Source organism: Anomaloglossus baeobatrachus, chromosome 5 (assembly GCF_048569485.1).
Source record: "Anomaloglossus baeobatrachus isolate aAnoBae1 chromosome 5, aAnoBae1.hap1, whole genome shotgun sequence".
Taxonomy (NCBI): domain Eukaryota; kingdom Metazoa; phylum Chordata; class Amphibia; order Anura; family Aromobatidae; genus Anomaloglossus; species Anomaloglossus baeobatrachus.
This window is the reverse complement of record NC_134357.1, coordinates 570,353,194-570,425,282: the sequence shown is the minus strand read 5'-3', so window position 1 is coordinate 570,425,282 and position 72,089 is coordinate 570,353,194. Positions and strand designations below refer to the sequence as shown.

The window sequence follows — 72,089 nt, the reverse complement described above, 5'->3', positions numbered from 1 at the left end:
TAGGTGCAGAGGAGAGTGAGGGATTAATCTCTCCATCTTCTCCATTACTTGTCTTTGCCTGTATCCAGATTTCATCCGAGCGCAGTGCGATGTTTCACACGCACCCATAGACTTTTATGAGTACAAGTGAGTCGTAACTCCTTGCAATCGCAGCATGCTGCCATTTTTTCCTCAGTCCGATTGGGACTGAAGAAAAGATCGCAGATCTGAGCTGCAGCATTGTCTAACATGAAGCCGCGTGCAATGCGAGATTTTCTCGAGTCATACGCCAGTGTGACTCTGGCCTTATAGACAGTACAGTGCCCAGAAATCATGAACCTCAGTGCAACAACTGTGATCTAGTCATCTCTGTACTGAGTAGTGGTGTAACTAGAGTTTGATGGGCCCCAGTGCAAAAAATTAGGACCTGCCCTACCCAACACAGACACACGGGGTACGGGATAATGACACCGACACTTGGGGTATGGGATAATAATGCTGACACTTGGGGTACGGGATAATGACGTTAACACTTGGCTCTTTCCCTCAGCACTCAGGTTTCCCATGATCTGAAATCCTTCTTTCTATCATCATCCAGCTTTAATATGTTCTGATATCCATCTTATCCTCAGCACCCAGCTTACATATGCTCTGCTCTACATCTTTCCCTCAGCAACCAGCTTTCCCATATCATAGCATCGGAAAGCTGGGTGCTGCGGGAAAGAGCCTCTTTCCATCAGCACAAAACTTTCCCATCCCAAGCTTATGTCTTTGTCCCCCCTCGTATATATAGTTCTCCAAATACTATAATGGCCCCCACATAGCCTTCCATATATTATATTGGGTCCCACGTAACCCTTCATTTTATTAGACTGCGCCCCATAGTCCTCCTTGTATTATAATGCATTTCCCATAGTCCTCCATGTATAAGGTAGCTCTCATAGCCCTCCAATTATTATAATACAACTCCCATAGCCCTCCATGTATTATAATTCACCCCATAGTCCTCCATATATTATACTGCACCCCATAGTCCTCCATGTTTTATAATGCACCCCCATAGTCCATGTATAAGGTAGCTCTCATAGCCCCTCATATATTATAATGCAGCCCCCATAGTTCTGCATGCATTATAATGCACCACACAGCACACCATGTATTATAATGCAGACCCCAAACAGTAAACAATCCCTACAATCATTTGTTTGACAGCTCTCTCTCGACTATCACATACAGGAGTGCTCGGCCAAATGTTCTTGTGTTCTCTATCTAAGAGCTGATGTCGCCTCCTCTGGGGGTGGATTATCTTTCAAGAGAACAAAAGGATCAACAAGTGGAATTCCAATACGCCTGTTCCTTCCCTCCCTTGACATCCATTCTCGAGGTAAGTCTGGAAGCCCCCATACACATCAGATTGTCTGATCCTGGCGACTTTAGCCCTGCATATGGGAGCTTTCATGTAATTTGTGTAAGGGCTTATTCAAACATCTATGAACATCAGTACAGTCTCGGAACACAATGCATGGACTGGCTGAGGCCATCGTTATAGGCAGTACTGTGAGCTCAGAAATCATGAACCTCAGTGCAGCAACTCTGCTTTAGTCACCTCTATAGTGAAACAGCTAGAATGGAGTTGCTGCAGGGAGGACGTCCTTATAGACAATACCCAGAAATCATGGACCTAGGTGCAACAACTCCGATCTTGTCATCTCTGTACTGAAACATCTATAATGTGTCACGCTCCCCGGGTCCTCTGCTCCGCTCCCCGGCTCACCTGCCACGCTCCCCGCTCTCCAGCCTCCATTGCCCGCGCTTCCCAGGCCCCCTGGTCCCCGCTCCCGGCGCCCGTCGGCTTCCCAGCCCCTGCCCGGCTCTGCTGCTTCCTCCTCTCAGCTTCCTGCCCTGGCTTCTGGCACCCGGGCCGCGCGCATGCGCATTAGGGCGCGCGCGCGGTCACTGACCCTTTCTTAAAGGGCCAGTGTCCACTAACAGGAAATGATGCACTAAGGTACAGGGTATAAAGGGGTTTAATGTCCAAGGGGGCGGGGCCTGTTCTTCGTGTTTCCCAAGCTAGGAGTCAGGTCTCCTTGTGTTCCTGTGAGATACTTACCTCTCTCTCTTCTAGAGCCGATCCTGCATTGCCATCCGGTCCTGCTGTATCTCGAACCCCGAACGCTGCCTATCTGCCATCCTGACAGTCCGTACCATCTCTGTTCCCTGCGGTGACCCGTCATCTCGCTCCAACGGTTCCGGACCCCGCCTGACATCATCCCGGCTTCCGAACCTGAGCTCCGTCACCCGGACCACCATCAGTGACCCCGTGGTCCCAGGGACTTCTCCATTGTGCTCTAGTGCACGGACTGTCCTGTTACCTAAAGTGCTCCGGCTACCGGACTCCTTTCCCTCATCGGGGAGTTCGGCCCAGTGGATCCACCTCCCGGGTCTGCCCATCCATCTGGCCCTAACAGTGAGAACAGGCCATGGATCCCGCCGAAGCACTAGCGGCCTTGCATGAGGAACTCCAAAGCCAGCGTGAAGTCCAAACCCGCATGCTGAACTTTATGACTTCCGTGGACGCCCGCTTGAACACGCTACAAGCCTCGGTTACATCTTCAGCGCCCCGGGTCTCCACTAGTCAATCCACGGCTCCCGCTCCCGTGGCAGCCTCCTCGGATGCTTCCAGACTTCGTTTGGCCTCACCACCCCGGTACGTCGGGGATCCTAAGACCTGCAGGGGGTTTATAAACCAATGCTCCCTCCATTTCACGCAGCTGCCGCATTTGTTTGCCTCCGACCAAGCCAAGGTCGCCTTCATAATGTCTCATCTGGAGGGCGAGGCACTGGCGTGGATGAACCCCTTGTGGGAGAAGGAGGACCCTATGACCAAGAACCTCCAGGAGTTCCTGCAGGCCTTTCGCGGCACCTTTGACGAACCTGGACGCGCATCCGCGTCTGCTTCATCTCTTCTCCGGTTACGTCAGGGAACTCTGACGGTGGGTCAATACGCCATCCGTTTCCGCACCTTGGCTTCGGAACTCGGGTGGAATAACGAGGCCCTAACCGCCGCCTTCTGGGAAGGACTCTCGGGTCGAATCAAAGATGAGCTGGCTGGTCGTGCCGTACCATCCACCCTGGACGCTCTGATTACCCTAGCGACTCGAGTGGACATTCGCTTTCAGGAGCGGTCCAAAGAGGTGTCCCGTGAGAGACGTCCAGTACGGCATTCCTCTCCTCCACAGAAGCCCGCCGTACTCCAGTCAACGGCCTCTGGTGTCTCCGTCCATGAGCCCATGCAGATTGACCGTGTGCGACAGTCTGAACAACGTCAAGCAGAGCGGCTCGCCAAGGGCCTCTGCTTCTACTGCGGAGAAGGCACACACCTGCTACGCTCCTGTCCAAAGAGGCCGGGAAACTCCAAAGCCTAGGGTTGGTAGGAGAGGCCATCCTAGGTGCTGGGACTCTCTCAGACCCGGTTACATGGACTGTGCAAGTGACAATGGGAGAGACGCGGTTCACGGCTGAGGCGTACCTCGATTTTGGGGCAGCAGGCAATTTCATCCAGCAGGCCACGGTGGACAAGTACCAGGTGTCTGTTACTCCACTCGCCAAACCTCTTGTGATTGCCTCTGTGGATGGGAGACCCCTCTCTGACACCATCTCCTGGATCACCAAGCCGCTTGAACTGCGTATCGGTGCTCTGCACACCGAGAACATCGCTCTCTACGTCCTCCCACACATGTCACATCAAATCCTGCTGGGCCTTCCTTGGTTGCAGACACACGAACCCTCAGTCAGCTGGGGCACTGGTGATATCACTCGATGGGGGTCTTCTTGTCATGAGAACTGTCTAAAGACCATACAACCCATCCGGCGACCTCCGGTTCCAGAGTCCCTACCGGGACTGCCCTCAGCCTATTGGTCCTTCGCGGACGTCTTTGATAAGAAGGAGTCAGAGGTACTTCCGCCACATCGTCCTTACGACTGTGCCATTGACCTGCTCCCGGGAACTACACCACCTCGAGGACGGATATATCCACTGTCTCCAGCCGAAACAAGGGCCATGTCTACGTACATCACAGAGAGCCTGGCTAGGGGATTCATTCGGAGATCCTCCTCTCCTGCTGGAGCAGGCTTCTTCTTCGTAAAGAAGAAAGAGGGCGACCTACGCCCATGCATAGACTACCGGGGATTGAACCAAATCACCGTAAAAAACAAGTACCCCCTGCCGCTCATCCCCGAATTGTTTGATCGGCTCAGAGGAGCTCATGTGTTCACCAAGTTGGATCTTCGGGGTGCCTACAACCTGGTCCGTATCCGCTCGGGGGACGAATGGAAGACCGCGTTCAACACTCGCGATGGGCACTATGAATATTGCGTGATGCCCTTCGGCCTGTGTAACGCACCAGCAGTCTTCCAAGAATTAGTGAACGACGTGTTCCGGGACCTTCTCTACGTCTGTGTGGTGGTATATCTGGATGACATCCTTGTCTTCTCTCCGGACCTCCAGACCCACCGAGAGAACGTGCAACTGGTTCTACAAAGACTGAGAGAGAATCGTCTGTACGCCAAGTACGAGAAGTGTGTCTTCGAACAGTCTTCTCTCCCCTTCCTGGGTTACCTCATCACCGATACCGGACTGCAGATGGATCCAAAGAAGGTCTCTTCCATTCTCAACTGGCCTCCTCCTTCTGGACTGAAGGCAATCCAACGCTTTCTGGGATTCGCCAACTATTACCGCCAGTTCATTCCTCACTTCTCTGCTCTGACTGCTCCTCTCTCCGCCTTGACCAAGAAGGGGGCTAATCCAAAGGACTGGTCACCTGCGGCCGACGCCGCGTTTGGCGCTCTAAAGCGAGCCTTTGCCTCCTCTCCTGTACTCCACCATCCAGAGTTAAACCGCCAGTTCACCTTGGAGGTGGATGCCTCCTCCTCGGGAGCCGGAGCAGTGCTCATGCAGAAGTCCTCCTCCGGGAAGATGGTGACTTGCGGTTTCTTCTCCAAGAGCTTCTCCGCGCCTGAACGCAATTACACCATCGGTGACCGAGAGCTATTGGCAGTCAAACTGGCTCTGGAGGAATGGCGCTATCTTCTGGAAGGAGCAGTGTACCCCGTCATTATTTACACGGACCACAAAAACCTGGAATACCTGTGGTCTGCTCAGCGACTGAACCCACGGCAAGCCAGGTGGTCCTTGTTCTTTGCCAGGTTCGACGTCCAGCTCCATTTCCGACCTGCGGACAAGAATGTACGCGCTGATGCCTTGTCTAGGTCTTTCATGCCCATGGAGCAAGAGGAGGAGACATCCCAACCCATCATCTGTCCTAGTAAGATTATTCCGGTGGCTCCTGTCACCCTGGCCCAGATACCGCCCGGGAAGACCTATGTCTCTGAGACTGACAGGCAAAAAGTGTTACACTGGGGCCATGCCTCGAAAACAGCCGGTCATGCTGGTCAGAAGAGAACATGGAGTGCGATTGTACGTCATTACTGGTGGCCATCCCTTCGCACGGACGTCGCTTCTTTTGTCTCTGCCTGCTCCTTTTGTGCCAGGAACAAGACGTCCAAACACCTGCCATATGGCCGTCTTCTGCCTCTGCCTATACCCTCAGTTCCCTGGCAACACATTGCGATGGACTTTATTACGGACTTGCCATTGTCCTCTGGACACACAGTCATATGGGTCGTGGTGGATCGGTTCTCTAAAATGGCCCATTTCGTCCCTATGGCTGGACTGCCCTCTGCCCAGGAACTCGCGGACGCCTATATACATCACATCTTCCGCTTGCATGGCTTTCCATCACATATTGTGTCCGACAGAGGAACTCAGTTCACCTCCCGCTTCTGGAGGGCTCTCTGTAAACATCTGGGAGTAACTCTGGACTTTTCTTCTGCCTACCATCCTCAGTCAAACGGCCAAGTGGAACGGGTCAATCAGATATTGACCTCCTTCTTACGTCACTACGTCAACGCCCATCATGACGATTGGTCCACGATTCTTCCTTGGGCGGAATTCTCCCATAATCACCACGTCAGTGAGTCCTCCTCCAGTTCTCCCTTCCATGTCGTCTACGGACTTCAGCCGTCTGTCCCATTGCCTGTATCCTCTTCCTCGGATATCCCTGCTGCTGATGCAGTACTCCGTGACTTTACAACCATTTGGGACTCAGTTAAGGCGTCCCTTGCACGTGCATCTCTGCGGATGAAGAGACACGCGGACAAGAGACGTCTGGATCCTCCATGTTTCTCTCCAGGAGATCTCGTCTGGCTTGCTTCTAAGTACGTCCGATTGAAGTTACCATCCTACAAGCTGGGACCTCGCTACATCGGACCGTTTAAAGTCCTCGGCAAGATCAATGAGGTCTCCTACAAACTGCAGCTCCCGGCCACGATGAGGATACCCAACTCCTTCCACGTCTCTCTGCTCAAGCCGGTTGTCCTTGGTCCCTTCTCCGCTGCTGCCAGTCCGGCTCCTCCTCCTATTGCTGAGGACGACATCTCTGCGGTAAGGGATATCGTGGCCATGAAGACCGTACGAGGTCGACAGTTCTTCCTGGTGGACTGGGCAGGGTATGGTCCTGAGGATAGGTCCTGGGAGCCCAGGGAGAATGTGGGCACTCCTCTGATCCGTGCCTTCCTGTCCCGGTTGCGGGGAGGGGGGTGTGGGGGGGGGTACTGTCACGCTCCCCGGGTCCTCTGCTCCGCTCCCCGGCTCACCTGCCACGCTCCCCGCTCTCCAGCCTCCATTGCCCGCGCTTCCCAGGCCCCCTGGTCCCCGCTCCCGGCGCCCGTCGGCTTCCCAGCCCCTGCCCGGCTCTGCTGCTTCCTCCTCTCAGCTTCCTGCCCTGGCTTCTGGCACCCGGGCCGCGCACATGCGCATTAGGGCGCGCGCGCGGTCACTGACCCTTTCTTAAAGGGCCAGTGTCCACTAACAGGAAATGATGCACTAAGGTACAGGGTATAAAGGGGTTTAATGTCCAAGGGGGCGGGGCCTGTTCTTCGTGTTTCCCAAGCTAGGAGTCAGGTCTCCTTGTGTTCCTGTGAGATACTTACCTCTCTCTCTTCTAGAGCCGATCCTGCATTGCCATCCGGTCCTGCTGTATCTCGAACCCCGAACGCTGCCTATCTGCCATCCTGACAGTCCGTACCATCTCTGTTCCCTGCGGTGACCCGTCATCTCGCTCCAACGGTTCCGGACCCCGCCTGACATCATCCCGGCTTCCGAACCTGAGCTCCGTCACCCGGACCACCATCAATGACCCCGTGGTCCCAGGGACTTCTCCATTGTGCTCTAGTGCACGGACTGTCCTGTTACCTAAAGTGCTCCGGCTACCGGACTCCTTTCCCTCATCGGGGAGTTCGGCCCAGTGGATCCACCTCCCGGGTCTGCCCATCCATCTGGCCCTAACATAATGGAGTTGATGTACACCAGTCGTCCTTATAGACAGTACTGTGAGCTCAGAAATGAGCCTCAGTGCAGCAACTCTGATCTAGTCACCTCTGTAGTGAGATAGAATGGAGTTACTGTACAGAGGACGTCCCTTATAAACAGTGCTGTTAGATCAGACATCATGAACCTCAGTGCAGCAACTCTGATCTAGTCATATCTGTACTGAGAAAACTAGAATGGAGTTGCTCTACAGAGGGTTTTCCTTAGGACAGAGCCACACTTGCATAAGGCATCAGATGAGATATGCTAATGGCACTCGGATCAGGTTCTACTATGAGTGTTCTAGTGATCCAGTGATCGGATCACAGGTGCAGGGGAGAGGGAGAGATTAATCTTTCCATCATCTCCATTAATTTTCTCTGCGTGTATCCAGATGTCATCTGAGCGCAGTGCGATGTTTAATACGCACCCATAGACTTGTATGAGTGCAAGTGAGTTCAGACATTCTGCAGTCGCAGCATGCTGCCATTTTTCCCTCAGTCCGATTGGGACTGAAGAAAAGATCACAGATCTGAGCTGCAGCATTGTCTAACATGAAGTCGAGTGCAATGCGAGATTTTCTCGAGTCATACGCCAGTGTGACTCTGGCTTTATAGACAGTACAGTGCCCAGAAATCATGAACCTCAGTGCAACAACTGCGATCTAGTCATCTCTGTTGTGAGCAGTGGTGTAACTAGAGTTTGATGGGCCCCAGTGCAAAGTTTGGACCTGGGCCCCCCCAACACAGACACACGGGGTACGGGATAATGACACCGACACTTGGGGTATGGGATAATGATGCTAACACTCGGGGTACGGGATAATGATGTTAACGCTTGGCTCTTTCCCTCAGCACCGAGGTTTCCCATGATCTGAAATCCTTCTTTTTATCATCACCCAGCTTTACTATGTTCTGATATTCATCTTGTCCTCAGGACCCAGCATCCCTATGCTCTGCTATATATCTTTCCCTCAGCACCCAGCTTTCCCATATCAGAGTATCGGAAAGCTGGGTGCTGCGGGAAAAAGCTTCTTTCCATCAGTACAAAACTTTCCCATAGTCCTCCATGTATTATAATTCACCCCATAGTCCTCCATATATTATAATGCAGTCACTATAGTCCTGCATGTATTATAATTCACCCCATAGTCCTCCATGTATTATACTGCACCCCATAGTCCTCCATATATTATAATGCAGTCACTATAGTCCTGCATGTATTATAATTCACCCCATAGTCCTCCATATATTATACTGCACAACATAGTCCTCCATATATTATAATGCACCGCCATAGTCCGTCATGTTTTATAATGCACCCCCGTAGTCCATGTATAAGGTAGCCCTCATAGGCCTTCATATATTATAATGCAGCCCCCATAGTCATGCATGTATTATAATGCACCCCACAGCTCACCATGTATTATAATGCAGATCCCATAGGCCTCCATGTATAATAATGCAGCCCCCATAATCCTGCATATATTATAATGCAGCCCCCATAGTACTCCATGTATTACTGTATAATGAACTCCCCATAGTACTCCATGTATTATAATGAAGCCTCCAAAGTCCTCCGTATATTATACTGAACCCCATAGTCCTGTATATACTGCACCCCATAGTCATCTATGTATAATTCACCCCATAGTACTCCATATATTATACTGCACCCAATAGTCCTCCATGTATTATACTGCACCCCATAGTCTTCCGTATATTATACTGCACCCCATAGTCCTCCGTATATTATACTGCACCCCATAGTCCTCTATGTATTATACTGCACCCCATAGTCCTCTGTATAATATACTGCACCCACATAGTTCTATACAGTCATATGAAAATGTTTGGGCACCCCCTATTAATGTTAACCTTTTTTCTTTATAACAATTTGGGTTTTTGCAACAGCTATTTCAGTTTCATATATCTAATAACTGATGGACTGAGTAATATTTCTGGATTGAAATGAGGTTTATTGTACTAACAGAAAATGTGCAATCTGCATTTAAACAAAATTTGACCGGTGCAAAAGTATGGGCACCTCAACATAAAAGTGACATTAATATTTTGTAGATCCTCCTTTTGCAAAAATAACAGCCTCTAGTTGCTTCCTGTAGCTTTTAATGAGTTCCTGGATCCTGGGTGAAGGTATATTTGACCATTCTTGTTTACAAAACAATTCCAGTTCAGTTAAGTTTGATGGTCGTCGAGCATGGACAGCACGCTTCAAATCATCCCACAGATTTTCAATGATATTCAGGTCTGGGGACTGGGATGGCCATTCCAGAACATTGTAATTGTTCCTCTGCATGAATGCCTGAGTAGATTTAGAGCAGTGTTTTGGATCATTGTCTTGCTGAAATATCCATCCCCTGCGTAACTTCAACTTCGTCACTGATTCTTGCACATTATTGTCAAGAATCTGCTGATACTGAGTTGAATCCATGCGACCCTCAACTTTAACAAGATTCTCGATGCCGGCATTGGCCACACAGCCCCAAAGCATGATGGAACCTCCACCAAATTTTACTGTGGGTAGCAAGTGCTTTTCTTGGAATGCCGTGTTTTTTTGCCTCCATGCATAACGCCTTTTTGCATGACCAAACAACTTAATCTTTGTTTCATCAGTCCACAGGACCTTCTTCCAAAATGTAACTGGCTTGTCCAAATGTGCTTTTGCATACCTCAGGCGACTCTGTTTGTGGCATGCTTGCATAAACGGCTTCTTTCGCATCACTCTCACATACAGCTTCTCCTTGTGCAACGTGCGTAGTATTGTTGACCGATGCACATTGATACCATCTACAGCAAGATGATGCTACAGGTCTTTGGAGCTGGTCTGTGGATTGTCCTTGACTGTTCTCACCATTCTTCTTCTCTGCCTTTCTGATATTTTTCTTGGCCTGCCACTTCTGGGCTTAACAAGAACTGTACCTGTGTTCTTCCATTTCCTTACTATGTTCCTCACAGTGGAAACTGACAGTTTAAATCTCTGAGACAACTTTTTGTATCCTTCCCCTGAACAACTATGTTGAATAATCTTTGTTTTCAGATCATTTGAGAGTTGTTTTGAGGAGCCCATGATGCCACTCTTCATAGGAGATTCAAATAGGAGAACAACTTGCAAGTGGCCACCTTAAATACCTTTTCTCATGATTGGATACACCTGCCTATGAAGTTCAAAGCTCAATGAGGTTACAAAACCAATTTAGTGCTTTAGTAAGTCAGTAAAAAGTAGTTAGGAGGGTTCAAATCAAGACATTGATAAGGGTGCCCATACTTTTGCACCGGTTAAATTTTGTTTAAATGCAGATTGCACATTTTCTGTTAGTACAATATACCTCATTTCAATCCAGAAATATTACTCAGTCCATCAGTTATTAGATATATGAAACTGAAATAGCTGTTGCAAAAACCCAAATTGTTAGAAAGAAAAAAGGTTAACATTAATAGGGGTGCCCAAACTTTTTCATATGACTGTATGTATTATAATGCAGTCCCCATAGTCCTTCATATTGTATTATTCACCCCATAGTCTTTCATGTATTCTAATGCAGCCCTATGGTCCATGTGTAAGGTAATGCTATTAGTCCTCATATAATGCAGCCCCCATAGTCTTATATGTATTGTAACGCAGCCCCATAGTTCTTCATATTGTAGTATGCAGCCCCATAGTTCTCCATGTATAATGCACCTTCGCATTCCATGTATAAGGTGTCCTTCATATTGTATTTTGCAGCACCATAATCCTCTATATATAATGCACACCTATAGTCCATGTATAAGGTAACCCCATTAGTCCTCCATATAATGCAACCCTCATAGTCCTATATGTATTATAATGCACCTCATAGTCCTTCATATTGGATTATGCAGCCCCATAGTCCTCCATTTATAATGCACCCTATAGCCCATGTAAAAGGGATCCTTCATATAGTATTATGCACCCCTTATATTCCTCCATATAGTATTATGCACCCCTAATATTCCTCCATATAGTAGTATACACCCCTTATATTCCTCCATATAGTAGTATACACCCCTTATATTCCGCCATATACTAGTATGCGGCCTCCATATAGTGCACCACCATATTGTGTGCTCCAATATAATATTGTGCGCCAACATATAGTTATATGCAGGCCCCATATACTATTTTGCAACCCCCATATAGTAGTATGCTTCCCCATAGTCCTCTGGCCATCCTTTTTAAATACACAAATATACTCACTTCTCCTCATTCCCCTACTGCCCCAGTCTCCTCAGTGTGTGTCCACTGTTCTGCCACTCTGACATTTTAGCACAGCGGCGCGCAGTAGACGTCACCGCACCCTTCTGTGCTGACACATCAGAGTGTCACAGACACACAGCAGGAGAATGATGAGAAAGGGACTGTTCTGCTCCTTCTATCATCATTCCTTTCAGTTGTATTGGCATCTGTGATGCCGATATAAATGAAAGTGCGATCTTCAGCAGGGGGCCTGCGGGGGGGGGGTGGGGGGGGGGCGATGCCAGCGCTGGCATCGGGCCCCAGTGACTCACTGGTCTTATGGCGGTCAAGTGACCGTCCTCTATTGGTGGTATGCCACTGGTGGAGGCTACGATGAGGTCCTCAAAAAATCCACTCCTATCTAGCCAGCTCACTAGAATGGAGTTGCTAAAATGAGGTCCTAAAAATATCCACTCCAATACAATGTGTATATTATGAGGACTTTCGGCTGCGTTCTGTTACGTTTTTTTGCTTTGAGGCTCCTCCCACTCTTCGAAAAAATCCATTCCAGTCACCTCAGTACCAAACTGCACATACAGTAGTTGAGAAAATGAGGCCCTCAAAAAATCCGCTCTGCTCTGTGCTTACAGGACCTGTGGTGATGTCACATGGAGGGGAGGAGTCAGGGGTCACATGGTCAGCTCCTCAGTGTATGCAGGACTCTGCTGTGCTGGGTTTCATGGTGCTGATGAGGGGAAGTTTATGTGTGGGGTCAGGAGGGGTTTACAGTGTGGATGTAGCAGAGCCGTGTGTGTACGAGGTGAGCGGAGCCGTGTGTGTACGAGGTGAGGTGTACGGAGCGGAGCCGTGTGTGTACGAGGTGTACGGAGCGGAGCCGTGTGTGTACGAGGTGTACGGAGCGGAGCCGTGTGTGTATAAGGTGTACGGAGCGGAGCCGAGTGTGTACGAGGTGTACGGAGCGGAGCCGTGTGTGTACGAGGTGTACGGAGCGGAGCCGTGTGTGTACGAGGTGTACGGAGCGGAGCTGTGTCTGTACGAGGTGTACGGAGCGGAGCCGAGTGTGTACGAGGTGTACGGAGCGGAGCCGTGTGTGGACGAGGTGTACGGAGCGGAGCCGTGTGTGTACGAGGTGTACGGAGCGGAGCCGTGTGTGTACGAGGTGTACGGAGCGGAGCCGTGTGTGTACGAGGTGTACGGAGCGGAGCCGAGTGTGTACGAGGTGTACGGAGCGGAGCCGAGTGTGTACGAGGTGTACGGAGCGGAGCCGTGTGTGTACGAGGTGTACGGAGCGGAGCCGAGTGTGTACGAGGTGTACGGAGCGGAGCCGAGTGTGTACGAGGTGTACGGAGCGGAGCCGAGTGTGTACGAGGTGTACGGAGCGGAGCCGAGTGTGTACGAGGTGTACGGAGCGGAGCCGAGTGTGTACGAGGTGTACGGAGCGGAGCCGAGTGTGTACGAGGTGTACGGAGCGGAGCCGAGTGTGTACGAGGTGTACGGAGCGGAGCCGAGTGTGTACGAGGTGTACGGAGCGGAGCCGAGTGTGTACGAGGTGTACGGAGCGGAGCCGTGTGTGTACGAGGTGTACGGAGCGGAGCCGTGTGTGTACGAGGTGTACGGAGCGGAGCCGTGTGTGTACGAGGTGTACGGAGCGGAGCCGAGTGTGTACGGAGCGGAGCCGTGTGTGTACGAGGTGTACGGAGCGGAGCCGTGTGTGTACGAGGTGTACGGAGCGGAGCCGTGTGTGTACGAGGTGTACGGAGCGGAGCCGTGTGTGTACGAGGTGTACGGAGCGGAGCCGTGTGTGTACGAGGTGTACGGAGCGGAGCCGTGTGTGGACGAGGTGTACGGAGCGGAGCCGTGTGTGGACGAGGTGTACGGAGCGGAGCCGTGTGTGTACGAGGTGTACGGAGCGGAGCCGTGTGTGTACGAGGTGTACGGAGCGGAGCCGTGTGCGTGCGAGGTGTACGGAGAAGAGCCATGTGTGTATGAGGTGTACGGCGCGGAGCCGTGTGTGTATGAGGTGTACGGCGCGGAGCCGTGTGTGTACGAGGTGTACGGAGCGGAGCCGTGTGTGTATGAGGTGTACGGCGCGGAGCCGTGTGTGTACGAGGTGTACGGCGCGGAGCCGTGTGTGTACGAGGTGTACGGAGTGGAGCCATGTGTGTACGAGGTGTACGGAGCGGAACCACATGTGTAAGGAGTGTGTACGACGTCTACGGAGCAGAATGACTGTGTAAGGAGCACAGCAGCTTCTCTGTTATAAGTGATGTCCACTCCGGTGTTTATTTCCTGACACTTTCCTCTAGAAATACAATCACATCTCATCCACCCGATCTCTGTGCGTCGCTCTCGTCTCCCTTATCGGGATCTGCTCATCGCTCTGCAGCTTCCTACAATGGAGAGAAGAGCAGATGCTGCAGAGCCTGACACAGCCGCACAGGAGATGGAAGGTGATAATGAGCGGGAGGAGCCTTCATGATGTCATGTGATCAGTCAGACCTGTTTTGCTGTTCTCTTATTAGTGGATGTAATTGTAACATACAGGTCAGTGCCGGTCCCCTCTGCTTCCACCTTGGTCGCTGGGATGATATCTTGGACCGAGTCTGAACAAGAACATCTAAAATTCCATGACAAATTCACTACATACCTCCCAACTTTTGAAGAGAGGAAAGAGGGATAAAGTAAGCGGCACGCGTAGCGCGCCGCGGCAAAATTTGACCATGGCCCTAGCCACGCCCCTAGCCACGCCCATTCGTCAGTAAGGGTCATTCAGCAGATGCCCCAGACTGTTCGTTAATAGTCATAGCAGCCAGAATTTTCTTATATTTCTATGTGTCACTATATGACATTGCTTATCTGCACCAAACATGTATCAAATAAGGGACAATGCATAAAAAATACCGCAGACACGCAATAATCAGAGGAGATTGTTATTGCGCTCATGGCCCGGACACCTGCAGAAAAAATGCAGCATTTCTGATACGTGTGAACATGGCCTCAGTGATACATTTTTATTACATTTTTTATGGGTTTTAATAAAGAAAAATAATAAATTGCGCCATTTTTTCCCGCCATTTACCGATCCCCATCAATAATCTGATCGCTGCGTTGTTTTGGGTCGTTACGATTACAGGGACACCAAATATGTCCATGTTGTTTGCTGATTTGTGATGTTTATTATTTTAGAAAAAAGTGCAATAAAATTACATTCTATTTTTTTGTTATTTTTAGTAATTTTATTAAAAGAAAAAAAATCTCTTTTCCTCTCCCTCTAGAATACAGGAGATAGAGACACTGCTGTGTACAATGGAGCTGTGTCCTGAGTAATCAACAGCTTGAGCAGCTAGAAAAGCTAGGAGGCTGCTGGAGACATGTTTGAAAGATGCTGGTTCAAATCCAAGTTGGTGAAAATAAAAAAAAATAAAAATTTTATTTTGTAATTTTGTATTTTTTCTACATTTCTTTATAGTAGTTTTATGGGTACAAATGAATCTGACTCCTTCACCTACAAAGAAATGCAGTATCCATCTATCTATCTATCTATCTATCTGTCTGTCTATCTATCCATGTATCTATCTATCTATCCATGTATCTATCCATCTATCCATGTATCTATCCATCTATCTATCTATCCATGTATCTATCTATCCATGTATCTATCTATCTATCCATGGATCTATCTGTGTATCTATCTATCTATCTATCTATCCATGTATCTATCTATCTATCCATCATCTATCTATCTATCTATCTATCCATGTATCTATCTGGCTATCTATCCATGTATCTATCTATCCATGTATCTATCTATCTATCTATCTGTCTATCTGTCTGTCTGTCTATCTATCCATGTATCTATCTATCTATCTATTATATATCTATCATGTATCTATCCATATGTCTATCTATTTATCTATCATGTATGTATCTATTATCTGTCATGTATATATATATATATATATATATATATATATATATATATATATATATGTCCCTCTATCATCCATCCATCAATCTTTGCAGCTAAATAATCTGCTTCTGGTTTGTCTCCTGCACTATAGAGGTTAACATTACCAAATCTTCCCATGGTTTACAATATGGGCAGTGGCTCAGAGGTAGAGCTGCTGCCTATGGCGCAATGAGCTTCACAGTTTCACAGGTTCGAGTCCCAGCCAGAGCTGATAATAATTTAATTTAATTTATTCACTGCACTGAGGGGAGGAGTCGGGACATCAGCTGTGAGCCGCGGGAGTGCGGGACAGACCTGAAAAATTGTGGCAGTCCCACAGAATCCGGGACGGTTGGGAGGTAGTTCAGTACATTTGATCCTACCATAAGCTTGATATTAGACCACTCAAAAACGGAAATCAACTTCCTTCATACCACCATAAAAATTTTAAATTTTTCAGTCCAGATAGCAGTGTATCGTAAATCTATTGACCGTCCCACATACCTGAGATGGGACAGCTTCCACACCAAACACATCAAAAAGTCTATTGTCTACAGCCATGCCCTCAGATATAATCGTATCTGTTCGTCTGTATCGCCGGTAATGCGGAAGGAAGGAGGTGGGCAGGATTTTTACGTCCCGCTCAGCTCCGCCCCTCCGCTTCTATTGGCCGGCTGCCGCGTGACGTTGATGTGACACAGAACGTCCCTCCCACTCCAGGAAGTGGACGTTCGCCGCCCACATCGAGGTCGTATGGAAGGTAAGTATGTGTGACGGGGGTTAATCGTTTGTGCGGCATGTTCAACAAATTGAACATGCCACACATATGATGGGGGCGTTGCAAATCGCATACGATATCGTATGCGAAATTGCAACGTGTAAAGCAGGCTTTAGATACATCATAATCCGAAGTTCTATGCCCTCAGATACCCCAAGAGGAACTTATCCTTGCAATGTAAAGAGCTGCAAAACCTGCACTCATGTAAAGACCAAAGACTGGATACAGATCTCCACCACACAGAAGGACTATAAGATGATTCCTGGGACATTCACCTGTTCCTCCTCCAATGTGGTGTACTTAATCCTGTGCACTATATGTCCTATTGGGGGTTTTTATGTTGGAGAAACAGGACAGAGACTGAGAGCAAGGAGGAGGGCTCATCGTCACACAATTACATACACAAAAAACCCATTTACCTTTGGCCAAACATTTCTGTGCTTCAGGACACAACATAAACCACATGAAAGTTGTCATATTACAAAGCAACTTCAGATCACAGAATCATCGAAGGGTCTGGGAATACAAATTCATTACAATGTTTGACTCTATCCACACAGGGCTAAATCTGTCAGGATTTATGACTCATTACACAATCTGAAACGTCTGAGACTTTGAGGGCATCAGACCTCTGATTCTAGATGGATATTGGGACAATAAAACTTTCAACCACTAATCAAAGCTAATTAAGGTTTCATTTTCTAAGCTTACTGTTTGTTTGTTTTCTAAATGGCCTTTTACTATGCCATCCCTCTGCTCTGTTTGTGTATATATTTGTTTCTTCAGATTTTTTGTTATACCATGCCTGATGAAGGGATCTGAAGTCTTGAAAGCTTGCTCTGTAACATAATTTATTTTATTTTAGTTAGCCACTAAAAGGTTTTAGAACTACAAGATTATAATTTTGTTTCTCTCACTGAGAGAAATCAATACAAAAAGGGAAGTGCATATATTATATAGAGTTATTACATATTATATAGAGTCATTACAGAGTGATCTATTGCAATTGTTTATTTCTGTTAATGTTGATGATTACGGCTTATAGCCAATGAAAACCCAAAAGTCATTATCTCAGAAAATTAGAATAATTACCACAAAACACCTGCAAAGGCTTCCTAAGCATTTAAAATGGTCCCTTACTCTGGCTGGTTCAGTAGGCTACACAATCATGGGGAAGACTGCTGACTTGACAGATGTCCAGAAGGCAGTCATTGACACACTCCACAAAGAGGGTAAACCACAAAAGGTCATTGCTAAAGAAGCTGGCTGTTCACACAGTGCTACATATAAGCATATTAATGGAAAGTTGAGTGGAAGGAAAAAGTGTGGTAGAAAAAGGTGCACAAGCAACCGGGATAACTGCAGCCTAGATAGGATTGTTAAGAAAAGGTAATTAAAAAATTTTCAGGAGATTCACAAGGAGTGGACTGCTGCTGGAGTCAGTGCTTCAAGAGCCACCACACACAGATGTATCCAGGACATTGGATGATGTGAAGTTTCCACAATCAGTGATGGTTTAGGGAGCCATGTACTCTGCTGGTGTAGATCCACTGAGTTTTATCAAGAACAATGTCAGCGCATGCCACCACGCATTGATGTAGTAATTCATGCAAAAAGAGCCCCGACCAAGTATTGAGTGAATTTACTGTACAGACTTTTCAGTAGGCCAGCATTTCTGAGTTTAAAATAATTTTTATAGTTGGTGAAATATTCTAATTTTCTGAGATAATGAGTTTTGGGTTTTCATTGGCTGTAAGCCATAGTCATCAACATAAACAGAAATAAACACTTGAAATAAATCCCTCTGTGTGTAATGACTAGAGTTGAGCGCGGTTCGTGGTTCTCCAGTTCGCGGTTCGAGTGATTTTGGGGGCTGTTCTAGATCGAACTAGAACTCGAGCTTTTTGCTAAAAGCTCGATAGTTCTGGTTACGTTCGAGAACGGTTCTAGCACCAAAGCCAAGCTAATTACTAGCTGGCTTTCCGCTGTAATAGTGTAAGTCACTCTGTGACTCACACTATTATGAAATTTCAGTGTATAGTGTGCGGGAACAGTGCGTTCAGATCACTGCTGCTGGGATAATGGCGATCGCCATTTTTTTTTTTTCCTGTTCTTCCTTCCCTCCCTAAGCGCGCGTGTAGTGGGGTGGGCCAGCATGTCAGCCAATCCCAGACACAGACACAGCTAAGTGGACTTTTAGCCAGAGAAGCAACGGCATGTGTGACAGGATGTCCATGTCACATGTCCCTGCATTATAAAAACGGACATTTTGTTCCAGCACGGCATTATCTGCCTTCTGCGTCTGGGTGTCAGTCACCTCTCACGCAGCTCCTGTCGCCGATACTGCTGTGTATGCTCTACACACACCGCTATACAGAATAGGGATAGACGTTTCTTTCAGCCCTTGTAAGGGCTAATTACAGCAGGTTCAGAGCCATAGGTGACAGTCAGGTCCGTGGAAACCGTTGTTTTACAGCTACAGATAAGAGCGTCTGTGTAGCTAAGGCCAGGGAGTTCCTTGCTGCATTTCACCATTAGGAGGGATAGAAAGTGAGGCTTCCTTTCCTCTACACTGACCCACAACCCGGCCACTGTACCCTCCTGCCCTTTGCACACTCAAGCTCATTGTTACAAAGCCATTATAATACCAAACACTGAGGAAACTTAGTGGCATCCTAAAAGTGGCTGTTGGACTTCATTAGTGTCCCACTAGTGCAAAGATATTTGCAGCACCTCTGCATTGCACACTCAAGCTCATTGTTACAAAGCCATTATAATACCAAACACTGAAGAAACTTAGTATACATGAAAAAATGCAGAAAAAAACAGAAACACAAAGCATGGCACCTGTCGTCGCACACTCAAGACATCAGATAAAAACTGGAGGACAAGGAGTACAGTGCAAATGTGTTTAATACATGGTAACTGGCACAAAAAAGATCAGCGGCAAGCAGGCCGGCAGGTAAAATAATTGTACATAAACACCAATATATGTTGAATACATATAGAAAAATAATGAGTCACAGGCTGGGTCAATGTTAATACATACAAAGAGGCATCCAGCACAAATTGGGCATGATATAAAATGTTTTATCTTTTTTGTGCCAGTTACCATGTATTAAACACATTTGCACTGTACTCCTTGTCCTCCAGTTTTTAACTGAGGAAACTTAGTGGCATCCTAAAAGTGGCCGTTGGACTTCATTAGTGTCCCACTAGTGCAAAGATATTTGCAGCACCTCTGCATTGCACACTCAAGCTCATTGTTACAAAGCCATTATAATACCAAACACTGAGGAAACTTAGTGGCATCCTAAAAGTGGCTGTTGGACTTCATTAGTGTCCCACTGGTGCAAAGATATTTGCAGCACCTCTGCATTGCACACTCAAGCTCATTGTTACAAAGCCATTATAATACCAAACACTGAGGAAACTTAGTGGCATCCTGAAAGTGGCTGTTGGACTTCATTAGTGTCCCACTAGTGCAAAGATATTTGCAGCACCTCTGCATTTCACACTCAAGCTCATTGTTACAAAGACATTATAATACCAAACACTGAGGAAACTTAGTGGCATCCTAAAAGTGGCTGTTGGACTTCATTACTGTCCCACTAGTGCAAAGATATTTGCAGCACCTCTGCATTGCACACTCAAACTCATTTTTACTAAGCTATTATACTAGCAAACTGTGCTGCCATTTTAAGGGCCATAGTTTCATTGTCCGGGACAGTTATTGTTGTTTATTCTGCTGTCAATAAAGGTAGACCACCGCTGCAATCTACAGCACCTCTCAATTTTTACTACCACATTTTAAGTGGACAATCTTGTCGCTAGCAAAATGAGTGGCAAAATGACAGATGCTGGTGGAAAGGTAAACAGGCGTGTTGGAAAAGGAAAAAAAGTTTGTGTCCATGGGGAAGGTGGCAAAGCTCCATTAACATCTGCTGAAGATAGGCCATCTTCCAGCAAAGTAAGATGTCTACTACTTTCCGTGGAAAATCGGATGTGCTCCCTTTTTTACGAACACGAACAACTGGAACAAAGGTAGATGTTGCCCAAAAAAGGAAAATGCTTGAATGGATCTCAAGTGGTCCAACAAGTGCCCTCTCCTCCACCTCAACTACCGCATCCAAAAAACACCAGTCCTCTGAGTTGTCATCCCAATCACACTTGCTTTCTCCCAGCTCTCAAGTCTCCATCCGCCCTGCACAGTATGGTGGAACAGAGATGGCTGAGTCTGCAGAGCTGTTCAATCACACTATAGCCTGGGAATCAGAGGTCTGCTCCCAAGCTACAGTGAGTACAGACCAGGAAATGGTCTGCAGTGATGCCCAGAACTTTTGTGACTCAGATTCAGGCCGTGATGACCAAGTTCATGAGCATAATGTTGACCCTTATTCACAAACTGAAACACCTGTTGTAATAGACAATGAGGACCATACTGATGACGATGAGACGCAGATACCAGATTGGGATGACAACTTAAATATTCGTTCAGGGCAGGAAGAGGCTCGGTCTGAGGGGGAGGGGAGTGCAAACAGAACGCTTGATGAGGAACTTCTAGATCCCACCTACTGTCAACCCACAGTCAGGCACTCGAGGAGGTCAACAGAGGCGGTGGAGGAGGTCGCTACTGACGACAAAGTTACCTTGCGCCTTCCTGGACAGAGGAGGAGTACTGGTAGCACGTCTACAACTGCATCCTCAGCCACCACTCTGCCTCTGAGCACTAGTCGTCGTAGCTCAGCAGGTCGCATGCCCTCTAAGCCTTGCATAGCCTGGTCCTTTTTTGACATAGCAAAAGATCGCCCAAATCATATATGTAAAATTTGTCGTGATTCTGTTAGTAGAGGGCAAAACCTCAGCAGTTTGACAACTTCTTCCATGAATCGTCACATGAATAAATATCATGTCCCAGTGGGAAGCTCACCGTGCTGCAATGCGGCCTAGCGGAGCGGACCATCCACCGCTTGCACCTTCCAGTGCATCCGCGCGCTCTTCATCTTCTAGGACTGTGGGGACAGCTGTCACACCTGGTTTTCCACGCACAAGTTCCACCACTGTAACCGCAACAGGTAGTTGCTTGGTAGGTCATCAGTTGGTTTGGAAGGGGAAACAAGTGCGTGTGTACAGCTCTCTCAGACATCGATAGCACCAACGTTGGATGAAGGCAACATCATGTCTACGCCTGCACTTTCCTCACAAACCTGCATTTTTCCAGGGACACCCTACTCACCACCGTCTACACACAGCAGCCAGATCTCTGTCCCTCAGATGTGGACAAACAAAAGGCCATTTCCTGCGACCCATGACAAAGCTAAGAAGTTGACTTTATCCCTCTGTAAGCTCCTGGCTACTGAAATGCTGCCTTTCCACCTGGTGGACACAAAGGATTTTAGAGACCTTATGTCTGTCGCTGTGCCCCAGTACCAGATGCCCAGTCGCCACTACTTCTCTAAGAAAGGTGTGCCTGCGCTACACCAGCATATCGCACACAACATCACCGCTTCCTTGAGAAACTCTGTGTGTGAACGGGTGCATTTCACCACGATATTTGGACCAGTAAGCATGGACAGGGACGTTACATGTCGCTGACTGGGCACTGGGTAACTATGGTGATAGATGGTGAAGGGTCTGCTGCACAAGTCTTGCCGTCCCCACAACTTGTGTATCAATCCTCTGTCTGTCCAAGTTCGTCCACTGCTTCTGCCTCCTCAACCTCGTCTGGGTCCTCCACCTCCGCCCCAAGCCTGCCTGGTCAGGCCGCCAGCGTTGTAACTGCACAGAAGGAATCACGCACCCCTCATTACTATGCTGGCAGCAGAGCGCAATGGCATCAGGCGGTCTTTGTCTTGAAATGTCTTGGAACTAAGAGTCAAACAGCGGCTGAGTTGTGGGCAGCTCTGGAGACTGAGTTTGGTAAATGGTTGTCTCCACTCAACCTGCAGCCTGGTAAGGCCGTGTGCAACAATGCTGCAAACCTGGGTGCGGCCCTTCGCCTAGGCAAGGTGACACACGTGCCTTGTATGGCTCACATGTTGAACCTTGTTGTCCAGCAATTTTTAACACACTATCCCGGCCTAGATGGCCTTCTGAACAGGGCCCGAAAACTGTCTGCTCACTTCCGCCATTCAACCGCCGCAGCTGAGCGACTTGCATCACTCCAGAAGTCTTTCAGCCTGCCGGTTCATCGCCTGAAATGCGATGTGCCAACACGCTGGAATTCGACTCTCCACATGTTACAGCAACTATGGCAGCACCGCCGAGCCCTGGTGCAATACGTCATGACATATAGCCTGGGCCAACGAGATGCAGAGGTGGGGCAGATCACCCTGATAGAGTGGTCTCAGATCAAGGACCTATGCATCCTTCTGCACAGTTTCAACATGGCGACGAATATGTTTAGCGCTGACAATGCCATTATCAGCATGACAATTCCAGTCATTTACATGCTGGAGCACACACTAAACACTATTTGGACTCAGGGGGTGGGACAACAGGAAGGGGAGGAACTACAGGAGGATTCAAATGTGCAAGAGACAACAACATCACCAAGGTCCAGATGTTCATCATCACCAAGGCGGCAGGCATGGGACCATGGGGGACAGGGATCAACAAGGGCGCATGGTAGCAGGCGAAATGTTGAAGAAGGTGCAGGAGAACATGAAGAAATGGAGGATGAACTGTCCATGGACATGGAAGACTCAGCGGATGAGGGAGACCTTGGTCAAATTTCAGTTGAAAGAGGTTGGGGGGAGATGTCAGAGGAAGAAAGAACGGTTAGTACCTCTATGCCACAAACACAGCGTGGACTTGGTCCGCATGGCTGCGCCAGACACATGAGCGCCTTCTTGCTGCACTACCTCCAACATGACCCTCGTATTGTCAAAATTAGAAGTGATGATGAGTACTGGCTTGCCACACTATTAGATACCCAGTACAAGTCCAAATTTTGTGACATAATTCCAGCCATAGAAAGGGACGCACGTATGCAGGAGTATCAGCAAAAGCTGTTACTCGATCTTAACTCGGCTTTTCCACAAAACACCCGTGGTGCACGGAGTGAATCTCCCAGTTGTAACTCGACAAACATGGGACGGTCTCGTCATTTTCAACAGTCTAACCGTACCAGCAGCACCGTATCTGGTGCTGGTAACAGCAATTTTATTGAATCTTTTCATAATTTTTTTAGACCATCCTTTGCAAGGCCACCAGAGACAACAAGTCTGACACATAGTCAATGGCTGGAGAGGATAATACAGGAGTATCTCCAAATGAACATCGATGCCATGACTTTGCAACTGGAGCCTTGCTCATTTTGGGCTTCAAATCTTGAAAAATGGCCAGAGCTCTCCACTTTCGCCTTGGAGATCTTGTCGTGTCCAGCTGCCAGCGTTGTCTCTGAACGTGTCTTCAGTGCTGCTGGGTGTGTGCTGACAGATAAGCGCACGCGTCTGTCCAGTGACAATGTGGACAGACTAACGTTCATCAAAATGAACAAGTCATGGATCCACAAGGAATTTACTACCCCTGTGTCATCCTGGGGAGAGTAAATGCTTGTGTATTTTGAATGTGCTTGATGCAAATCTACCTGTGAAGTGTACAACTGGGGCACAAGTGCTGCCACTGAAGGGGTGGGTGTCTGTGTGGCCCAATTTTTGGAAAAAAGGGAGACTCTGCTTGGAGTAACCCTTGCTTGCTGTGTTTTTAAAAAGGAGCCAAGATGAACAAGTCATGTTTCAGCAAAGACTTTGCTACCTACCCCGGTGCCATCCTGGGGACGGTTAAGGATGGCATATTTTTGAATGTGCTTGATGCAAATCTACCTGTGAAGTGTACGACTGGAGCACAAGTGCTGCCACTGAAGGGGTGTCTGTGTGGCCCAATTTTTGGAAAAAAGGGAGACTCCGCTTTGAGTCACCTTGCGGTGTTTTACATAATTTTAGAAGGGCATGCCATGCCTATATCTGTGTCTCCTCCTCTTTTTCATTGTCCAGCTCTTTTGTTTTCGCATGAGTATATGTCCTTGTCACTTTCCTATGTGTTTGTGTTGTGAGTTGTTTGTCACCTTTTGGGACACCTTTGAGGGTGTTTTCTAGGTGTTTTTATGTGTTTGTGATTGCCTCCCATTGTTTCCTATGCGGTTCGAGTGGTTCGCCAAACCGGTTCGCCGAACTGAACGCGAACCAGACCTCAGTTCGGCGAACCGAACTCGAGCCGAACCACGACCGGTTCGCTCATCTCTAGTAATGACTCTATATAAAATGTTTCACTTTTTGGATTGAATTACTGAAATAAATTAACTTTTTTGATATTTCATTCTGTTATCTGTTTGATCTAGTCCTTTGCCCACGCATAACAATCTTCACCAAATTAGGCACATCGGTAAATCATGCACTTAGGAAGCCATAAAAGACAGAGAGGGCGCTCCTGTGTGAAAAACTGATGATAAGAGTAAAACAGTGTGATGGACACACTCACCTGGTACTGTTGTACATCAGGTACAACGCTGGGGAATTAGCCGTAAGGAATTGCAAAGTGCACCGCTTGACATCAACAGGAGAACCGGTCCTTTCAAGCCCACAGGAGTCCTGTCCTAGGTGGCTGCTCACACGATCGACAATCCCACGTGGAGATCACGGCCGCCGGACCAGCGCTGAATTACAGCTCCTCCTCTGGGATGGACGGTCCCGTGAATATGATGCCGGTGACTCACCAGCCCTTCAGGCAAGCGTTTGATAGATGCAGACAAATCCCGGATTAGCTGCAGCAGCCCCGTGAGCTCCACATGGAGATAAGAGTCAGGGAAAAGGAGAAAAAAAAACCCAAAAACAAAAAACCACGGTATGGCTGCGTTGCTAAAGATGAAGGTAGAGTGTGGCACCATTACCTATATTAAAATCCTTAAAACCATCACTCTACCTTCATCTTTAGCAGCGCAGCCATACTGTGGGTTTTTTTTTTTATCTCCTTTTCCCTGGCACTTAGGAAGCCGCAACACAAGATCAAATATTAATTTATGATGAAAGGATTGGACCGTTCTGCCCCAAATTTGCATTGTAGGGAAATCAGGCGCTTTAGAAAATTTTGGAATGTGATTCAGATCTATACAGTCATGGCCAAAAGTTTTGAGAATGACACCAAAATTATATTTTCACATGATCTGTTGCCCTCTGGTTTTTAATTGTGTTTGTCTGATGTTTACATCACATACATACATATAATTGCAATCATATTATGAGTACCAAAACGTTATATTGACAGTTAAAATGAGTTAATGCAGCAAGTCAATATTTACAGTGTTGACCCTTCTTCTTCAGGACCTCTGCAATTCTCCCTGGCATGCTCTCAATCAACTTCTGGACCAAATTCTGACTGATAGCTGTCCATTCTTGCATAAGCAATGTTTGCATTTTGCCAGACTTTGTTGTTTTTTGTTTGTCCACCCGTCTCTTGATGATTGCCCACAAGTTCTCAATGGGATTAAGATCTGGGGAGTTTCCAGGCCATGGACCCAAAATCTCTATGTTTTGTTCCATGAGCCATTTAGTGATCACCTTTGCTTTATGGCAAGGTGCTCTATCATGCTGGAAAAGGCATTGTTGGGCGCCAAACTGCTCTTGGACAGTTGGGAGAAGTTGCTCTTGGAGGACATTCTGGTACCATTCTTTATTCATGGCTGTGTTTTTTTTTCAAAAATGTTTATTGAAAAAGAGAAAATATCATACAAAATCAAGTATAAGTAATTCTGTAACATAGTGGCATATTTTCAGTTTGTGCATGAGTACTTCCACATATCGAGGAAATAAAGAGATCAAGTACACACAATCTCCATGTGGATTTTGGTAATGAGTCAATGAACATAAGAACATTGATTTCTGAAGCACTAAATTTAGATTTATAAAAAAACTGGAAAGAGAAAAGAATGTTAAGAAAAAGCAAAGAAGAATTCAAATGAATGAGAGGAAAGACAGATCAGAGAAAGAAAAAGAAGAGAAAGGGGGTGATAGAAGGGGGGGCAGGGAAGGAGGGACTTGGGGTGTCCCTTGGAACACAACCGGTTTAAGGAGATCTACACTCCACCTCTCAGCACGAACCGAGCAAAAATTAAGCGATTGGTTCCTAAGAGGAAAGGATGACCTCGAAATCAGCGGATTCTCTAAATAGAAGCCACGGCGTCCAACAGCTGAAAAACCTGCTCAGCTGGAGCTCAGAGTGGGAGGATAGTTTCTCCATCCTGCAAATGTGGTCCATTTCCGCCAACCACTCCAGAATCGTCGGGGTTACGCCCGACTTCCACTTTCTCGGGATGATTGCTCTGATCGCGGCAACAAAATGACGGAGAAGACCTTGCTTGATCTCTTTGAAAGCTCCGGGGATCATGGACAAGAGACCGATCTGCGGAGAGCATGTGATTGTCAGCCCTATTATGTGGTTATGAATTTGGAAAACTTTATGCCACAATTCCTGAATTATCGGGCAGGACCACCAGATATGTAGCATGGATCCCTCAGCAGCATTACATCTCCAACAAGTGTCAGGGACAGTCAGGAAGATTTTGTGTAGCTCCTTCGGACACCTATACCAACGGGAAATGATCTTAAAGTTTTTTTCCTGCACTTTACAAGGCAAGGGAAGCCTATGTACACACATATAAGCTTTTGCCCAATCCAGGTCAGAGGAAGCACTCCCCAGATCATTCTCCCAGGATTTCACGTACCAGACTGGATTTGAATTGATTGGGTCAATCAAAATGGAGTAAACCTGGGAAATTACGTGGGATGGAGATTCTAGTTGGATCAAAAGGGATTCAAAGTTGGTACAGACCCTGGCCAGGTCGGAGGCTGAGCTAGCAGAGGAGATGAACGATTGCAACTGCAAATACATAAACCACTGGATTTGTTGATCAGGGAAGGCGGCTCGGAAATGCTGTAAGGTTGGCAGAGCAGTCGCTCCCAATAGGGTATCGCCAACCCTAGGCCTCTGAGATGAAGACCAGATCATAAACCTGTCCACACCAACAGCCGGCGGGAAGTCGGGATTATCAAAAAGGGGCGTCAGGGGGCCCCATGCTTCAGACAGATTAAAATGAGCATTAGTTCTGTCCCAAATGATGAGTAGGTCCCTTGTCAGAGGGGAGTTCAAAATGCTCTAAGGTCTTCTATGTTTCGCGATCCAGGGCAAGGAGGTCAAGGTCCAATCTAAAAGATTAGCTTCAATATCCACCCACTGCTTCGTCTCGGCCCCATGAAACCAATCTACTACTCTGGTGAGGATAGCTGATGTATGATATAAGCGAAAATCTGGAAGTCCTGTGCCCCCTTTTGTCTTACGTCTCGTCAAGTATTTAAAGGCCAGTCAGGGTTTACTTTTTTTTCCATACAAAAGCTGTTGTGATCCGTCGAAGATGGGCAAAGAAGAATCTGGGTACGGCTATAGGAACTGCTTGAAAAAGGAAAATGAGTTTGGGGAGGACATCCATTTTTAAAACGTTGATACGTCCAAACCAGGACAGAGCCCGCAAATTGTAAGCCTGAAGATCGGCGTCAATACGCTGCAGTAGAGGTTTATAGTTCAAATTAAATAGATGTGAAGGGTCCGGTGTTAGAGAAGTCCCTAGATATTTCAGAGCAGTGGCACACCATTTAAAGGGAAAGGTTCTTGCAGAGAGGATTTACGTTTAGCGGGAAGGGTGATATTTAGGATTTCCGATTTAGAGGTATTAACCTTGAAATTACTAACCACAGCATACCGCTCAAACTCCTTCAGGATAGATGGGAGAGATGTTTCAGGGTTCACGATGTAGAGGAGGAGGTCGTCAGCATATAGGGCCAGTTTATGAGGTTTTTTTACCTATGCAGATCCCATGAATATCAGGGTTCTTCCTGATGGCTATGGCTAGATGTTCCATGACCAATGCATACAGAAGGGGGGACAGAGGAGATCCTTGTCGAGTCCCATTTCTGATATTGAATGAGTTGGAAAAAATTCCATTACACCGAATCTTGGCTGTAGGGAGTGTATACAATGCTAGAACCTTTTCTCTAAAGCTTGGACCGAAACCTGCCCGCTCAAGCACACGCCCAAGGAATGGCCAACTGACCCTATCAAAGGCCTTCTCTGCATCTACTGACAACACACAGGCTGGTGTTTTTAGCTTCAACATTTGGGAGATAACAAGGATCGATTTAATAGTATTGTCTCTAGCCTCTCTGCCAGGTACGAAGCCTACCTGGTCATTGTGTATCAATAGCGGCAGAGAAGGACCCAGTCTGTTAGCCAGAAGTTTAGCAAACAGCTTCACGTCCACATTAATTAGCGATATAGGGCGATAGCTTGAGCAGAGCAAGGGGTCCTTGCCCGGCTTGGGGATTACCGTGATATTAGCAGACAGTGATTGTTTCTGGAAAGGATGGTCTTTGGAGATGGAGTTGAAGACCTTAGTAAGAAAAGGTGCCAGCTCCATTAGAAACGTTTGGTAAAATTTGGTAGTAAAGCCATCTGGCCCTGGGCTTTTGTTGGGGGGAGAAGAGGACACCACTTGGGTGACCTCCTCTAGTGAGAACGGGGAATCCAACTCATCAGCCGTTTCCGCTAATAGGGGGGGAAGCAGCGTGTCTAGCAGGTAGTTGTCGATTTTCTGCAGAAGCCGGGAGTTAGTGGGGTCTACAGATTTGTCGTTGATATTATATAACATCTCGTAATACTTCTCAAAGGCTAAAGCGATGTCAGTGGGGTGATGCACCGTTTGTTTGTCAGCCGTCTTAATCGAGGGGACATACGTTGACGCTGTTTTCGGGTGGATATGTCTCGCCAAGGGACCCCCACACTTATCTGCAAACTCATAAAAAAAATGTTGGGAGCATTCTCTAAATTTAGCGTGAGCCAAGTCGAGTACTGCTTTAAGGTCTTCCCTCGTCTTAGTCAGTTTGAGTAAGGTATCCTGGTCAAGAGTCACTTTATGTGTTTGTTCCAAGGAATGGATTTTGGAAAGAAGATCCTCAATCTGTTTAGCTTTGTCTCTCTTCAGTCTAGCTCTTTCTCGTATAAGTACCCCTCTGGTTACGCACTTCAGTGCTTCCCACTTAGTTGGAAGAGGGGTATTGTCATCTGCATGATACTGAAGGAAGTCTGAGATAGTCATAGATATCCTTTCTTTAACGTCTGGATCTAGGAGAAGATTAGGGTTGAGTCTCCAGTTCCAGGACTTAGAAGGAGAGTCTGGGGGATTCAGACTCACATAGACAGGGGCATGGTCAGACCAAGTCACTGGGCCGATGGAAGCAGTGGGGGACCAGGAGAGTAGGTTATGGCTAATCAGGAAAAAATCAATACGGCTATACGAATTGTGTACCGCCGAAAAATGAGAAAAGTCCTTGACCGATGGATAGAGCAGATGCCAGATGTCAACAACCCTACTCAAATGCATAGCGGACCTAAGAGATGCTAGTTGACTGTGTGAAATCACTGACTTACCAGCCGACGTGTCGAGCTTCGGGTTCAGAGGTAAATTAAAATCTCCACCAATGATCAGATGTCCAGTTGCAAAAGTCTCCAGTCTCCTCAGGAACCTAGCCCCGGCAACAGTCTGACCTTTATTAGGAAGATAAAAATTAGCGACTGTGTATTTTTGGTTATAGAGTACTAAGTTGACAAATAGGAATCTGCCTTGTGGATCAGTGCTAACCTCTGTCACCGTGCATGGAAAATTTTTATGTAGCGCAATACTGACCCCTTTTGATCTCGCCAAGGGGTTGGGGGCATGATGCCAAAGCGGGTAGTATTTGTTGGGGATATCCGGCACATGACCACACTTAAAGTGAGTCTCCTGTAGCAGGAGTACCTGGACTCCCATTTTGTGCATACCGTGCAGGATCTGATTGCGCTTTTGCGGGGTATTGAACCCTTGTACATTCAGCGATGCAAACTTCAAGGAGACCATAGTGTGTACCGTTTAAGTAAAACTTGGATTTCTAAAATGTAGGGAGTCCCAAGCGGTAAAGGGGTAGGACAGGCGGGGGTTGGGGGAGGGATGAGAGAGGTAGGCAGAACAAGGAAGAAGGCGAGGTAAGAGAGAAAATAGGGAGTACAAGCAAGAAAAAGTAGAGACCGAAAAACTTAGAGGAAAGCCTACTAAGAGTATAGGGTATGGCCTCGCTCCTAGGCAAAAAAGACTGTAAAAGGCCCAAGATGGGTCAATACAGTCACACTTGAAAAACAAGTGTCCCTAGTGGGGTGAGTCTAGCAACAGAAATGCCGTAACCCCGAGACAAACACTCCGCCAGGGAGACAGCAACAAAATATCTGAATACATTAGCTAAAACATTTGATAATTGCAACAACAAAACAATCCAATCAAGATCAAAATAGGGCCCTCTCCCAGACAAAGGGAAGTAGAGGGAAGAAAAAAAAAAAAAAGCGGGGGGGGGGGGAGAGGAAGGGGGGAGGGGAGGGAAGAGAGGAAAGGGGGGGAATGGCTGTGTTTTTAGGCAAGACTGTGAGTGAGCCGATTCCCTTGACTGAGAAGCAACCCCACACATGAATCATTTCAGGATGCTTAACAGTTGGCATGAGACAAGACTGGTGGTAGCGCTCACCTCTTCTTCTCCTAATAAGCTGTTTTCCAGATGTCCCAAACAATTGAAAAGGGGATTCATCTGAGAAAATGACTTTACCCCATTCCTCAGCAGTCCACTCCCTGTACCTTTTGCAGAATATCAGTCGGTCCCTGATGTTTTGATGCTTTTTCTGGAGAGAAGTGGCTTCTTTGCTGAACTCCTTGAAACCAGGCCTTACTCAAGCAGTCTCCTCCTCACAGTGCGTGCAGAAGCACTCACACCAGCCTGATGCCATTGCTCACCTAGCTCGGCACTGCTGGTAGTCCGATCCCGCAGCTGAAAGTTTTAAGATACGGTCCTGGCGTTTTCTGGTCCTTCTTGGGCGCCCTGGAGCCTTTTTGGCAATAATGGAAGCTCTCTCCTTGCAGTTCTTGATGATGCGATAGATTGTTGACTGAGGTGCAATCTTTGTAGCTGCGATACTCTTCCCTGTTAGGCCATTTTTGTGCAGAGCAATGATGGCTGCACATGTTTCTTTAGAGATAACCATGGTTAACTGAAGAGAAACAATGATACCAAGCACCAGCCTCCTTTTAAAGTGTCCAGTGCTGTCATTCTTACTTAATCATGACTGATTGATCGCCAGCCCTGTCCTCATCAACACCCACACCTGTGTTAATGGAACAATCACTAAAACAATGTTAGCTGCTCCTTTTAAGTCATGAATGCAATGATGTTGAAATGTGCTTTGGGGGTTAAAGTTCATTTTCTTAGCCAATATTGACTTTGCAAGTAATTGCTGTAGGGCTGATCACTCTTTATGACATTCTGGAGTATATGTAAATTGCCATTAGAAAAACTTAAGCAGTAGACTTTGTAAAAATTAATATTTGTAGCATTCTCAAAACTTTTGGCCATGCCTGTAGAGTCAATCATCCTCGAGATATTCATACAAAAAAAGAGGAACACGAGAGCAAATATAAATTTACTGTAAAATGTTTGAACCAATCTGGCCCAAATTTGACACACAGGTAATTCAGACACTTCGAAAAGTGATAGTATGGATACCAGCTCGCTAGGATCTTCTGTTTTCAACATATTTTCAAAAAATGGTATACAAAAGCAAATCTTTAAATGTTTTCAGGACACCGCAACAGAAACTTAACATTTCTACCCATATTGAACCAGACTTTGATCAGAGTTTGACCAGCGTATCATCAGTTTTTCTCAAATAGTATGAACAAAGTTAAAAATGCAACATTTTCATATTTCTTTTGTCAAAAGTTTGATATATTTTCATAAATAAAACGCAAATCATAGTGACTAAAATTTTCCACTAACATGAAATATAATGTGACACAAAAAAAAATCTCAATCACTGGGAATGTTATTTTCACATAAAGGGACACTGGTCAGAATTGTAAAATTTAGCTGGGTCCGGAAGGTGAAAACAGGCTGGGACGTGAACCTCAGATCCTTAATGCAATTCTTGCTTCTATTTCTAAACAAACTCTATACCAGCTCTCCCTCAACTATACATAGTTACATAAGTTGAAAAAAGACCTAGGTCCATCTAGTTCAACCTTCCTCCACCAATTCTGCATTTTGTCACTGTCATTTATAACCAACAATGTTATGTGTACTGAGGAAATCAATGTTCTAAGGCAAGATCTTAACATGTAAACAATAAAAAATATAGATTCAAACAGATGAATATTAGTATTAAGGGTAGATGTATATTAATCTTTGGTTACCAGTTTTGAAGGGGTGGTCCAATGCCTTTCTTTTCCATGTGAACTTGCATCAGGTATGGAAAGATGCTATTATATTTGATTAGGACAGTAGAAAAGGGAACCATTCAGTTGCTAGTTTAAATATTTTCCCAATCTCAATGTTTAACAGTTTCCCCCCCATGTGTACTCTTTGATTCATATCAAGAGTTGATTTACAGGAACAATAATTCCCACATTGTGGCCATCAAAATAGATTAGTACTTGTATGAGTTCTCAGGTGTGCAGCAAGATATAATTTCTTGGAAAAACCTTTACCACATTCTGAACATGAATATGGCTTCTCCCCTGTGTGAATTCTCAGATGTGCAGTAAGAGCTTCTTTCTTGTTAAAACATTTTCCACATTCTGGACATGAAAATGGCTTCTCCCCTCTGTGAATTCTCTGATGTACAGTAAAACTTGCTTTCCTGTTAAAACATTTCCCACATTCTGAACAAGAGAATGGTCTCTCCCCTGTGTGAATTTTCTTATGTGCAACAAGACCTGTTTTGTAGGGAAAATTTTTCCCACATTCCAGACATGAAAATGGTTTCTCCCCTGTGTGAATTTTATGATGTATAGTAAGAGTTTCTTTCCTGTTAAAACATTTTCCACATTCTGAACAAAGGTATGGCTTCTCGCCGGTGTGAATTTTCTTATGTGCAACAAGACTTTGTTTGCTGTTAAAACATTTTCCACATTCTGGACATGAAAATGGCTTCTCCCCGGTGTGAATTCTCTGATGTACAGTAAAACTTGCTTTCCTGTTAAAACATTTTCCACATTCTGAACAAGAGAATGGCCTCTCCCCTGTGTGAATTTTATGATGCGCAGTCAGATTGCCTTTCCTGTTAAAACATTTTCCACATAATGAACATGAAAATGGCATTTCCTTTGTGTGGATTATTTGATGGTTAACAAGTTGTGATTTAATGCTATAAGATTTTCCACATACTGAACATGAAAATGGCTTCTCACCTGTATGAGTGCTTTTATGTTTAACTACATCTCCTTTATTAATAAAACATTTCCCACACTCTGGGCATGAATATGGCTTCTCCCCTGTGTGAGTTCTTTTATGTTTATCAAGATCTCCTTTATTAGTAAAACATCTCACACATTCTGAACATGAAAATGGCTTCTCCCCTGTGTGAATTCTCTGATGTACTTTAAGACTTCCCTTTTTGTTAAAACATTTCCCACAGTCCAAACATGAAAATGGTTTCTCATCTGTGTGAGTTTTGCTATGGCTAAAAAAATTTGTTTTGGAAGTAAAGCATTTATCACATTCTGGACATGAAAATGGCTTTTCCCCTGTGTGAATTCTCCAATGTACAGTAAGACTTGATTTATGGGTAAAACATTTCCCACATTCTGAACATGAAAATGGTTTCTCATGTGTGTGAGTTCTCCTATGGTTAAGTAGATTTGTTTTATAAGTAAAGCATTTATCACATTCTGAACATGAAAATGGCTTCTGCCCTTTGTGAATTCTCTGATGTACAGTAAGACTTGACTTTTGGGTAAAACATTTCCCACATTCTGAACAAGAAAATGTTTTTTCCCCTGTATGAGCTTTTTTATGTTCAGCATCTTTTTTGTTATTTTCATTTTGCTTAACAGTCTGCAATGAATCAGAAGACAGGTCCTGTTGATAAGGAATAGATAGATTTTTGTTGTGAAGGGCTGACGGTATATCTGGAATTATGTCATGATCTTCATATCTATATGGCGTGATATCATTATCAGCCGCTTCAACATTAATAAATGTCAGATATCCCTCTGACACACAGTCATCTGCCAAGAATTAAAAAAAAATACATATCTTTTATTTTAGTAGGGCTGCATTTTGAAACACATAAATTATAATACAATTTACTAGTTGAACACAGGAGTACAAATTGCAGCCATCAATGCATGGACTAAGAGATATTAACCCCTTAACGACCACTGATACTCCTTTTCACTGCGGCTGTTAGGGGGCCTTAATCTTCAGCATTGTGGAAAAAGTGGCATTAGGATTATGTTTATAGTACCCCCAGCGGGTGAAAATCCTGCAAGTGATAGCTGTGTATGACATGACAGCTGACAACCTATGGCATCAGCCCCAACCGGTTTTTGAAATGTTCAGAGCTAAATAACCCCTTAGATAATGCTGTTAATTTCGACAGCAGCTAAATGGTTAAAAAGGGGAGTTAAAACATCCGGTTTGAAACCATCACTCCCTTCCTGTGATCAAAATTTCAGGTGATTATAGTTGCCATCACACCCAAAAAGGACACCTGATAAACCCCAGGGTGTGCTGACCTGTGAGACCCATCTATATATGCAGAGTCTAAAAGGTATATACTAAAGGCCACGTCTCACTAAGCGACATCGCTAGCAACATCGCTGCTGAGTCACGTTTTTTGTGACGCAACAGCGATCTTGCTAGCGATGTCGCTGTGTGTGACATTCAGCAACGACCTGGCCCCTGTGGTGACGTCGCCGGTCATTGCTGAATGTCCTGGACCATTTTTTTGTTGTTGCTCTGCCGCTGTGAAGCACACATCGCTGTGTGTGACAGCGAGAGAGCAACGATTTGAATGTACAGGAAGCAAGGAGCCAGCTTCTGCGGACGCTGGTAACCAAGGTAAATATCGGGTAACCAAGCAAAGCGCTCTGCTTGGTTACCCGATATTTACCTTGGTTACCAGCGTCTGCACCTTTTAAAAGCTGGCTCCCTACTCCCTACACACGTAGCCAAGGTACACATCGGGTAACTATAAGCAAAGCGCTTTGCTTAGTAACCCGATGTGTATCATGGTTACGAAGCACAGCGTCGTTTCACGGGTCACTGGTGGCTGATCTCTGATCGCTGTGGAGACCTGCCTGTTTGACAGCTCACCAGCGACCATGTAGCGACACTCCAGAGATCCCTGCCAGGTCAGATCGTTGGTGGGATAGCTGGAGCGTCGCTTAGTGTGACGGTACCTTAAGAGGTTGTCAGTGAGAAATTGACAGGTCTCAGGCACTCATGAGACTAAATAAAGTAAAAAATATTCAGGTACCACCGTGAGATTAAGTGACAAAAGTAAAAGTTAAATCATTTTATATATAAGTGCACACAAAACAAGAAAACTAATTTTGCCACTAAAACGCAGCTTTTGTGTTAAAACAAAAAAACAAACAAACAAAAAAATGTACACATTAGTATTGCCACGGCTAGGTCGACCCAAGTTATAGAACAGTCACATTATTTATTCTGTACGGCGAACACCGCTAAAAAATAAAATATATAATTTTTTAAAAAAGTATATATTTTAAAAAAAAAATATAGCCTTTTCATCAGTTCAACACACAAAAGAATGTAATTAAAAGCGATCAAAAAGTCATATTAAAAAAAACAACAAAACAAGATAGAACTGAAAACTCCAAACCATCCTGCAAAAATCCCAGTCCCTATTATGACCTATTAAAAAAAAAAAAAAAATTACAGCTCTCAAAATATGGTGATATGAGAACAAATTATATTTTGTAAATCATTGTTTTTAGTGTGGAAAAGTAGCAGAGCATAAAAAAATATACATTTGGTATCGCTATAATTGCATGGACCGCAAAAATAACAGTCGTATCACATATATTAAAACATTAACTGAATTGCTGGTTTTTGGTCATCTGCGCCTGAAATATCTAAATAAAAAGTGGTTAATAAAAAATGTTATGTACCTCAAAATGGTACCAACAAAATTCCTCAAAAAAAGCCCTCACACAACTCTGTTCACCAAAAAATAAAAAAATAGAGCTCTCACAACAAACAAGTATTTTATTTTAAATAAAAACGCATTATTTAGCATGTGAAACAAACAAAAAAATATATGCGAATTTGGCATCGCTGTAATAACACTGACCCAAAGAATAAAGCCATTTCATCACTTACACCACACAAACTATGGTGTAAAAATAAAAACTGTTCATGAACTACGATCTATTTTTTCATTCTACTTCCCAAAAATTAGAATAAAGTCCACATTTATCCTGCGCTCTCCGCTGAGCAATTAAGTCGCGGTTTCTGGGTCAATTCCAAAAGATACAATTCAAATAAAACCCACATTGGAAGCACTTACTATAATGAGGCAGATGGAATCACTTTGTACTCCATCTGGCCTGTGTTTTTGGTGGAGTCCCATCATTTTAGGTGTCCTTTTTGCGCACGAGTCTAGTCGGCCACAGATATGTGCACGTATAAAATGATAGGTATCACCAGAACATAAGCCAAATGAAGTCCAAAGTGTCTCCATTCTCCTCATTATAGTGATTGGGGTTCCGTCTGAATCACATTTTTCTATACGGGGGAAACCCCCGTCGTAATGCTCAGTAATGAACACAAGAACGTGATCCCAGTCAAACTGAAAGTGATTAAATAAATGTTATTTCCACAAAATGATACCAACAAAAACCCTAACTTATCCCACGCAAAACCAGACCATGTTCAGATCCGTCATAGGAAATACAGGGGTTCCCACATTACTGGTAGAACAAAGACTCTGAAAAAGCGACGGCTCCCACCCCCCCAAATAAAATACAGTGAACTCTGCATTCCCAAGACCAAAACTCCCCCACACCTCCTCCTTAAGAACCACACTGTGCCTAAGCTGCAGTAAGCAGCATCATATTTGGCATTACTATAGTGGGGAAAGCCCAATTAATTTAATTGAATGGATTTGTGTACAAGCTGGGCACAATATATGGAGGCACTACAATATATGGGGGCACAATGTGTGGTGGCATTACAATTTATAAACTGGCATATGTGCAATTCTCAAAAAAAAAAGCATGGCAAGGATGTTACAAAATAGTCAGTGCAGCCATAGATTAATTCATTGAGAGGTGCAATTTCTACAATGGGGGTCACTTTTGTTTTTTTTCTCATGTTCTGGCTTCTTAGGGGCTCTGTAAATATCACCTGCAAACTAGTTTAGCAAAATCTGCTCCAAAAGCTAACCAGTGCTTCTTCCTGCTCAGCCCTGACGTAGGGATACACAGTAGTTTTTGATGACATTTAGAGCATCACCGCTATTGGGAAAAATTGCGCAATAAATTGTGGCATCCAGTTTCATCTATTAACCTCTTTAGTAACTCAAATATTTGCAGCTAATTTTTTTTACCACTAAAAATATTATTTTTCGGGGCGTGGTCTGGCAATGGAGGAGTGAGGACACTGATCACTCTAGCTCCCGTACCCGGAGTGGCCCTAGACCCATTATAAAGCTACACACCCTGCTCCAAACACATTCAATGCCGGCCAGGAAGAAGAGGGATTACAGCAGACCGAGGAGTGACCACCCGTTGCCTTCCCCTGCAAGTATCCAGAGATTCCTTAGGAGCTCGGGCCTGGCTCCGTCGGATCCCAAAATGGCGACAGTGTCCTCTCCAGCTACAGCCCCTCCATCTACCAGCGGGGAGGAGACCCGACATACAGAACGGCCGCAGACACCCGGGACCTCCGCAGCAAACATAGCCTCTCAGAGACCAAGCGGCGGTGAGCAGCAGCCAAGCCTCGGCAGAGAGACACAACATGAGGGAAATCCCCTCTTACCTAAGATGGCCGCGCTGGACGGGGGTTCACCTCACCAGCCGATGGAGCAGAAGAACGGCAAACAGGACACGCAGGACAGGGGTAAGACACAGGGAGAATCCCTGCTGCCTCAGCGATCGCAGTCCACAACAGTAGTAAAAGCAGCAGCTATGCCACTGCAGCCCCAGCAGCAAGAGCAGACATCCAGCTCCCCTACCATAGCTCCTGCACCAACGGAGCTGGAGAGTGCTCCCGGTGCTCAGAATAAATACTCTGCTGCTGCCATTTATCTCACTGGCAATACACCTGGCCCTGCACTGTGTGACCCCTTGCTGGCTCCATACATGCAACACCCTGGACGGGTAACATTGGGACTTCCTCTTACACTGCCAGATATGTCAGGCAGTGCCTTATTACAAGAGACCCCTTCCTCCCCAGAAAGAGGCACAACTCCTGTTGCTCTCAGATCTCCTCCACACAGCCTCACAGATGGAGATGCACAAATGGATACTCAGGAGGACTGTGTATGGGAAGACCTCAAGGCACGAATTAGATCCATACCAACTAGAGAAGAAATGGAAAATTACATAACCAGATAGGAGGCCTCATATAAAGCAGAGTCAGCGTCTATAAAAGGAGAGATGCAACAGCTAAATGAACGCATGACAACCTCTGAATCCTGCATGGCTTCTATCTCAGCACAACTTGCTTCTCAAGCACAGGCCTTGTCTACGCAAGCTCTTCAGATTGAGCATTTGAAAGGTCTGCTGGATGACTTAGAAAATAGGGGTAGGCGAAACAATATTAGGGGAAGGGGTCTCCCTGAGTCTCTTGCCCCCCAAGATCTGGATGAATCTCTACGGCGCCTATTCAACTCCATATTAGGCCTCCCACAAGACTCTCGTCTGGAACTGGATAGGGCACACAGATCCCTGGGCCCTAAACCAGTAGAAGGCTCCAACCCACGGGATGTCATCTGCAGAGTGCATAAATATAAAAAAAAGAAGAGATCTTAAACAAGGCTCGACAGAAGGACTCCATTCTGTTTAAACATACACCAGTCCAACTGTTGCCAGATTTATCCCGTCATACACTACAGAAACGCAAAGTCCTGAGACCTCTCCTGGATGCCCTCCGACAAAGGAATATCTTATACTCATGGGGATTTCCATTCAAATTACAGGTCCGACATGCTGGACTCCTACATGTGCTTCATTCTTTGAAAGATCTTCCAAGCTTTTGCGCGGCCCTTGAGATACCAATTGTACACATTCCGGTTACAGACTGGCCCTATGTTCACGGTACCTCTGGGATGGAGGCCAATGTCCCCCTGCCACAACGGGATGGGGCACGTAAGAGGAATCGAGGCCCGCAGAGAAGAAGAGAAAAGGAGCCTATCCCTATTGCCTCATCTGGAGACTCAGTTTATTGAGTTTATTGTTCCTTTCCCATATAGGCTTATGTCCGGCGCTAGGTGTGAAAAATGGTCTTTAAAGGTCCACGTAAAATGGCTTAGGGATAAAATATTGCCCTGATATAGCTCATTATCTCACATGCCCAGATAGTTATCCTGGGCTAAACATCCTTTAAAGGGCTAAACGTTTGAATGTTTAGAGGTTTAAATGTTTACTAAGCTATTCAGGAATTGATGGAGCTAGGTGTGTTGCTGTTTTATTCAGCTTTCAGTACTTTGTACAATTCTTAAACTGGGTCGTGGGTTGGTCCGGGAGGAGCAGACCTCCGTTGAAAGCCTACTTCCCACTGGGGGTCTACACACTGCGGGCAGGTGTAGATTATACTAATCCCCCAAATGTTGATTTACCTGTACTTTTCCTTTTTTGTGCCTTCTTTGTCTCTTGATAGACTATCCTATCTATCTTACACATCTTACCTTCTTTGAGGCCCCCCTTTTTCCGCTCTCTCCTCCCCCTCTTCTTCTCTATCTTTGTCCACTTCTCTTTGTCTCCCTTCCCCTACCTTTCCCGGATCCCTTCACGCTCTCTGTAGCCCTTGGACCAACATGACCACCCTCAATTTTTGCTCTATTAACATACGGGGTTTTAATACTCCTCAAAAGCGTTCACAGGTCCTGTATTCTATGCACACAAAAAAAGGTTCAGATTCTTCTATTACAGGAGACGCATTTCAAGAAAGATCATGTACCCATACTACGAGATAGATTTTATCCAGTATGGTTTCACAGCGTTAACCCAGAGGCCAGATCTAAAGGAGTATCGATTGCACTCCATAAACACTTAGTGCACACCATAGTCGACTCCTGTATAGACGAGCAGGGTCGTTATATATTTCTTAAACTGAAGGTCGCAAATTTGATGTTTACAATCGCAAACTGGTACCTACCTAACACTAATCAGATCTCTACCTGTAGGGCCCTTCTGATGCAGCTATCTGATTTTGCAGAGGGGACATTGGTGGTTGGCGGTGACTTCAATTTTACTCTAGACCCAGCCATGGATTCCTCCTCTGGACGGAGCAATGTCCGCACTAAGGAACTTCGTGCCCTAAAGCGGACTTTTCACGCCCTCCGACTGATTGATGTATGGAGAATCCTAAATCCTCAAGGTAAGCACTACACATAGTATTCCCCACCACACAACTCATACAGCAGGATAGACCTTTTTCTGGTAAGCCACGGAGCGTTGGTTTGGCATCCCATTACAGAGATAGGGGAAATTTTTTGGTCCGACCATGCCCCAGTCTACCTATCCCTTCAGGTACCCTCCCTCCCCCAGCACTCATGGACCTGGAGGTTAAACAACAACTTATTCAAAGACAATCTCTGCCTAACGGAGTTGAGGGATTCAATCGACTCCTTTACGCAAGTCCAAAGTTCTGACCCAACTTCTCAGCCTACCCAATGGGAGACCTTGAAGTGTGTCTTACGTGGAATACTGATTAAGCACGGCTCTAGGATCAAGAGGGAAAGAGCTGAAGAGATTGATAACTTGTTAACACAGATCCATGAGTTGGAAAATACACATAAACTGACACGTACCCCCACAGTTCTGGCTGACCTCGTCCTTAAACGAACGAACCTAAAAACCCTATTGGACCAGAAATTTCTCTGCCATAGAGAGAGAGTCAAAAATTTTTATTATAATTCATCTGACAAATGCGGTCGTCCTTTGGCACGACTTTTGCATCTCCGGGCTAACACTTCATACATTCCATGCATCAACACCAAAGGAGACAAAACATATGATCCAACTGAGATCCTGGAGGTCTTTCAGTCCTACTACGAAGACCTATATAATATTAAAGGGCAGTATGTGGAGCTCCCACACACTGACCTGGCAGATAAAGTCGGGAGATATATACAAGAGACAGCCTTGCCCTCCCTAGATAGCAATGTTATAGAGACCCTGGAGGAGGATATATCGGAATCCGAAATCTCTGACGCAATTCAAATTACTCCCTCAGGTAAATCCCCTGGCCCCGACGGGTTCACCCCGGCTTTTTACAAATTGCTTAAGGACCAATTAGCCCCGATAATGGCCAAAACATTTAATTCTATTGATGAAGACATAAGGCTAACCCCTCAGTCTCTGGAAGCACACATTAGCGTGATCCCCAAACCGGGGAAAGACCCATTATTAGCTGCAAGCTATCACCCTATCTCATTATTGAACGTGGATCTAAAACTTTACTCTAAGATTTTGGCTGATAGATTGTCCCCTTTTCTGCCCTCCGTCATTAACACAGACCAGGTGGGGTTTGTCAAAGGCCGCGAAGCAAGAGACAATACAATTAAAACTTTGTCTCTTATCGCTAAAGCTAAAAACAATTCGATCCCGCTGGGTCTCCTAGCCATCGATGCTGAGAAAGCCTTTGACAGAGTCCATTGGGGATTTCTGAGGGCAGCATTTGGTCAGTTGGGACTGGGACCCCGATTTATACAGAAAATTGGCGCTTTATATGATAACCCAACCGCTAAGGTCAGGGTTAATGGGGCTTTATCTTCCTCCTTTGCTATACGAAACGGGACCAGACAAGGCTGCCCCTTATCCCCGCTTTTGTATGTAGTCATCATGGAACACTTAGATAACGCTCTCAGGGGGAATAGTAACATCAAAGGACTCAAGATCGGGGATGCCCATCATGAAATTGCATTATATGCAGATGATCTCCTGTTATACATCTCTCAACCTCATATATCGATCCCGTCTATAATGATGGAATTCGAACGATTTGGCCTCCTTAGTAACTTTAAAGTTAATCTATCAAAATCAGAAGCCTTAAATATCTCTTTGACCCAAACTGAAGTTTCCCGGGCAATGTCTAACTTCCCATTCAAATGGAGACCTTCGGCCATTAAATATTTGGGTAGTTCAATCCCAGCGGACCTCTCCAAACTATATACACTTAATCACTTACCACTACTAGAAGGTACAATCAAGAACTTAAAGTCTTACGGGGGACTGAAATTGTCTTGGATGGGCAGGATGAATGTCCTTAAAATGGATATCCTGCCACGCTTTTTGTACTACTTTCAAACCATCCCCATTTCTCCTCCCAGTAGTTTTTTTCGTACCCTTCAATCTGCTATTATCCGATTCATATGGGGTAAAATTAAACCAAGAATCAACTTACGCACTCTTACTCTTCCAAGGGAGTGTGGAGGAGCGGGCCTTCCTAACTTCAGAGTCTACATGCAGGCTGCAGCCTTGACCCGTATATTAGACTGGCATTTCAACAGTGACTCTAAGCAATGGATACGGGTAGAGCAAGAAGGACTGGAGATCCCTCTCAAACACCTCCCTTGGATACCCCCTTCAGATCTTCCTAGCGTGGGGATGCTTTCAGTTTTTATCAAAGAAACGCTCAAAATTAGTCACATAGTATCCAAAAAAATGTCCCCTCCACAGCCAGTTAGTCCCCTCGCTCCCTTATTCTATACTCCATCATTTCGCCCTGGATATAAACAGAGAAACTACTTCGGCTGGAGGGCGGAGGAAGACATCCGCTTGGGGCACATACTGATTGATGGCAAATTACCCTAATTCCAAATCTTTCGGACACAACTCCCGTCTAGAAGTTCACAATGGTTGGAGTTCCTCCAACTACGGGCATTTGTCTCTCCGGGGAGAACAGTCGGTCGAGTCCGAGGCACTTGTAGTGCCTTTAAGGAACTGTTTACTAAAAACATCCCGCCTGAACACACAGTCTCCCTTCTGTACGGTATTCTTATCAGAGTTGGGGTCTCAGGCAAACGAGGCTACCAATTGGCTTGGGAAAAGGAGCTGAAGCAACACTTCTCTCCCGATGAGTGGAAGAAATGTTTCTTATTTACTCATAAATTGTCAGTCACGTGCTCTGCAGGAGAGAAAAATTGTAAGATTTTGACACGTTGGTACCAGTTTCCGTCTAAACTACATATTATATTCCCTTCAGTGTCTGCGATGTGCTGGAGATGTGGGCAAGACGTCGGTACAATGACGCATATCTGGTGGGAGTGTGATGGAATAAAACAGTTTTGGGGAAAAGTCCTTGCTAATTATCAGCTTATAACTGGGAAGACAGTGGATAACTACCCCAAGATAGTCCTCCTCTCTATGTTACCACACTCAATCGCTTATCATAAGAGAGACATACTCCGCTTCTGCCTGGCGGCGGCGCGCTTCGTCATACCTAGGTACTGGAAGTCCTCCACGATCCCTCCTATCTCGGAGTGGTACTCTGAAATGGCAAACATATATAGGATGGAGGAGCTCTCTGCCGACATTGCGGGTACTAGAGACAAATTTTGCAGGACCTGGGGAGAATGGATCCTATTTAAAGATTCTTCAGATTTTGTTAAACTGTTTTTTTTTTTTTTTTGTTTTGTTTTTTTAAACAATAAATTTTTATTGAGTTTCAAATTATTAATACAGGAAATGAAAAACATTAAAGAATGGTGATTGATTCACGTATAGATTGGAGTAAGTCATAAACATTTGATATACCGTGAAATTCAACTGAAGCCATTTTGGCCGTCTAATCCATCCCATTATAAACCATTTCTTATAAAGCTGATATTTATAGTCCGGTAATAGGATGGCACTACAAAAACTATTTTTCTGGTCTTATATATAACCAAGTAAATTTCCAATCGTAAACCCCAAACTTGGGGGACTCTCTACATTAAACCAGAAGAGAGAAAACTACTAAAGTAGAGCAAGAAATATAGCTAGCTAGAAAGTAAGAGAAGGATTAAGGCAGAAAGAGTTTAGGACATCGCACGTTATTTCAAGATGTGGTGGTATAGTGGAGAAGACAAGAACGCCTCCCAGTGAAACCAGGTCTTGGCTACTGTATCCCTCTCCTGTTGGGACCCAGCCACCAGTAATTCCATGCGGTGTGTCATGCCTACCTCCGCAAACCATTCCTCCAGAGACGGGGGATCCATGGATCTCCAATGTATGGGGATCACGGTTTTCGCTGCCTGCAGTAAATGTCTAAGCAGTGATTTTTTATATTTATATTTGGATATGGGGAACATATAGAGCAAAATTGCTTCTGGGGACGGAGGGACCGAAATTCCCGTCACTTCCAGCACTATCCTGAGGACTCCGTTCCAAAAAGCGTTCAGGGTTGGGCATGACCACCATATGTGTACCATCTTTTCCGCCTCTGTCCCGCATCGCCAACACGTATCCGGCACCCCTGGAAACCATTTGTTCACTGTTACTGGAACCCTGTACCATCTCAATACTATTTTATAACTCGTTTCTTGTGATTTAGATGCTATGACTGATTTATGAGAGAGGGAGAAACACTTATCCCATTGGGTTTTCGTGAAGGTTTTATTCAGTTCTGACTCCCATGCTTTACAATAAGAGGGTAGGGAGAGGAGATCTTTTTCCGAGAGCAGTCTGTAGATAACCGAGGTCGTATGTGGGATGACAGGTTTTGTGAGACATAGCGTTTCAAAAGTAGATAATGGGCGTATCAATGTTTCTTTTTCGGGGATAGATGTAAAAAAGTGCTGGAGCTGGGTATATTCATATACTTGTCGTGGCGTGGGGGGGGTTTCTCCTAGGATCGTGTTAAGAGACAGTAATATCCCGTTTGGGGCCACCTGGTGAAAACGCAGAGGGCGGGATTTGGGGTGGCCTAGGAATATCGGGACGACACAACCTGGTTCGAACATGGGGTTGCCTGAAATAGGAAACAGGGGACCATTCCTGTCCACCAACCCATTTTTCATCGAGGGGACGTTCAGAGTCTTTAGCGTGTTGGCTGTTGTATAAGATATTTCTAGGTTGTTTGGCAATGAGGGAGAGCGAAGCCAGGCAGGGTTCCCACCGGGATCTGGCATCTATCCGTTGCCATGCGGACCCACATTTTCGTCGAATAATTGTGGATTAGGTCCAATACTCGAGCATGAGCTGCTGCTTGATAGTAACGACGACAATCCGGTAAGCCCGTCCCACCCGCGTCTTTGGGTCGAGTTAATGTTTCCCAACGGAGTCTCGGGTGTTTTGACGCCCATACGCAGTTCCTAAATTGTCGCCGAATTCCATCCCAAAACGATGCTGGAATGTAGGTGGGGATTGTGTGAAGTAAGTACAATAGTCTGGGCAGAATGGTCATCTTTAATATGTTAATGCGACCGAACCATGAGAAACTCGTCCGCTCCCATGTGGCCAAATTAGTGTCCAGTCTGGAGAGAAAAGGCTGAAAGTTCAGAGGGAACAATCTGGAGAGATCCGAAGGTAGCCGAATGCCCAAGTAGGTTATTACATTGTCCGTGGGCCACTTAAAGGGATAATGCGACCTCAGGACCCGAACCGTCTCGTTGGAGAGACACACATTCAAGGCCTCAGATTTATCCATATTGATCTTAAAATTGGACCATCTACCGAATCCCTGCAGGAGATCCACCAAGTTAGGTAGGGAGGACGTTGGGTTGGTTATATAGATTAAGAGATCGTCGGCAAATGCGGAGCATTTATATTCTTTACCGGCTACTTTGATTCCACGAATCTCAGGGTTGTTACGGATGGCAGCCAAAAGGTGTTCCATGATTAGTATATAAAGAAGGGGGGGTAGGGGGCAGCCCTGTCGGGTACCATTATGGATGGTAAAGGGGGTTGAAATTGAACCATTGATTTTTAAATTAGCTGTTGGAGATTTGTATAGTGAGAGAATTTTAGCGCGAAAAGAGGGACCGAGACCAATATGTGTAAGAGTTTGTGAGAGGGAAGGCCATGAGATTCTATCGAATGCCTTCTCGGCATCAAGGGATAGAACCATCAGCGGCATTTTATGGGTTTTTGCGTAGTGTATAATATCAATAGTTTTTAGGGTGTTGTCCCTTGCCTCTCTTCCCGGGACAAAGCCCACCTGATCCAGATGGATCAGCGAGGGGAGCAGTGAATTTAGCCTATTAGCTATTAATTTAGCAAAAATTTTTAAGTCAATATTTAAAAGGGAAATAGGACGGTAACTTTTACAGATGTGCGGATCTTTTCCTGGTTTAGGGATTACTGTTACATAAGCAGCCAAGGATTGACCCGGGAATGGGCAGAACTCAGAGATAGAGTTGAATGCGACCATCATCAATGGAGACAATAGGTCTGCAAATGTTTTGTAGAATTTCCCTGTAAATCCATCCGGTCCCGGGCTTTTATTATTTAGTAGGTTTTTTATTACCTCTGATAATTCTGAGTGGTCAAAAGGGTTTTCTAGGTCCGCTATCGCTTCCGGACTCGGGATATTGAAGGGGGATGTGATTGAGTGAGAGGGGTTCACCGGCTTGGGGAGGTTGTATAAATTCGAGTAGTATGTACGAAAAGTGTCTGATATCTCCGCTGTAGTATGGACCATGGTATCAGTAGGCCCCTTGACACAGGGGATAAAATTTTGGGTGCATTGCGAGTGTAAAGCTCTAGCAAGCATCTTCCCAGGTTTATTGCCGAATTCATAAAAGCGGCTGCGTACCATTTGGAGGTATCGCTTATAAGAATCGTCTAATAATTTTTTGACTTCCTGTCTTGCTTTGAGGAGATTTCTTAATGTTTCTGTCGAGAGCGCATTTTTATGGGCTAATTCAAGTTTGGCAACGGTTTGTAGGGCAGAGCACAAGGCTTGGGCTTTTGCTTTTTTCAGGTGCGAGCCGTGTTTGATAAAGACCCCTCTTAGCACACATTTGAGTGCCTCCCATTTGAAAATAGGGGCAGTTGTGTCGGAGGAGTGGTCTGTGATAAAGTGTTCTATGGTATCCTGTATGTCTGACCGACATACAGGGTCAGTAATCAGGTTTTCATTTAAGCGCCAAGGGCGTACCGTTTTAGAGTGGGAGGGGATCGCCAGGGAGCAGTAGATTGGGGCATGGTCCGACCATAGAATGTTACCGATTGCCGTGGAGGATACCCATGGAAGGGCTGAGTGTTGGACCAGGATATAATCAATCCTGCTATAGGAGTCGTGTGGTGTAGAATAAAAAGTATAATCCCTGACCGCTGGGTGTTGTAGTCTCCAGGCGTCACAAAGCTGTAGCCTAAGAAGGGCTTTCTTGATATATTTAATGGTTCTATATGAAAGGTGCGATTTTTTCTTCGAATTGTCTAATACTGGGTCTAGTGTGAGGTTGAGATCGGCGCATAAAATTACCGTCCCCTGTATCAAGGGGGAGGAGACATCTACCAGGTTTGATATGAAGTTGGCTTGATCCTGATTAGGGGCGTATACATTTAGCAAGGTTAATGTTTGGCCTTCGATTTTTAAAGTGAGAATAATGTATCTGGCCTCTCTGTCTACCGTGCAGCTGATCAGTTGGTGGGGGAGGGATCTGTGGATGGCAATGGCAACTCCCTTAGATTTATTGAGGGGATTATTGGCAAAATGCCAAGTGGCATAGTGTTTGTGTTTAATATTAGGTGTATGGTTTACTTTGAAGTGTGTTTCTTGGAAACATATTATCTGTACCTTTTGTCGGTGAAAATGTTGTAGGATTTGTGCTCTTTTTTCCGGTGTATTCAGACCTTTGGCGTTGAAGGAGGCAATTCTTACTTTTGTCATTCAGGCTGGACAGTAGAGTGATTCTGATGAAGGTAGGGTTTCGTGCGATGTCGTAAGGGAAGTAAAGGCAGAGAGATTAGGGCGTATAGTAGAACCAAAGAGACAGAGTTTCAGATAACAACAAGAAACAGAGGTATAGCCTCTGAGTAGAAAAACTAAAAAGGTACTAACGTAGAACAGGAGCTTGTGCAGCCTTGAAAGGCGAGACAGAGGCTCACACCCTATGTGGGGCGAAGTCTAGTCTAGCAAGTGACAAGGTAGCACAGGACCCTGCGACACACTGTAATTAGTATAACATTATAACCTGATATAACTGAATATCCACCGGCTAAGTGATATGGCATTTAGTCTTTGGGTAAGATGAGAATTATATCTCAGGTCCTGTAAAAGGTAACCGTTAAATTTGAAGAGAGTTATGCATTATATATCGGTCTCCTTGTTACTAAATACTATAAGGTATCCCGTAAGTCCGAGGAAGAAACAACCGACACAACAAGTATTGTCGAGATTGCAGGTTTCAGGTTCATTTCCTTCTTTCTTCTTCCGTTTACACCTCTTGGCCTTTCCTGGCAGTTGGTCATGTGAGGTTTATGAACAGTTCTAAAGTGGTGCTATTGTCTCCCGTCAAGGTTAAAGCGTTAGGTTGTGATATGTCGACCCGCTATCGGCTGTCTTTTATCTCCTCCCTTTGATCTGTCTCTGTGGGGAAGGCCTGGGGGAGGACGACCCCATGATTTTGGGGGTCTCCCAGGAAGGCTCAAGCCGTTCTCCGTGAGAGCCACCCAGTCAGGCAATGTGATAGTAGGTAGGCCCAGTCCGGATAGGAAGTCCCGCAAGTCTCCTGGTGTGCGTAGCGTAAAGGTCTGGGGGCCCTTTCGCACCGACAGGGAGAAGGGAAACCCCCATCTGAAGGGAATCTCCCTCTCCTGTAAGAGGGTGAGTAATGGTTTGAGAGCCGCTCTCTGGGCCAATGTATAGCGGGATAAGTCCGGCATGATTCGGATAGGCTGGCCTTGATAAGAAAGTGATCGTTTCTGGCGTGCTGCTTGTAGGATTAATTCTTTTAGCTGGAAAAAATGGATCCGGCAGATTATGTCTCTTGGTTGCGGGTTTTTTGGATCTGGGGGCCTGAGGGCTCTATGGGCCCTGTCTAGCTCAATGAAAGTGCCCGGAGGGCGCCGTAATAGGCCGTTGAAAAGGGAAGTTAGTGTGGCCGGGATATCTGCGGTGGAGATGGATTCTGGCAGGCCCCTAATCCTTAAATTGTTCCTCCTATTCCTGTTTTCGAGGTCGTCTAGGGTGGATAGGAGGTTTTGTATTTGAGAAGAATGACGGTTAACGGTTTCCGTCAGTGTTTGTAAGGTACTTGTCGTGGAGTCACGAGATTGGTTGAGTGAGTCAACTTTTATTGAGAGATCCGATAACTCAGAGCGAAATATGGCAAAATCTTGTTTGCATTGAGAGACAATCTGAGTTGTTAGGTTAGTTATGTCCTGTTTAGTGGGTAGTGATTTTAATAGTATGCGGAGATCTGCCAGGGTTACCGGTCTGTTTTCCTCTGATTTGAGTTTAGGCATCATTGTGTTCACAGGGGATCTCCGATCATCACTGGTGGGAGATGAGGATGTGCTTTTCAGGCCCGCCGAGGGCTCACTGTGTTCTGGACATGTTGTTGTCATCTGTTTCTCCTGTCTAGGTGGTGTTGGCCTCGTCTCCATCTCTATCTCATCATTATCCCTGGGGGAGATCCCGTTGACCACCGAGCCGGAGATGTAGCGGTGTGGAAAGCAGGGGGGTCGATCCACCCTTCCTGCAATATGGGCTCTTGTGAAGTTAACGCTGGGGCCTCAGCTGCCGTTCTGGGATGATATATATGTTTTTCAGGTGCCTCTGTGGGTGGGCGCAAGGAACAGGTAGGCAACAAACCCCCCTCAGCCGTCCCCCCCCTCCTGCAATTCCACCCCACGGTAGCAGGACTTGGGGGGGGGGTCCTATGTTTTTATAGGTACTTCCAGTACCCTGTGGCTCCCTGCACACCTGTCTCTCCCTTGGTGACTGTGGTGGAGAGACATGTGTTTGCCTGTGGGCCTCTGTTATGTGGGTCGGGGTAGCGCTGCCTTTCCCTCCCTCCCTGCGCCTCACCTCATCCAGCGCCTCCGCATCCTGCCGGTCCTCCATGCTGCCCCTTCTCTGTGCGAGGTCCGGCTACTGCTGTGCCTCGGTCGGCGGTTGGGACTTTCCTCCAGGCTCTCCCCCGTGCGCTCCGACCTGTGCATGAACAGGCACCTCCGTGTAAGCGGCCGCTCCGTCACGTGGGGGGCCGCCATCCTGAGCTGCTGCCTCCCTTCCTTCCTCCAGCCACGTGGGTGACCGTCGGAGGGCCGCTCCGTCACTGCCAGTCAGTGGTGGCGGGGATGCGGTCTGCCTTAGGGGAGTCTGGTGGATGGACGCGCTGACCTCCGGCTCCTCCATGTGCCTGCCGCGTGGTGAGTCTCCTCCATGCATCTCCGACGGGGGATTATGGAGCTCACGGCGGGGGGGGATTGGGGCGGTTAAGCAGGGTAACGATGTCCCCCTTGATGGTAGGGGGCTGTGAGGAAGCCCTGGACCTGGTTTTGCGGGTCGATTTACCCATAATGAAGGTGGATGCCGGTGGATTTGTTAGGGTGAAGCAGGAGCTCCAGGAAAAGCAGCCTCACACCTCCATAGCTAGCCACGCCCCTCTTTGTTAAACTGTTTTGATGGAGCCATGACATCTTATTAGATTGGTGGAGTAAAGCATGGTCAGGGATGAACCGGACAAGAATGTAGTATCACCTGATTCTCAGACAACAGAGAGCGCCCCCCCCCCACCCTAATCAAATCAAATTACCCACCCCTTTCCCTTGTGTGTCGTCCTTCGTCTTCCCAGCTTACTCACACTGCTACCTACCTCCCCCCCACTTCCCCTTCTAATTTTCCTCCCTCCTCCCCCCTTTCTTTCCTTTTTCTTCTCTCTCTCTCTCTCTTCTCTTCTCCTTCCCTTTTCCCGGGTTCTCGTTGGAATCCAATTTGAAGATGTTTATTGAGGTTTATAGATGAAAAGTGTTCATTATTCGGTCAAATTGAGACAGATTGAGAAAACCTGATTTCTTTACTATGCAATTTATAAAAAGTTTGACATGTGAGTCATTCAGTTTCACATGCTGTATATGTATACATATAATATGATATGTTTACAATAAAAATAGATTGAACATAAAAATATTATTTTTCCACATCCCAATGTTAAAAATTCTTTGAGACACTTGGGGGTTCAAAATACTTTCTAAAACCTCAGCAGCTCATCAGGCTGCTTCTTGCAGCCCGCAGGCACGTGCTCCCCTTGATGATCGCGGCCGCAGATGTCAGCTCTTTATTTCAAATTAATGTTTTACCAGCGCTGCGCAGAGTCAAGCTCTCAATATATAACTATTCCAAAGGCAGCCGCTGGCCAATCAGAGGGAAGGAGCTGATGCGTATGACGTCACCTGCTTGCCTCTGATTGGCCGGCGGCTGTACACTGGATTTCACTCTGCGTGACGGCAAAATGTTCATCTGAATTCGAGATGAAGCACTGACAGTGTCAGCGATCGTGAAGGGGGGCTCGTTCCTGCGAGCCGCAAGAATCAGGGAAGAGAATGCAAAGGGAACGGAGGACAGGTGAGAAGAATGTTTTGGTGTGTGTATGTGAAGAATGGCACAGTAGTGGACCAGGATCTGGCACTGCTACAAGAAGAGGATCAGTAAAGAGGACATTAGTTAATATGGACAAGGATGGGCACAATACTACAGGATGGGCACATTAATACAGGATGGGGTCAAGGAAGGGGCACATTAGTAAACTAGGAAAAGGTTGGGCACATTACTACAGGATGGAAACATTACTACAGAATGGGGAATTTACTAAAAAATGTTGGCCAAAATACTATATGCTGCTAATTGTAAAACCATATTACTTACCAGAAAGGGATAAAATATAAAACAAAAAAATAAAGCATGACATTTTTTTACCATCAAAAATGTTGTTTTTTATATTGAAACAAAAAAGTGCACATTTATTATAATTAACAAGTAAAAAATGTTCAAAGACAGTGATGCAAAGGTGTGGAGAAAAATAATATGGTACCAATAAAAATGTCACTTTGTCCTGCAAAGAATGTGGCCCTCCCCAAATTCTTTTTTTTCTATGTGCGGCCCATACAACCAGCCAAGTTTGAGACCTCTGCTCTAGATGAATTCCTGAAGCAGTAAAGTTTCCAATATGGGGTCTCTTATGGGGCTTTCTGCTGATCTGGTAACTCAGGGGCTCGGCTGTGACAGAATCTGTGTTCTAAAAGTCAGCTAACATCCGATCCCAACTGTTTGGCTCAAACAGTAGTGTTCAACCACATACTGTATGGAGTACTGCCACGTTCGTTAAAAATTGCACAAGAAACGGTCCTGTCCATTTTTAACTATTATTCCTTATGAAAATTAAAACTTTGAAGCTAAAATCAAATTTAAGCCTAAAAAGCCTATGTTTTTGGTTTTCACAGCCAAATCTTATCAAATTCTGTGTAGTTTGTAAGTTCAAAATGCTCATCGTACCCATAGATTAATTTATTACAGGGTTTTGTTTGCCACGATTGTCTCTGCTTTTTTGGCACCTCAATGGCTCTGTAAATACAAATTGGTGTCCAAATTTGTGTTCCAAAAATTTAGTAGTGCTTTTTGCTTTCAGAGTTTTGCCATTTGAACATTAGTTTTTGACCACATATGGGGCATCACTGTGTTCGGGAGAAATTATGGGGTTAATTTTGCCCCTCATGCAAATTATAAATTTGATGCTAAAATAATATCTTAGTGGAACAAAATTTCATTTTTTTTGTTTTGAAAACTAAAGTTTTGTGAATCTCATTGTAGGGTAAAAATGGTCAGTAGTTTTGCCACACTGGGGTTGGGTCTAAACATGCTCAAATGGATTGGGTGTCTCTACAGCTCTCCATCGGCATGTGTTCAGGTAAATGTGGTGCTTTTGGAAAGTTTCCCCATAACAAATGGTCCACGGCAGGGCTGCCCTCTCTCCTCACTGATCTTTATTCTTACACTAGAGCCCTTACTGAGACACATTTGGCAAAACCCTGATATCAGAGGGTCCAAGATCGGTTCCATTAGCATCAATCTTCCCCTGGGCGAGGTCTCGCAGCTGCGGTGCTCCTTTGACTTCCACTTCTTTGAGATACCTGGGCCTTAGGTTGACTGCGGACGCTGACTCCTTATTCAAGTTGATATATATTCCTCTTCTTCAAAAAATCAAAGAGGACTGCAAAATTTGGTCTAAAACCACATTCATGTGGTTTGCAAGATGTGCTATCCTTAAGATGAACATCTTTTCGCGACTGCTGTTCTTCCTCCAGACATTGCCCATCAAGATTCCAGCTGCCTTTTTTAGGGAAGTTTCTGCCATTCAAACTCGTTTTTCATGGGCAAATAAGCCGGCGAGATTGGCAAGCTCATTGCTGTGCTGGCCAAGGGCTCGAGGGGGGTGGGGCTTCCCGGACCTTAAGACATATTATGTGGCTGCTCATTTGGCAAGAGTGGTGGATTGGTGCCGCCAATCTGCTGTCAAGCCCTTGGGTGTCGGTGGAGCAGAGTTTTTCAGAGATTCCGCTGGATGCGCTTCCCTGGGCGACACTCCCCTCTGACACGGCCTTAGGACTCACCCCACAATTGGCGCCACACTATCTTGTTGTTCTCATGCGGAGCTTCGGAGGTCCTTGATTCCCATACCCTCTCCCCTATCCCCAATCATTGGATCTCCAAACTTCTCCCCAGCCCTTTCGGATCCAGTATTCCATTTGTGGATTACCTTGAAAAGATTTCGTGCCCACCAAATTGGAAGGGGAGGGAGATTGCCAACGACGGAGGATCTCCCCCTGGGACTGTGGCGCTCTATGCAGCTGAGACATTTCCTCTGCTCCATTCCTGATTACAGCCGGTTCTCTAACCCCCTAACTGAGTTTGAGAAGTTATGCATGGAAGAGGGGACGCTCAGACATTCTTTGGCTATCACACATTCTATGTTAAATAACTCTACCAATCCACCCCCCCTAGGTATCTTCTACTGTGGGAAAGGTATCTGGGTCTCTCATTGACTACTAAACAGAGGAATAGGGGGCTTTCTATTGCCCACAAGACGTTTATTAGCTCGAAATTACAAGAAGCCAATTACAAATGTCTTTCCCGATGGTATAGAGTCCCAACGAAACTCCACAGAATGTATCCGGCTGTAGATCCTAAGTGTTGGAGGTGTGGAGTGGGTGATGGGGATTTCTTACACATTTTTTGGACATGTCCAATGTTACAGCATTTCTGGGAGGGAGTGAGAGACGTGATCAGGTGGGTGACTGGATCTACATAGACCCTGGAACCAGAGCTGTTTTTGCTCCAGCTCCCCGAGTCCTCCGTGCGCTCATACAAAGCGTCTCTGGTGAGCTTCTTGGTGATGGCGGCCAGGATGTGTATCCCTCTGGGGTGGAGGTCTCCCTCTCCACCGAGGTTATCGATGTAGGCAAGCAGGGTAAATGATCTGATGTATATAGAGGACCTGACGGCGTCTATAAATGACAGATACAATGCCTTCTATAAAACATGATATAATTGGATCGAGTTTAAATTTTCCAATAATTATGGTGATTGAATCCCACCCGACTGAGGGTGTCACCCCCTGGAGGCACTGTGGCGGACAGGGGTCCTAGCTCAGATAGTCTCTTGCTTTATGATTCATGTTTCTTCCACAATGTGTTTCCCTTTGTCCCCATTCCCTTTGCTTTGTGTTCTTTTCTCCTGTTCTCTAAATGTTGCTTTCTACTTATTCTTGGTCTGCCTTTTTCTGATAGTCTACCAGATCTGGCACCTCTTGGTTATGTTAAAAATTTGGACTAACATGGAAGGGATATGATGTGGTTACTCCTATATGCAACAGTGGGATGGCTGATAATATGGTTTGTACAAATTGTAGTGTGCCACTGATTAGGTTTTTCCATGTTTGCTGTTAAATAAAGAATTATAAAAAAAAAAGTAGTTTGCTGGCCCCCGTCCCTGTGATACAAGGCGGAGACTTCAATCTACCAATGAATCCATCTATGGACGTCTCGTCAGGTAGGTCCTCTTACTCGCTTTTGTCCACCCAGGTGGTTAGGAGACAGCTACATGGGCTGAAGCTAGTGGATTTATGAAGGGTTTTCCATCCAGAAACCAGAGATTATAGTTTTTATTCTGCAATTCATTCTATGTATAGAAGAATAGACTATTTCTTTGTTTCACACACCCTCTTGGACTCCCACATTTCTGCAGACATAGTCTCTATCCTCTGGTTGGATCACGCGCCCATCTATTTCTCAGTTCAGCTGGATTCTAACACACAGCCAGGGTTTACATGGCAGTTAAATGAAAACCTTTTACAAGAACCCATCGGTCTCCATGACTTGTCCCAAACAATCTCCTACTTCACTTCAGACCATGAGTTGGACCAGTCCTCTGCCGCCGTTAAGTGGGAAACCCTTAAATACGTGCTGAGAGGTACTCTGGTCAAACATGGGTCGCGACTCAAAAAGTAGAGGGCAGAGGAGATTAAAACACTTGCTAATCAAATCCACACCCTGGAACAGCGACATAAGACCTCTCAGGATCAGTCTGTCTTCACCCAACTTTCCACAGCCAGGCAGAAACTGTTATCCATCCTAGATCAAAAATCCAGATGCGCTAGGGAAAAAAATGAAGCGCCGGTTGTACCATCTAGGAAATAGGAGAAGTAGGTTGCTGGCTAGAGCCTCACGTGCATGACCTCCAGCATGCTATATTCCCTTCATCACAGATGCGAGTGGAAAGAAAATTCATAGTAACGGAGGCATCCTCCAGGGATTTAGGGAGCGTTATCAGTCACGGTACAACATCAAGGAACATTTCCACGATCTCCCCGATCTCCCCCGACATTTGCTTAAAGAAAAGATAGGGCAATATTTAAACTCCACAAAACTCCCTCAGCTAACCCAGAGACCCTGGCAAACCAAGAAGAAGATTTCACACTAGAGAAGATGACCGCAGTCTAGAAAGATCTCCCAATGGGAAGAGTCCACGGCCGGATGGCTACACGGCAGGCTTTTTTAAAACGTTCACAGATCAGTTGAGCCCGATTTTCCTAGCGGTGTGTAATTTTGTGACGGGGGAGGGTTCTTCCCCAAGCAAGCACTGTTTGCACACATTACGGTCTTACCGAAGTCCGGGAAGGATTCATCCTTTTGCAGCAGTGACCGCTCGATGTCACGCATCAATGTAGACATTAAGATGTACGCCAAATTGTTATCTAACAGGCTATGGTCACTTCTCCCCCAGCTGATAAGCCTGCATCAGGTGGGGTTTGTGATAGGGCGCAAAGCCAGGGATAATACTATCCAGTCTATTTCCCTAATAGATAGGAGGGAGAGAATACACATGTGCATCCTGTCGATAGTTGCCGAAAAAGCGTTTGGCAGGGTGCACTCAGAGTCTATGTTCGAGGCCCTTGGGGCGTTGGGAATGGGGAGAGCTCCACAGAATAGCGGCTCTTTACTCATCCCCAACAGCACAGGTCAGGGTAAAGGGAGCCTCTCACAGCCATTTGAAATAAATAATGGAACACGCCAAGGCTGCTCCTTGTCACCGTTCCTGTATCTTCTGGTTATCGAGCATTTGGCGACGGCGTTAAGGAAAAAACACTGTATCAAAGGGGTCCCGAAGGGGGATGGAAAAGATAAATTGGCCCTTTTTGCGAACGATTTGCTCCTATACGTAATGTCACCATTGATTAGTTTGCCTAATATCCAGGAATTACACAAATTTGGGACCCTGGGTAATTTCAAAATGAATCCCATAAATAAGAAGCCCTGAATATCATGCTCCCGCCGACTTTAGTCGAACAATTGTGTGGATCCCTCTCCTTCCGCTGGTGCAGGAATTCCATACCATACTTGGCCATTTGACGGACGGATAACCCAGCAGACCTCTTCACCTCAAACTTTCTCCCAGCCCTGCAGGCAGTGGAGGCGGACTTGGGAAAGTGGAATTCGTTGTACCTCTCCTGGTTTGGGTGGATCAACACAATTAAAATGAACATCCTTCTCCACCTCTTATATTTCTTACAGGCACTCCTCATCCTCCTACCGGCGTCATACCTCCCCAGACTAAAATCGGCAATCACAAGGTTCGTCTGGTCACACAAACATCCCCGCCTGGCCTATAAATTATTGAGCAGAAACAGGAGAAGGGGAGGGGTGGGCCTCCCGGACTTTCAACTATATAACTTTGCATCCCTGGGAACCTGCCTCTTGGACCACTACCACAATAGGGGGAACAAGAGGTGGGTCACTGTAGACATGTCAAAAACAAATCTCAACCCTTTGGTGCGGATCTGGCACGTGTCCCTGTCTAGTTGCAAACTTGCAGACTTACCATTCTTAACCAGACAACTCGCCTTGTTTGCGGAAGGTTAACCCTCGCCTGTCTCTGTCCACTTTCCCTGGCCCGCTCGTACCATTGATTGATAACCCAGCCTTTGCGGCGGGGGTATCCAGACCCAACCTCTTCCATAAAACAAAAGACCAGGTCCTGGTTATTTATGACTACATAACAGGCTCGTCCATTATACCTCTACCTTCTCTCTTCCCTGAAGGAAACACCCCACCTGCCGCTTGGCTTCTACACGAACAGATAAAACGTTTCATAGAATCTCTATCCCCTCAGACAAACATCTTCAGACCACTAACCATGTTCGAGAGCCTATGTCTGCAGAAACACGTCACACTACACAGTCTAACTACTATATGGCTTATTTCTAGACCCCTCACCATCTGGCCAGCCTTGACCTCCTTTCCTCTTGGCTTGGGAGAGGGACTTGGGTAGGACCTTTTCAGATATAGAATGAGACAAAATCTTCCTACTCACCCAGAAGATGCTGCTTAATGCTCTTTCACAGGAAAGGGGTAATAAGATCATCTCCAGGTAGTATAGGTGCCCCTCCAAGATTCATGCTATGTTCCCCGCTGCCCCCGATACTTGCTGGAGGTGCGAGTGAGGAACTGGGTCATACCTCCATATTTGCTGGTAATTTCCGGTGCTGAAGAGCTTCTGGGACGTTGTGTTTCAATTGGTAAAAAGGCTTTCCTCTGAGGAACTCTGACCCACACCAGAGCTGGCGCTCCTGTCACTTAGGGGGGGGGTCTTATTTCGGGATTCAAAAAGGGGATGGCACAGCACGTTCTAACTGCAGCGGGAAGCCTAATCCCTAGGTATTGGAAACGGAAGGAGATCCACTTACGAGCAGAACTCGTGTCGGAACTCAACATGATTTATAGAATGGAGGAGTTGATTGGTCAACAAATTGGTACACGGGAAAGGGTTGTTGAGATCTGGGCATCCTGGATTATGCTCAGTGAGACCCTAGAATTCCTTGCATGGCTCCAGGTACTAGGCTGATTGACCCAAGTTGCTGCGGACCACACTTTAGACACAATTTACTACCTAATAGCTGTAGATGAATCCAGATGGGAACCTTCTGTGCCCACCTCCAATACCTCCTCTCTTCCCACCCCCTCTTCATTCCCCCCCCAGTCTTATTTGTCATGTCTTGTACTATTGCCCTATAATGACAATGGTCCACGTTGAGCTTGACTGCCTTCCAGGGGCTTTTGCCCCCTTTTTCTGGTTGGAATGGACCAGATTGAGGTCTCCCCTGGGGAGACATTAGGTTATTGGGGCATCATATAAGTTCGTTGTGTTTACAAAAATATTAATGTAATAATTAATGCTTCAAGATTTTATGCTGAAAACACAATAAATATTTGATTTACCAAAAAAAAAAAAATAAAATTCAGTACACCCCTAGATGAATTCCTTGAGCGGGTTTTTGGTTTTTTTATGTATAAAGCGCCTAATATTCCTCCTCCTTTTGCTTCCTTCTCAGTTATGGCAAGCCAATTTTTGGGGAAATGGAGTCTCTTATTTGGGTCTCATTGTTGAATGTTGCCTGTAGTGCCAGGGGTCGCAGAGCACCAGGCCTATACCTGTCACTCATCCACCTCTTAATTTGAACTTTATTTGAAAACTGGAAATACTGGCCCCGTCTCTGTCTCATTCATAGCCCAGGCCTGACTGCCTGGTTATTATACTATTTGTAGTCTGAGGTAATTGATGCCACTTTCCTAGTGTCTGCCCCTAATTATAAGAAATGGGGATGAGAAGTCATAGTTGAGTCTCCTTGTTGTGTGTTGTCTGTAGCAGTAGGGCTCCCAGACTGGCAGGCATGCAGCTAACTTTCACTCTTCTATCTCTCTTGCTATCCTTAAATGTGGCTAGCAATAAGAGTCTATGAAGCTAATATTGGTGCCACCTGAGTGTGGCTGAGCAGAAAAGCAGTTTGAGTTGTTACATGAGGTATGAGGTCTCCCAGCCAACCAGGCCTACACCTGTCACTCATCCACCTCAATATTTGTTATGTTAATAGTCTATGAAGCTAATGGCTGTGCCACAACAGTGTTGCTGCACTAAATCGGTTTGAGCTATTTTGGGAGCTTTTGGGTTTCCCTAAAGGTGTTGTCTATGCTTTTGTTTTTGCCTCCAATTGAATTCAATAAGGTTCAGAAATGTTCAAACTGTTCGGTGAACACAGGTAAATTCGGCAAACACAAACCGAACCTTGGGAAGTTTGCTCATCTCTACACTTGAGTACTATGGGTATGAAAAGAATGAAAGTGTTCCAGCAGGACAACAACCCAAAGCATACATCGAGATTGGCAAAGAACTGATTCAATGACAATAAAGTAGAGATGCTTGATTGGTCCCCACAATGTCACAAGGAGTTTTGCTCAAAACTCGCAGAAAGCCATGGCGACATCAAATGCTCTTCACATTACAGATTCTGACACTCCACCGTATGATTTCTCTGGTCTTTCTGAGATACACAGGCAGGCTCAGACGTCGAACAGCTGGGTGCTCATTCATGGCCAGGCTAGCAAGGGTCAACCTCTGCTAGCCTGTTTGTTGCTTCTGGGATCACATGTTGTTGAAAGCCTATCGCATTTGCTTTCTTCCTATTTAAGATGGTAGAATCTGTCTAGTCATGCCGACTATAGTTTATAGCTTTGTTGGTCTGTGTGTTGTGTTGTGTCCCAGTCGTGCTGGTGATTGTTTTGCTTTGTGCTTGAAGTTCACCTGTCATCTTGTTGTTTCCTCCCTGCTCTTATTTTCCTCCTTATCACGTATTGTCTTAGGCACCTTTCACACTGCATTCTGCCTCAGTTGTCCCGTCGGGGCATCCGTCCGAACCGCCCCTCCCCCACCCTGCAAAACGTGTTTCGGACGCAGGTGTAATTAAACCCACAGAAATAGACAAACATGGAAATTAAAACTCTTTCTCACAGCACGCTCACACAGGCTACTTTCACACTGAGTTTTGCCTTACGTTCAGTGGTCCCGTCGGGGCATCCGTCCGAACTGCCCCTCCCCCACCCTGCAAAACGTGTTTTGGACGCATGCGCCGACAGTGCCATTGACTGTAATGGAGCACACTACGTTAGCGTGTGCTCTGTTTTGTACCATTTTTGTGCATATAGGTTTACTGCAGGCGGACACTCGAACGTAGTTTTGTGCATATACGTTTTCTGCAGGCAGACACCCGAACGTAGTCTACGTTCGGGTGTCCGCCTGCAGAAAACTTATATGCATGAAAATGGTACAAAACAGAGCACACGCTAACGTACCGTGCTCCATTACAGTCAATGGCCCTGTCGGCGCATGCGTCCGAAACACGTTTTGCAGGGTGGGGGAGGGGCAGTTCGGACGGATGCCCCGACGGGACCACTGAACGTAAGGCAAAACGCAGTGTGAAAGTAGCCTTATACCTCTGTGTGAGCGTGCTGTGAGAAAGAGTTTTAATTTCCATGTTTGTCTATTTCTGTGGGTTTAATTACACTCCTGTCCTGGCCCTACCTTGGAGTAGGGGATATAAAATCATGGCTGGTCAGGAGCAGGGCCAGGAAGGAAGCTCAGACATCCTCACCTTTTCAGGTAACACTGAGATCAGGGACAACTAGGGCTCCCCTAGCCTGAGGGCCAGTCTAAGAGCCCCTGTCATCTCGATAATCACTGTGACACACAGTCCAAAAACCTCAACCCAATCGAACACTTCTGGATAGAGTTGAAAAAAAAAGCTGTATAGATACCCAAGTGAGTCGACCAGTATGTGCCAACATTGAGACCGTGTAGAAGAGATATGGAATTAGATTTTGGTCAACACATGCTTGAATCTGACAGAGAGCATGTCCAGAAGGATTCAGGCAGGGTTGAAAACCGAAGGTGGAGTTACAAAATACTAACAAAATAATACAAATTAAAATTTAGATTTGTAGGAGCAAAACAGTAACAATGCAATTGTGACACCCTGGCCTATCACGTCGTCACAAGGGTGCCGTGCAATATACCCTTCTGCATGGTACCCGCTTCTCCTTGGTTACGGGTCCTGTCATTTTGGTGTTGCTACCAACAGGGTTATTAAAATCCTGAGGAACACTCTGCAGCACACCCACCAAACACCCATTGGGCAGCCTGAGGGGAATAGGGCCACCCAGATGAAGGGATGGAAGAGGCAGGTCAGAGATGTCAGTTGAGGAGTGACTCTCAAGAGGAGAGGTCACAAATCAGTTGTAGAGTAGTAGTTGAACAGTGAGCAGTGGTGACAGGGCAGGTCACGCTGTGGAGCTGGGTTCCTGTACCCGTCCCAGGTGCCAGACGTTGGCCTGGCCAGAAGGGGCTGGAACCCCGGTCGCGGGGGGTAGTGACAAGGAGCACGGTGCTGCTACAGAGAGTAGGCCGGCTGCCTTGTGCTACAACCGGGCAGGGGCCAGGGCACAACGGGGTACGCGGACCCTAGGCTGGGAAGAAGCTTCACGCAGCCCAGTTATTCACCCGACGGAAACGGAATCTTCAGGAACCGTTCCCCACCCGCTCCAGAATCGGGGTATTAACGCAACGAGGGGAACAGGACTTCCCATAACCGTCCAGAAAATCCTAAGTGTGTAACCTGAGAGCAAGCTCACCCTGCTACCACGCAGGTGAGCGGGACCCGAATCGCTTTATGTGTAAGGGATCCACACGTAGGACACACAGTGCCAAGGGACAAGGCTTCAGGTCAACTTGCAACACCAAGAGGGCACGGACCCAGCGTGCTTGCCCAAGAGGAGCAGGACAGTCAAGAGTTTGGTTTACCTGGTGTCAGCATCAGTAAGTACACGATATCCTTTTCCACCCGACGGGTTCCCCACTCCATCCATCACCGGATCCCCGGGACACCACTCCCCCTGCCCACGGAGGGGTTAACATCTCGAGCTGCCACACACCATCGTCCCCGGTCTTCACCCAAACCGGCAGCGGTGGTCCCCCACGTTACCACACACCGTGGGTGGCGTCACGAACATTATCCCCTTCACCACCCAAAACATTCCCCCTTTTATTCCGGATAGCCGTGCGACCCCGCCTCGGATCCGGAGACCCCTCGAGCAACTGTGGATCCGGGTCCGAGCAGCCCGTCGGCTGTCGCGGGGGCGGCACACAATGACATGACAAGAATCTGTATAACTAATCATATGCTAAATCGTGAGAAATCAAATTTATGTACGAGATAGCCACGATGATTGTCTATAAAATGAAGGTCGTCTCACTCTCACTTTCAAAACTGTAGTGGATGGTGAGATATGGAGCCTGAAATCAAAAGTTCAAAACATTGTTACCCTTTTGCTCGTTGGTTTATAGAGACCACTACTCACCTGCACTGTCATCTGTAGCAATCTCCTCTTTACTCCACTCATGACCCCTCGCATATGTCTTTGTGGTATTACTATGGGGCAGATCTTCCCCCTGAAACAAATATTGTTAAAGTCACAGACAGATGGAGAAGTCCCATCTATGATCAGCTCTAATCCTGCCATCTCCACCGCTCTCATTACACAAGTATAACACATATAATACTGGTGGATAAAACAAGACTGAGCACAAGACCTTCACAGCCGTCTACACATCATAGGGAGATTTCATGGCACCTTCTCTCCATCTACCTGATGATCCTGAGGAACATCGGGGTCTTCTTGTTTACAGTCCTGTGGGAGAAGAGGACGGGGACATCTCTCTGGTGTTGTCCTCTTACTGGATAGACCTGGAGGAGACACATACAGGGACTGAATTCATTCCTTACACACAGATAATTATAGGCCGTGTGTATGTAGTCCTGTCTATTACCTGGTGATGTGAGAGGCTTGGGAACCTCCATCATGACGTCCTTGTACAGATCTTTGTGTCCTTCTAAATACTCCCACTCCTCCATGGAGAAATAGACAGTGACGTCCTGACACCTTATAGGAACCTGACACATACAATGATACCGTCACCCCCGATCCCTTCATAGCGTTACTGTATAATGTCCCAGCATTCCCAGCAGTGTCACCTCTCCAGTCAGCAGCTCAATCATCTTGTAGGTGAGTTCTAGGATCTTCTGGTCATTGATGTCCTCATGTATCGGGGGGTGAGGTGGAGGCCCCGTGATTGGGCTCAGGGGTGTCTGGGCCAGGCGGTCGGGCAGACCCAGGAGGTGGATCCACTGGGCCGAACTCTAAGATGGTGGCAAGGAGTCCGGTAGCTGAAGCACTATGGGCAGCAGAACAGTCCGTGCCAGTGAGTGTAACGAAGAAGTCCCTGGGACCACGGAGTCACAGATGGTAGTCCGGGTGACGTAGCTCAGGTTCGGAAGCCGAGGTGATGTCAGGCGGGGTCCGGAACCTTTGGAGCGAGATGACGGGTCACCGCAGGGATCCGAGATGGTACGGACTGTCAGATGGCAGACGGACAGCGTGCGGGGTTCGGGATTCAGCAGGACCGGATGGCGAGGCAGGATCAGCTCTAGAAGAGAGATACGTGAGTATGGCACGAAGACACAAGGAGACCTGACTCCTAGCTTGGAAAACACGGAGATCAGGCCCCGCCCTCTTGGACAATACACCCCTTTATACCCTGTACCTGTTTAGCCTCATTTCCTGTTAATGGACGCTGGCCCTTTAAGAAAGGGTCAGTGACCGCGCGCGCGCCCTAATGCGCATGCGCGCAGCCCGGGTGCCAGAAGCCAGGGAAGGAGGCTGAGAAGAGGACGCAGGGGAGCCGGCCAGGGCCTGGGAAGCCGTCGGGCGCCGCGATCGGAGACCAGGGGGCCTGGGAAGGACGGGCACCGGAGCCAAGGACCCGGGGAGCGTGGCAGGTGAGCCGGGGAGCGGGGCTGAGGACCCGGGGAGCGGAGCAGAGGACCCGGGGAGGGGAGCCAAGGACCCGGGGAGCGTGACAGTACCCCCCCCCCCCACGCCCCCCTCCCCGCAACCGGGACATGAAGGCACGGATCAGAGGAGTGCCCACGTTCTCCCTGGGCTCCCAGGACCTATCCTCAGGACCATACCCCTCCCAGTCCACCAGGAAGAACTGTCGACCTCGTACGGTCTTCATGGCCACGATATCCCTTACCGCATAGATGTCGTCATCGGCAATAGGTGGAGGAGCCGGACTGGCAGCAGCGGAGAAGGGACCAAGGACAACCGGCTTGAGCAGGGAGACGTGGAATGAGTTGGGTATCCTCATCGTGGCCGGGAGCTGTAGCTTGTAGGAGACCTCATTGATCTTGCTGAGGACCTTAAACGGCCCGATGTAGCGAGGACCCAGCTTGTAGGAAGGTATCTTCAATCGGATGTACTGGGAAGCAAGCCAGACCAGGTCACCAGGAGAGAAACACGGAGGGTCCAGACGCCTCTTGTCAGCGTGTTTCTTCATCCGCTGGGAAGCGCGTCCAAGGGACGCCTTGACAGAGTCCCAAATGGTAGCGAAGTCACGGGCTACAGTATCAGCCGCAGGGACATCCGAAGAAGGGGATATAGGCAATGGGACGGAGGGCTGAAGTCCGTAAACGACATGGAAGGGAGATTTGGAGGACGACTCACTGATGTGGTGGTTATGTGAGAATTCAGCCCAAGGCAGAAGAGTGGACCAGTCGTCGTGATGGGCGTTGACATAGTGACGTAAGAAGGATGTCAAGATTTGATTGACCCTCTCCACTTGGCCATTAGACTGAGGATGGTATGCAGAAGAAAAGTCCAGAGTTACTCCCAGATGTTTGCAGAGCGCCCTCCAGAAGCGGGAGGTGAACTGAGTTCCTCTGTCGGACACGATGTGAGATGGAAAGCCATGCAAGCGGAAGATGTGATGTATATAGGCTTCCGCGAGTTCCTGAGCAGAGGGCAGTCCAGCCATGGGGATGAAGTGAGCCATTTTGGAGAACCGGTCCACCACGACCCATATGACTGTGTGTCCAGAGGATAATGGCAAGTCCGTAATAAAATCCATCGCTATGTGTTGCCACGGAACTGAGGGTATAGGCAGAGGCAGAAGACGGCCATAGGGCAGGTGTTTGGGCGTCTTGTTCCTGGCACAAGAGGAGCAGGCAGAGACAAAAGCAGCGACGTCCGTGCGAAGGGATGGCCACCAGTAATGGCGTACAATCGCACCCCATGTTCTCTTCTGGCCTGCATGACCGGCTGTTTTTGAGGCATGACCCCAGTGTAACACTTTTTGCCTGTCAGTCTCAGAGACATAGGTCTTTCCGGGCGGTATCTGGGCCAGGGTGACAGGGGCCACCGGAATGATCTTGCTAGGAGAGATGATGGGTTGGGTAGTCTCTTCCTCCTGCTCCATGGGCATGAAAGACCTAGACAAGGCATCAGCGCGTACATTCTTGTCCGCGGGTCGGAAATGGAGCTGGAAGTCAAACCTGGCAAAGAATAGGGACCACCTGGCTTGCCGTGGGTTCAGTCGCTGAGCGGACCGCAGGTATTCCAGGTTCTTGTGGTCCGTGTAGATAATCACGGGGTACACTGCTCCTTCCAGGAGGTAGCGCCACTCCTCCAGAGCCAGTTTGACCGCCAATAGTTCTCGGTCACCGATGGTGTAATTACGTTCAGGCGCTGAGAAGCTCTTGGAGAAGAAACCGCACGTCACCATCTTGCCGGAGGAGGACTTCTGCATGAGCACTGCTCCGGCTCCCGAGGAGGAGGCATCCACCTCCAAGGTGAACTGGCGGTTTAACTCCGGACGGTGGAGTACAGGAGCGGAGGCAAATGCTCGCTTCAGTGAGCAAAACGCGGCGTCGGCCGCAGGTGACCAGTCCTTTGGATTAGCCTCCTTTTTGGTCAAAGCGGAGAGAGGAGCAGTCAGGGCAGAGAAGTGAGGGATAAACTGGCGGTAGTAGTTGGCGAATCCCAGGAACCGTTGGATTGCCTTCAGTCCAGAAGGGGGAGGCCAGTTGAGTATGGAGGAGACCTTCTTTGGATCCATCTGCAGTCCAGTGCCCGAGATGATGTATCCCAGGAAAGGGAGAGAAGACTGCTCAAAGACACACTTCTCATATTTGGCGTAGAGACGATTCTCTCTCAGTCTTTGTAGAACCAGCTGTACGTTCTCTCTGTGGGTCTGGAGGTCCGGAGAGAAGATAAGGATGTCATCCAGATAAACTACTACACAGATGTAGAGGAGGTCCCGGAATATGTCGTTCACCAATTCTTGGAAGACTGCTGGTGCGTTACACAGGCCGAAGGGCATCACGCAGTATTCATAATGCCCATCGCGAGTATTAAACGCGGTCTTCCATTCGTCCCCAGAGCGGATACGAACTAGGTTGTAGGCACCCCGAAGATCCAGCTTGGTGAACACACGGGCTCCTCTGAGCCGGTCGAACAATTCGGGGATGAGCGGCAGAGGGTACTTGTTTTTTACGGTGATCTGATTCAGACCCCGGTAGTCGATGCATGGGCGTAGGTCACCCTCTTTCTTCTTAAAGAAGAAGAAGCCTGCTCCCGCAGGAGAGGAGGATCTCCGGATGAATCCCCTTGCCAGGCTCTCTGTGATGTAGGTAGACATGGCCCTGGTTTCGGCTGGAGACAACGGATATATCCGTCCTCGAGGCGGTGTTGTTCCTGGGAGCAGGTCGATGGCACAATCGTAGGGACGGTGTGGCGGAAGTACCTCAGACTCCTTCTTGTCAAAAACGTCTGCGAAGGACCAATAGGCCGAAGGCAGTTCCGGTAGGTTCTCTGGAACCGGAGGTCGTCGGATGGGTTGTATGGACTTCAGACACTTCTCATGACAAGCAGGACCCCATCGGGTGATTTCGCCAGTACCCCAGCTGACTGATGGTTCGTGTGTCCGCAACCAGGGAAGTCCCAGCAGGATTTGATGGGACATGTGTGGAAGGACGTAGAGAGCGATGTTCTCGGTGTGCAGGGCACCGATACGCAGTTCGACCGGACTGGTGACCCAGGAGATGGTATCAGAGAGGGGTCTCCCATCCACAGAGGCAATCACTAGGGGCTTCTCGAGTGGAGTAACAGGCAGCTGGTACTTGTCCACCGTGGCCTGCTGGATAAAATTGCCTGCTGCTCCAGAGTCGAGGTATGCCTCAGCCGTGAAGCGCGTCTCTCCCGTTGACACTTGCACAGTCCACATAACCGGGTCTGAGAGAGTCCCAGTACCTAGGGTGGCCTCTCCTACCAACCCTAGGCTTTGGAGTTTCCCGGCCTTTCCGGACAGGAGCGTAGGAGGTGTGTGTCCTCTCCGCAGTAAAAGCAGAGACCCTTGGCGAGCCGCTCTGCTCGACGTTGTTCAGACTGTCGTACTCGGTCGATCTGCATGGGCTCGTGGACGGGAATCCCAGCTGTTGATGACTGAGATACGGAGGGCTTCTGTGGAGGAGAGGAATGCCGTACCGGACGTCTCTCACGAGACAGCTCTTTGGAGCGCTCCTGAAAACGAATGTCCACTCGAGTTGCTAGGGCAATCAGGGCATCTAGGGTGGAGGGCACGTCACGACCCGCCAACTCATCTTTGATGCGACTCGAGAGTCCTTCCCAGAAGGCGGCTGTTAGGGCCTCATTATTCCACCCGAGTTCTGAAGCCAAAGTGCGGAAACGGATGGCGTATTGGCCCACCGTCAGTGTTCCTTGACGTAAGCGGAGGAGGGATGAAGCAGACGCAGAGGCGCGTCCCGGCTCGTCAAAGGTGCTGCGAAAGGCCTGCAGGAACTCTTGAAGATCCTTGGTCATAGGGTCCTCCTTCTCCCACAACGGGTTCATCCACGCCAGTGCCTCGCCCTCCAGGTGAGACATGATGAAGGCGACCTTGGCTTGGTCGGAGGCAAACAGATGTGGCAGCTGCGTGAAATGGAGGGAGCATTGGTTTATAAACCCCCTGCAGGACTTGGGATCTCCGGCGTACCGGGGTGGTGAGGCCAAACGCAGTCTGGAAGCATCCAAAGAAGCAGCCACGGGAGCGGGGGACGTGGCTTGACTAGTGGCGGCTTGGGATGTCGAAGACGTGACTGCCGCTTGTAGCGTGGTCAGGCGGGTGTCCACGGAAGTCATAAAGTTCAGCATGCGGGTCTGGACTTCACGCTGGCGTTGGAGTTCCTCTTGCAAGGCTGCTAGTGCTGCAGCGGGATCCATGGCCTGATCTTACTGTCTGGGCCAGGCGGTCGGGCAGACCCAGGAGGTGGATCCACTGGGCCGAACTCTAAGATGGTGGCAAGGAGTCCGGTAGCTGAAGCACTATGGGCAGCAGAACAGTCCGTGCCAGTGAGTGTAACGAAGAAGTCCCTGGGACCACGGAGTCACAGATGGTAGTCCGGGTGACGTAGCTCAGGTTCGGAAGCCGAGGTGATGTCAGGCGGGGTCCGGAACCTTTGGAGCGAGATGACGGGTCACCGCAGGGATCCGAGATGGTACGGACTGTCAGATGGCAGACGGACAGCGTGCGGGGTTCGGGATTCAGCAGGACCGGATGGCGAGGCAGGATCAGCTCTAGAAGAGAGATACGTGAGTATGGCACGAAGACACGAGGAGACCTGACTCCTAGCTTGGAAAACACGGAGATCAGGCCCCGCCCTCTTGGACAATACACCCCTTTATACCCTGTACCTGTTTAGCCTCATTTCCTGTTAATGGACGCTGGCCCTTTAAGAAAGGGTCAGTGACCGCGCGCGCGCCCTAATGCGCATGCGCGCAGCCCGGGTGCCAGAAGCCAGGGAAGGAGGCTGAGAAGAGGACGCAGGGGAGCCGGCCAGGGCCTGGGAAGCCGTCGGGCGCCGCGATCGGAGACCAGGGGGCCTGGGAAGGACGGGCACCGGAGCCAAGGACCCGGGGAGCGTGGCAGGTGAGCCGGGGAGCGGGGCTGAGGACCCAGGGAGCGGAGCAGAGGACCCGGGGAGGGGAGCCAAGGACCCGGGGAGCGTGACAAGGGGTCTTCCCCATCCCTCAGACACAGGGGCCTGACAGCGCTCACTAGAGGTCTTCTTCACTACTGTGTAATCCTGGTTATGGAGAGACACAGTAAGAAATCTCACTACAGACATTTCCAGAGTCCTCACCTCTCCAGTTCTGTCCATTTGTTATTCCCATAGATAAGAATGATGTAATGTGACATCATCAGAATCTCTCACCTCTCCAGTAAGCCGGAAGAGGATCTCTAGGGTGAGATGTAATATCCTCTCCGCCATCTTGTCCCTGTCCATATCCATCCTTCACGGGGCAATCAGGAGAATTCTCTTCTATAGAAGATCTCCACTGAGAGGATCCGATATTGTAGGGACCTGAATGGGGAGAAGATGATACTGTAATAATACAATTACTGGTTATTAGAAAGAAAAGCGCTTGACCATAAAACGGCACACACTCAGATAATTATTTTAAATATAAAAATACAAATTTTGTGTATATTTCTTTAAAAAGGACATACAAAATACATAAATAAAAAACACCAAAGATGTACTTTATTACCGAAACGGCCGTCGGGCTGACCAGCGGCATCAGCGTCTCCATCTGTGTACCCAGCACCTGACCTCTCTATGTAAGTTATCTTGGATGGATCATAGCTCTTTGGAGATGTATCTCCGCTTTGGTTCTATTGTCTATTATATGAACACCTACAGCATCATATGGTGTTGTCGGTGCATATACAGTGTGTCCACCCATATCCTGTCCACCGCCATTAACTTGAGAACGGCGGCAACTATAGGTATAGAAGTGGTGTCTAGGTATAGTAAAGTAGTCATGCACTACGCAATGAAACCACCTATAGCACCACCTGGTGGAAAACAACGGAGTTAGCATTTTTATCTCGAAAATGGAACGAGCTAGAGAAAAAAAGTGAATTAAAAAATTGTAGGGCATCATCTATTCAATAAGAATCGACACCTTGCATACAGAAATGCTATGATTAGAACGTGTAAAACTCACAAGGCTGCGGACGTGAAGCGATACATCACGGAGACCTTCGTACAAGTCATTGGGTATGGTGGCTGCGTGGAGTGGCCTCCACGCTCTCCTGACCTGACCGCATTGGACTTCTTTATTGAGGCCACATCAAACAGCAGGTGTATGCGACCCCTCCACCAACATTGCAGGACCTACGACGACGTATCACAGATGCTTGTTTAAACGTGTCACCTGCCATATTGCACAACGTGCAGCAAGACACAGTATGCTGTCCAGATGTGCATTGCAGCTGACGGTGGCCACTTTGAGCATCAAAGTTAAATGAGCGCCATATGCGTGACCAGCATTCAATGTTTTGGGTGGGGTCATGGGTTTGATATCATAGCATTTCTGTATGCAAGGTGTCGATTTGTATTGAATTGATGATGCCCTACAACTTTGTAATTCACTTTTTTTCTCTATCTCTTTCCGTTTTCGAGATAAAAATGCTAGCTCCGTTGTTTTCCACCAGGTGGCGCTATAGGTGGTTTCATTGCATAGTGCATGGATACTTTACTATACCTAGACACCACCTCTATGCCTATGGCTGCCGCTGTTCTCAAGTTAATGGCAGTGGACAGGATATGGGTGGACACACTGTATAAGTCTTATCAAGTGGTTGGTGACACCTTGTGGTGAATGTGAGCATTATATCACCCATAACTATTATTAACTTCAGGTTAATATAATTGAACAGGACGGGTCTGTGGTCTCTTTGGGGTTTTGATTTTTTTAACATCTGTGTTTGTTGTGTCTTCCTCCACTCAAATCTTTGTCTTATAACAATAGATCTTTGCATATTTACAATTGGGCTTTTGATCGTTCTTTTTTACTTCTTCTTTAACATTTGTCAGCGATTTGCCCATGTAGTAGTCCTACCTTCACATGGTGGCATTGAGGGTAATATATACTGTATAATTTACAACTCCTAGAGATGGTTCGGATATCGGTTTAGCTATGTGTGGGCTTCTTTTGCTAATTTTAACCAACCCAAGTTACTGTAGAGAGGTTGTTCTCCAGCCTTAAAATTATTAGGTCAGATTTGAGGTCATCTGTGAAGGAGGATCTGATGGAGGCAATTCTATTTCTTACAACAAATTCATAGACTGCACAATTGTTATTCCGTATGTTATTGTTGAAAACAGTTTTCTCCACTTGCTGCACAGTGTATTGTATATTTACAATATTTACAGTTGTTTTGTGTTCTAAACTTGTATCCAATAAATATATGTTATGTTCTATCTAAACAGCGTGATTATTGCATCATTATAAAGATTAAAAGCCGGATGTTAACATTTTACTACTGTAAATATGACACAAACATGAGTCATGTATGGGGGAGTCTGAGTCGAAATCAGGGAAATTGAGGAGTCGGAGGTTTGGCATACCAACT

The 72,089-nt window shown here is 46.9% G+C and overlaps 1 protein-coding gene across 1 annotated transcript; it reads right to left on the bottom strand.

Annotated features, from left to right (window-relative positions):
- Positions 1 to 31,958: 31,958 nt before the first annotated feature.
- Positions 31,959 to 63,703, bottom strand: LOC142312365 (uncharacterized). The gene is made up of 4 exons (XM_075351303.1): positions 63,603 to 63,703; positions 63,422 to 63,519; positions 63,134 to 63,224; positions 31,959 to 34,495 (listed from the first exon to the last, which is right to left on the bottom strand). The coding sequence occupies exons 1-4, from the start codon at positions 63,685 to 63,687 to the stop codon at positions 32,904 to 32,906; spliced, it is 1,866 nt and encodes a 621-aa protein (XP_075207418.1). The 5' UTR covers positions 63,688 to 63,703; the 3' UTR covers positions 31,959 to 32,903.
- Positions 63,704 to 72,089: the final 8,386 nt, after the last annotated feature.

Excerpts from the sequence above, each read along its gene's own strand:
- LOC142312365 (XM_075351303.1), bottom strand. The coding sequence starts at position 63,687 with ATGGAGGAGTGGGAGTATTTAGAAGGACACAAAGATCTGTACAAGGAC. Across the intron at positions 63,520-63,602 it reads CAAGCCTCTCACATCACCAG|GTCTATCCAGTAAGAGGACA; the intron begins GTAATAGACAGG and ends TGTCTCCTCCAG. Across the intron at positions 34,496-63,133 it reads TGCTACAGATGACAGTGCAG|ATGACTGTGTGTCAGAGGGA; the intron begins GTGAGTAGTGGT and ends AATTCTTGGCAG.